General features: G+C 42.7%; 1 protein-coding gene across 1 annotated transcript; it reads right to left on the bottom strand.

The window, feature by feature from the left end:
* Positions 1-26490: 26490 nt before the first annotated feature.
* On the bottom strand, positions 26491-52758 carry LOC124778297 (prostaglandin reductase 1-like). Its single transcript, XM_047253633.1, has 3 exons — positions 52606-52758; positions 34732-35079; positions 26491-26943 (listed from the first exon to the last, which is right to left on the bottom strand). Exons 1-3 carry the CDS (start codon positions 52756-52758, stop codon positions 26491-26493), a joined length of 954 nt encoding a protein of 317 aa, XP_047109589.1.
* Between the last annotated feature and the right edge of the window lie 19331 nt (positions 52759-72089).

The following is a 72089-nucleotide window of genomic DNA, read 5'->3' on the forward strand; positions in this document are numbered from 1 at the left end:
GGCAATACTAGAGCACACCAAGATTTGCACCAATGTTAATACAAATAAAATAGACGAATTTGAAAAGAATCGCTCAGATACAAACTTAAACAATGTAATATTATAAATAGCCAGAGTCAGAGCAGGTGAAGGCAGTCATTTAAAATGCAATCTCAAGTCAGCTCTGTGCCACGCTGGCAATACAAACATAGAAAGAATCAATTAGAAAGCCTGGGTCCAGAGTGCAGAACAGTAGTACCTTCTCCTCCTGAAGAACGGCTTTCTTCTCGGCAAATACGGCTTTAATGGAACAACAGAAGCCGCCGAAAACTAGTTCTGCCCGTCGGCAACGTGCAACTAAAATACGGCCCGACGACTGGGATAGTGACCACTGTAAGATGAACATCTACAAAGGCAAAACAAGTATAATTGAATGTAGACGAAGTAAATTAGATGATGTCGAGGGAATTCGTTATGAAACGAGACAAAGTAGTAGATACGTTTCGTTACTTGGGCAAAAAAATTACGTATGATGGTCGAAGTAGAGAGGATATAAAATGTGGACTGGCAATGGCAAGAAAATAGTTTCTGAAGAAGAGAAATTTGTTATCATTCAATACATGTTTAAGTGTTAGGAAGTCTTTTCTGAAAGTATGTACACGGGGTGTAGCAATGTATGGAAGTGAAACACGGGCATGAAATGGTTAAGACAAGAATGGAATAGAAACTTCTGAGATATGGTGCTTCACAAGAATGCATGTAATGAAGAGGGACTGAATAGAATCGGGGAAAAGTAGGGATCAGTTGACAGGACACATTCTGGGACATCAAGGTATCACCAGTTTAGTACTGGAGGGGAACGTGCTGGGTAGAGGTCATAGAGGGATGCCAAGAGATAAATACAGTAAGCTGATTCAGGAAGATATAGCTTGCAGTAGTTATTCGGAGGTGAGGAGGCTTGCACAGGATAGAGTAGCATGTGGGGACGCATAAAAGCTGTTTTCGGAATGAAGTCCGCAAGAGTAACAATTGCAATCGGAAAACCGGATAAAATACTTCCAAGGATGTTTTTTCACATGTTAAAGTTGGAGATGGTATTTCTGTCTATCTGCTACCAGGTGCTGTGCCTCTTTCATTATGTAATATCACACACATGCAAACCACCACTCACACACTTTGTTTTTGAAATTAAAAAAGGTTTCAAAGACCTTACAAAAGATAGAATTTTTGGATTACATTATTTGCATAAAGTTGTTACTTATAAATTTATTTTAACTCTGCTGACAATTACTGAGTTTTAAATAATCGATTATCTTGTATATTCTGTTTTGTTGCAAATGTTTCACTCAAGAAACGAACATACTTCTGAAATTTATTATAGACGTTACGTACAGGAAAAAGTTAACAGATCCAATATCTAGTTTGTGACTGAACATTTTTTCCCCTTGCTTTTTGTGATGAAAATAAGTCTAGCACCTCCATTATGTCCATGTTTGCCCGTTTCTTGGAATGATGAAGTATCTTTAGATCTTCCTGTCTATTTTCAAACTGGTGTCCAGTGTTTCACATGTGTGTTTCTAATGCAGATTTCTTGAATTGGTTATGTCTGTAGCCTTTCCTCAGTTTAGTGTAAGTAGTATGAAAGTTAATGCCAGCCTATCCTAGGTTTAGCAAGTCTTACACGCTAGTTTGTATATCCCTGACTCTGAAAATTTACCTCTTTTGTTGTTTAAGGACTGAACTAATTTCTGTTGTAGCTGTTAGTTTGTGGAGCAAGTTACTTTCACTGCGTATGACAAACTAAGTATTGAATTTATTGGTTTCTTAACTATTTCTTCTGTATGTAACAACTACAGAAAATTTCAACATTTGCAACAAAATAGAATACAAACGGTAACCAATTGTTTAAAAGGCTGTAATAGCATAGGTAAATCGAATTTTGTGACCACTTTATGTGAATAACGCAATCTACAGAAAATGTAGAACATCCGTCTGCATCCCAACTCTTCTTGGTACCATACAGACGTAACTTTTTGTTACATATTTTCACTTAGCCATAACAATAAATTCGCGAATCTCGATAGGCTAAACTTGAAAATATACATAATTAGTGGAGTGGTTCATTATTTAAGCCATGAGAGACCAACTTTTTCTGTGATAAGTGCAGAGTGGGGTCGCCTAACTGAAACCAATGCACAGGCAATCCACGCAACAATTTTAGGTGGTCTGTATTTAAATATTTCTTTTTGTGCCGTGAAACCAAAATTTCACTGGACGCTTCTCATCCCACCCACCCAGCCGTTTGCACCTGCACCTGCGAGGTGCTGGAATCACACTAGACAGAGCGTGGGTCAACCCATCACACTGTCAGTGTCACACTAAACTGAGCTGCAGCAGCACGACACGGATGGACTGAGTCTAAAGTTTGGAGCACTAGCGACAACATATTCTTGAGACAGAACAAGAGATTGGTTGAGGATGTGGGTGGGGGCTGGCAATGGTTTGCAGTTTTGGGATGGCGCCAGTGCATGGCATGAGTTTGTAGCTCACTGGTTTTCCTCATTCTGGCTGGTTCAAGTGGTTCCTGTGGCTGGGGTCTGGTGCAGAAGGGAGTCAACAGGAGGGTGGAGAGCCAGCCAATTCAAATTTTGCCACCTCCAAATTCCGCCAGTGTTTGGCAAGCATTTGGTTACAAAAAAATGATTCAAATGGTTCTGAGCACTTTGGGACTTAACGTCTGAGGTCATCAGTCCCCTAGAACTTAGAACTACTTAAACCTAACTAACCTAAGGACATCACACACATCCATGCCCGAGGCAGGATTCGAACCTGGGACCGTAGTGCTAGCGCGGTTCCAGACTGAAGTGCCTAGAACCGCGCGGCCACACCGGCCGGCCATTTTGCTAGATGCTGGGCCTGAACAGTGCATTAGTCGTGCTTCTCTTTATATTGGCATGGCTGGCCAAGACATGCCTGAAAAGATCAGCCAATGATGACAGGAGTTCACCAGTGGTGATTGAGCAAAGCAGGCTGTATATGACAGTGCTGAGGAACCAAGCAATACGATGCAGCAGCGATTTGCAACACTCAGTGTGGGGTGCTTACAACTTTTCATGGCCATCATCGAGCTGGATGGTGAATAGTGTCTTCTTTGTGGTGTTAAGCAGAAGACGGCTGGAGCACATTATGCAGGCAAAGGAAAAATTCAGCACAACAAATTTTAATGCGAGCTTAACAAGAGAATTAGTAGCTGCAGAAGTAAATAATCAGAACACAGAAATCGACCACAAATTCCAATAACAGAACACCTGAAGATATCACATCCGATAACCGAGAACAAAACCGAAAATAAAACAATAACAAATTAACAAAAGCAGACGAATAATTTTGGACATGAAGAAAAAGGAATATGTAAATAAAACGTTAGCTTTTCTGAAGGACAACAACATCGCCAGAATGATCAGTAACACAGCAGCAAGCTATCAAAATGGTTTTGAAAAAACTTTGATCAACATTAAATGTACATTTACAAATGGCCAGATAAAACGAATGACACAGAAAATCCAAAAGCATCCGTTCAAAATTCGCTACCGAAATAGCACAAACAAAATATTTCGATAAGACAAATCATTAACTTGTTACACATAGCACAATATACACGCCCATTATTAAAGAAAATGTATACTTTTGAAAACAATACGAACCTGGAAGAGGTAAAGGAATTCATAAACAGAATCAAGAACATAGGCCTATCAGACACAGCATATCTTATATTAGTTGATCTCACATAAATGCACACTTCGATTCCCATAGACAGGACTATCAACATCTTCATACAAGGACTAAAACAACAGAGTAGCACACCAGACAGACACAGTGATGTAATAGCAACCATATTCATGACAACAACACCACAAAATTACTCTCTGTTCAACAAAGAATTTTACTACAGACAAGGAGGACTGCTAACTGAATCACTGTTTCAAGCCTCTTAGCCAATGCATTCATGAACAACTTAAGGAACAAGACGTTCACACATTTAAAGATCCTAAAAAATAAAAAGTTATGTACTGGTACCATTATGTCATTGACATAATATGCCTGATCTATGAACCACATACACACATGAAAGGTCAATACAATGAAATTAACTAACTACATAAAGAAATTCACATGTAGCAGTAACGAAAACAGACAACACACTACAGTTTTTGGTTATCACCATACAACATACAAACAACTCTCAAGACTTCACAGTGTTCAGGAAACGGACAAGTAGGAGCAGCATCATTCACGGTCAATCAAACCACCCTCTGGCATACAGACAAGGAAATTCCACATTGATGCTCCACTGATTAATCCTACAAGTAAACTGTACAACACGTAGGTACTAAACACAATAAAACACATAGCGAGGAAAATGGTTATGGTAATCATATGATAGACAAACTGAGCCAAAAAATATATATATTGAAGTAAAATGAGTGAACAGGTCATATGATAGCTTGCAAACACAGAACCCAACACTCAACAATGACCATGTACCAGACACAACATTACAACAACCCACACTCACCCACACCCAAAAATCCGTATATTCACTTACAATAATATAATAGTTTACAGATAGGCAACCATTTAAAGAAACAGGGACTTCAAATAGGATACAGGAAAGGCAACACAGCACAGGAAAAGCTCAGAATACAGAAATCACCTGCAGATAAAGTCAACGGATCAGGCATACATGAACTTACGTGCAACCCTTGTAAATATACATAGGGCAAATATACCTGATCTTTGAAACAAGATATTCACAGCTCTTTAAGGGGCTCTGGAACGCCCTATACTTGCAATGTTAAAATAACGCTTATAAATTACATCTTTCCTCACAAAGTATTTGAGGTAAGAAGTTGAACTTTTTACAGATTATTTATTGGAATATGGGCTACAACTTAACACAGGGATTTTACAAAATTTTAGTTCAGTTATTAAAGGTGATTTTTTTTCAATTGTAATGAAAATTCACAACATTTTTTTGCAATTTTTTATTTATATATTCAAAAATATACAGTTTTTTGGAAAAAGGCTGTGTTAAATTATGCAGAAGGTACTGTGTAACATTTACTGAAAGTTTGAATTAAATATGTTTGGAAGATCCTTAGAAAACATGTAATTAGTATGAGAAAATAAAAGTTTTGGGAATCGAGCGACAAAGATTGGATTAACTTTTTAGTGCATTCCCGGTCCATAGGATGGATTATCTTCATCCTCTGCAAACTCCTCCTCCAGCTTCCTCTTGTTCCTCCTCCTGTTTACTCTTGCTTGTATTTCTAGACTCTTTACAGCCCTGTCTGCAGCCTGAAGGCGTTCCTTGTCTAATGCAAGCATCGCTCGTTGTTGTGTTCGTAGACTTTGCTACCATTTTCTTCAGTTGCAGTTACTGCAACACTGTTCCAAAAGGTGGTCATGTATGAACACTTATCACATATCAGTTGTATTTCACTAGCAAGTCCTACATGCTTTATTATGGAGAATTCCAGACCAACTTCACTACAATGAATACATCTTACACAGTTTGAAAAAATTCCTTTGAGAACCGACATATCAAATATTTCATTCACATCCGATTCGCTCATAAAACATTCATTGTTTTCACTCATTGAACCAAGCTTCTTCTGTGAAGTATTTTCTTTCCCACTTTGACTGCTATGGGCAGGTGTACTTGAGAGGTTAGGTTCACTCACTTGGTTATCGTCTTTATTGTTTACAGTAATAACACATACCTTTGGCTTTCCAACATTTCTCCTTTTCTTAAAAGCCTTCAGAGGATTTCTAATAACTTTACTTTTACTCATTATTATACTTCAACAAATCAGAGACTCAAGAAACAGAATTAATTACGAATATTTTCGAGATAACGACAGAGTAAATAAACATGAAACAATCGACAATCACACCAGCGATATATATTGAACCATCACAGGTTAGCCACAACACATATTTTATCTCACATCACTAAAATGTACCTGATGAACACGGACGTTAATAACACCATTTGACAGCAGTTTAACAGCGCCACAGTGGGTCACGCCCATGTAGAACACATTTCAAAAAAATTTAAAAATAGTTGTAGTCTTCAGAGTTGAATAAATTATATATCTACTAAAAGGTAATAGTCTGCAGATTCAGAAAACGCAAAAAAGTAAAAATTGAACTTTTCATGATTTTGAGCCTTTCCGGAGCCCCTTAAAGCTCTAAAAAGGAACAGCTCCCTTAGCAGATTTGCTGACCATGTAATAGCACACGGTCATCACCCAAGTAAAATACAAACACATTAAAAAACACCGAAGTCCATAAATTGCAGCAGAAAAAAATTTCCACTTACCGAAAGCATTAGGAGGAGGAAAGCAGATTATGAACGACTTCACCACACTAAGCAAAGAAATACTGTTTAACACATTAAAGGAACTCTACAGAAAATGAAACACCACAGGTGAACACGAGCACACACACCCACAAACACACACACACACACACGGAGAGGAACAGAGGAATTTGACGCCAAACTCTCTTTAAAACATGTGAAAGCTAACTGGGACAAGGTTCACGATAACAACCTTTACACTGTGTTTTGTCGAAGTGAAAAGTTTATTTAGGAACGAAAGTTGACCAACCCATGGGATTGCTGATGAAAGAGGATTTGCCAAAGCAAAATCCGAGTCATCGCCAATATCGGCGCGAAACATCTTCACACGACAGAATTACGTTTATATACAAAGTGATGTGTCAGCTCACCAACCAAATTCATATTACCATCATTTAGTTGCGAGTGACACTCTTACTATTACCTAATAATGTACAGAGCGTTCTCAATAACCCTATATCGTAAAATAAAGTTAATGACAACAATGGACAAATACTGGTTTTATGGCTACTTTTATAGATAAGTTATCGCTTAAAACATGTTCACGTTTCACAGATGTCACTAAATAAAACCCACAAACGATGACTTGAAGGTGCTGGAGCGTGATTTGATCTATGTGAAAAACCAGTGTTTTGCACATCAGGCAGGCAAGTAATTTTAAAGGCAGAATTTGTGAACCGAATTTGAAGTAATTACTACGCTTGGCCATTGACGCAGCGTCAGTGTAGGGTAGAAGTGTTGTGAATCACGACTGATACGACGTTATGCTTATGGAGTTAGGTGTTTAACAGTCCACCATGTTAAGCGATGATTATGTAGGGAATATTTAATTTGTAGAAACAGTACTCAGATATGTGACAATGTGGTCTCGATTCCTGCAGGATAATCTACAGTGATATCATAAGAGAGCACACTTTCTAGGTTGGTGCCCATTTCAACAAAAGCGTACTTGTCATGTGACCGTGTCTCAGGTTAAAAAACTACCAACGTTTTACTTGCTGCTACGCATTGCTGGAGGACGCTGTACTAGCGAGTGGAACGTTGGCGGTGTTACGTGTAAAGCACGATAGCCGTTAATCTGTGGCAAGTCTGAGACACAGTCGGAGCACAACTCGGGGCTCCACAGCCGACGACGGCAAATGATCTCATGTAGACGCAACGACGCCGTCAATGTTGTAACACGAGGGCCTATTGGAAGGGGAAGAGAGACTTCATTCAGGGACACACACGCGACCGCGGACGCGCAGGCTGCGGCTAAGATCGGGTCACATTGGTGTTGACAGCTGAAGTCAGCTTGACAGGAGCACGTTGAGAGCGGATTTCACACTGTGCTCCACAGATGGGGTTGTCTCTCGACGTCCACCATCCGCTGTGACCGTGAGATAAGGAAAAACTCCTCCCTTAGCAGCACAACAGCTGCTCGTTTTTCATGGGCGATTTCTTCGTCCAGTGCAAAATTAAAGTATACCCCAAAATTAGTAAATATTGAACCATATGCTTCACTGAAGAGCTAGTAGGATCATTTGAAGTAGGAAAGATGGAAGATTTTGCATGTCAAGACGCACCTTCGATATCTGCATTACTTTATAAGTTATTGTAAGTTAAATGTTATAAATAATTCACGAACTGTTAAAGTGAATATCTCGGCAACACATCATGCGATTTCAGCAACCGAGATTTCTATGGATACATCTGGTAGAACTGTATGGTTCTGTGAAAGTAGATTTATTAAAATTTTTCACGTATTTCAATGAGAAGCCTAAAAGTTGATTTTGCGTCATTAAAAACAGCTTTTCTTACTAAATAAATACAGAAATATTAATAGCAGCAGCAGTGCTGTAAACTTCAGATATCTAGGAAACTAATTACGGTATAATTTAAATTGTTTGTTAGTATTTACATTTATAAAGCCGAAAGTGGAGGAATACCTTAGAAATTATTGTTTATAAATGAACTATATCTGGTAAAAGAAAACAGAATAATATTTCCTGGAAATTTCTGTGTGATTTGATGTAGCGTATGTGTATAAAAGGTTAATTAAGGTTTTCAGCCATTTTCATGTTCAGTAGTTTAACTGACTTTAGTGGTGCGTGACCGAGGTTTCCTGGGTGAACAGCGGCGTTTTGGATGGGAGTCTAGGTTCGGATGCCATTGGAGACTGTGTTAGTGTGTCCAGAAAGTTTTATCTGACGATTGGTTGTAATGGTTCTTTATTTGCGTGACCATTACGGCACTCCAACCCCAGTTCTCGATACCAGTAATATCGTACTACTTTTCTGTGAAGTAGCAGACATATCTTTGTGACAATATTCACGTTTGGTTTTGTTATTGTATAGGTACTCCGATGTATCGATTTATTACAGTGATATGGTTCTTGTGTGTATTCGTTTCTGTGAGACTGTCATGATCTTTGACTTACTTGTAACCGTTTTGGCGCGAATGCGCACAGAGCAGTCTTTGTTTCACTTTGCAGAAGTTAAGTTGTTATTTCGCTTTGTAAAAGAACAGTCAAGTCTTGCGTTTGGTTAAAGTGGAAATTAAATATATGAAGATTGACACAAAACTGTTTTCTTGACGATGTGACAATTAAGAAGAAGTATATGTGAATTTACAAGAAGTTTGATAAAAATGTGGATCGTGAACACTAAGTCAAAATTATTTCTACCATACCATTGTTCTGACCTGGGATTGTTTGATCATTAAGAAATTCCTGAAAAATGCATTTGTTAGGTCTTCAAATATTGCTAAAATACAGATCTAGACCTTCTAGCAGTCAAAGTGGAATCACCCTAGAATCAACAAGATGGGCCATAACTACTTCGACGAAATCTATGTGGGAAATCATTCAAGATAAGTGCCAAAATTAATGACTTTTTTTTTTACAGTGACTTCATTATTTCCGTTCTGACGATACCATCTACATTCAATAACTTTGTTGTTGCCCGATAAAGCGAACATATGCTGCGTGAGCAACATTAATAATCTGATTTCTAACCTACTTTGCAAGTGGTGGTATTGTTAAACGGTGAATCAGCCGTTAGTTCACATTTATGATTTATTCAGAATTCCTACTTTCGGACATGGAAGTTTTTCTGCATCTAACATACTTGTTATTTTTCGGGCTGCATGTGGTACAAGTCGTATTTACAAGGTTTCAGTGTGCGGCCATTGCGGAATTTATACTTTGAGACACTGTGGAACTTCAACCGTTTTGTACAGATAATTAACGCAATTAATCATGGTTTATTCAACCGCATCCAAGATCATAAAAACTTGGTCAGGGTCTGACATTAATTTATTGTGAAATGTGACTTCCGGTTTTTCTATGTTCTTACTGGAAATAAGGCCAAATTTGTGGATCTCAAAAAAATACGCGATTTTTCCTTGTCAGCTTCTGCCTGCATTTATATTAAATACTTTTGCGGTAGACTGACTAAATGGATACATTGCACCGAACATGCCCGCACGGTAACTCAGCGTGTTCCGTCAGAAGGCTAGCTGCCCTCTGTAATAAAAAAAACTGACTTAATGGATCAACAACGAACTGAAACTGCTGTCTCACGACATCCGCAACGAGCAGATACAACGAACGAAAACGAACAAAATGAGATACAGCCGGCACGGTAGCTAAGCGTGTTCGGCCAGACGGCTGCGTGCTCTCTGTAATAAAAAAACTGAGTGCAAGAATCAACGATCAACTTGAACGGATGTCTGTGACGTCCGTCCAGACCAAACGCAACGAACAATATCGAACAAAATGAATTTAAAAAAAAAAAACAAAAAAACCGTGAGTTGGCGCCCCATAGACGAAACATAATTAAACTTGTTAGTCCAGCCACATATACGGGGCCCATTGATGTGCTTTTGTTGTGTAATGTGTGGGCAAATCTTATCGTGCATACGGAATCACCGACATTGTACTGTGATTGAAAGGAAATGTGTCGCTTGGTCAGATGAATCACATTTCTTGTTAAGCACCGTTGACAGTCCTTTCCAGGTACGCCGTCATTCAGGCGAATGGCTGTCCAAAGCATGCAGCGCACGAGAGACACAAGTTATTTACTACGTTTCTCTTTGGTTGACTATTCTCGTTCACTCAGAATTTAATGGTAGTCATATTTAGGCGGGAAAGGTCCTGATCAGCTTCTGTAATGTGATAGGTGGAATAATTTTTGGACTTGTTAACATTTTAGCATTTTAACAGAGTTTATACTGAGCATGACACTGATAAATTATATTTGTTTCTTCTTGAGGGTCTTTTGCGTATTCAAGTTACTCAAAAGTCGCTTTGAAGTCCTGCATTATAAACGGTGCATCAAGGGGCTTGAATTTGCCCCCTCCCTTCCCTTGCCCCTTACTATCAACCAATGCACTCCGTTTCATAGTTTAGACCCAGCTGTGTAAATCTATCTCCTTGAGGATGACTATGCTAGTAAATTGTCAAACATATCGACGGTATTCACTCCGACCTGTGACACATTTTCACACACCCCGGGTGACTGCTCCTACAACAAGTAACTTTGTTGCAAAGTACTGCGTGCCTTGCGAATCGATAGGCCGGCGGAGGAGGTGTCTATGTTGCGTCGCACGTCATATCTTGGTCCGTTCAGTCTGCGAGAGCCAATGACAGCACAGGCTAACAAAATTCACTGGTACACCTTCTCGCTCTGAACGTCGAAATTACGCATTGGTTTCAGGGTCCTGCTTCGATGTGGGTCAGATGTTCTGGTGGAGGATGATGGTCTTTTGGTGCTTCATCATGCTGTACGGTAAAACTGGGTAAGACTGATGCCTGTTGCAGGCGCTAGCCATGCCATTACTTTCGTTGGTCTTGTATTTCAAGTATATTTCCAAGCAATGCTTAAGATTCTCGTCACGCGTATTTGATAGTTTGCACTGAGACATCGTTATCCTTTTTGTAACCGGTTGGAATCGACGTATACATGTGTTTGACGGTAGCCCGTTTTTCTCTTTAATTACAGAATTTGGCCAATTATAGACCACTTAAAACCTAAGACAAAGATAGAGTCTCTTTATCTTCCCACAATTTCTTCATGGATTACATACGGTATTGCGGTACTTGTGTTATTCCGAACCACGATGCAACATTTCGTCTTATTTCGGAATAACACAGGCGCAGCAATATCGTATTAATCCGCCGACAACGAGCGAGCGTGTTTCAAGTAAAGTGTCTCCCTGTATGGCATTATACATAATGGATGTACGTATACAGGTTGTAGACACATGCATGCACGTCCGAAGGAACGTTACATCGTAATTCGGAATAACACGGGCACTGCAATATCATATTTATCGGGCGACATCGATCGAGTGAGCTTGAAGTAAAATGTCTCACCCGTGGGAGAATATACATAATGTATATGCGAGTGCAGGTTGTAGAAAGGTGGTCGACGACGTATGGAAGTTTGGTTGTGGCTCTGAGCCGTGCTCGGATAGCCAAATTGTAAGGCGGGAGACCGCTTGCGATAGATGGGAAATCCGGTTTCGAGTTCCCGTCCGACACAAATTTTCTTTGTCGTCATTCCATTCTACAGCTTATGGTTTTCCATATTCGCAACTGCAAATAAATTTCATGTATGACCTTCATATGTTGGCTGATGCCCTGCCTCTATTCATTGGACATCGCCCCTCCTCCCCCCTCCCCCTCCCCCCACCAGGTTGAAGTTTCTCTTGTTGGACAGGAAATTTTGCTGTATTCATCAGTAGCCTAAAACTTTCTATGTCTCGTACGGTGTCTTCTGTTAAGTACTCTCAACTCCCTTCTTCTCGCTTCCAGCTGTCGTGTAGTGTTTTTGAATTTGGAAATGAAATTAAATATTTTCTTCGTCTGCTTATTGTTAGTCATTTGAAACATCAGAGCTTTAAGGCTGGATTAATTTATTTGGATTATTGTTTTATTTAACATTCTATAGTTAAACTGTTGTAAATATTATTTGACTGTATCGATACCATAAGAGTGTTTACTTTTTTCTTCGTAAAAACTTTGATGTCCTGGTAATGACATATATAATGTATTGTCTTTATTAGTTAAATACTTTGCCTCACTTGGACGGAACCAAAAATTATTATACGTAACTGAAAATTTGTTTAAATAATTTTATCCTTAACTGTCAATATGAGCAAATATTATGTTTTCTTTAAGATGTTTGTTCTCTACTTTGTGTTTGCTGATCCTCACTTAGGGTTTTTGTGGGATGAAAAGTAGTTGTGGTTCCCCCCGGGAACGGAATCATGCCGCGCGCAAAATGTGGTTGGCATGAAGGAAGAGATGGACAAAGAGTTCGTCGGAGACGAGCTACCGAACCACCAACAGCTTATGTTCTCACAGTGAGTTGTGATGGTGCTAAGAGAGGCTTTTGTGCTGGTTTCCACTGTGCCAAAGCCTCGGATGGATGGAAAAATAGCTGGCTCTGTTCTGGAAATGATACGTATTAATCTGAAGACCGTCGCTACCAAGAAATGTCAGAGCTCAGCATTACCGACTGCAAATCCACCTGTCAAGACGTACTCGCCACCACATTGCGCAATAACTGCAACGGAATGAAGGAATCGTAGAAATGTATAGTGAAGGATCAGCTTATGTGGATGTGTTATTTGTTTCCAATAATAAGGTAAATTAAAAGCTAATTTTGAAAACTTACCTTGGTTATCCCAAGTCACATAACTACTGAAGGCCCTTCCTATGCTAAATATGATTACCGAGTGTCCATGTTGTGAAAATAGGAAAGCTCAATTATTAATTTAATAATGCCACTTGAATATCGTAAGAAGAAACTAATCAAAGTTTAAGTTAATGTGGCAAAAGTGTGTGATATAGTAAATGATGCTTGCTGAAAATAATTTTGCAGTTGAAACTGATTATTAAAAATTTGTGGGCTTTCAAAAACCTAAAGTGATTAACTGAATTTAAAGTAATAAAGTAGTAGAAACAGAAATTAAAACAATTTGTCGTCAACTTCAAAACATTTGCTTATAGATTTTTGCATAGTAAATAATCATAATGCAGCCTGTTGAAAATTGCAAAAAGGTGAGTCATTGTCTTATAACCACGTCAATTTGTGTCTCACTGCAGTAAAAGTTAAAAACTATCACTGTTGAAAGCTATTTACTTCAACTTGCTAAATTCTTGATTCTTATATTTGTTGAAAGTGGATATTACCAGTGCAACAGAATCCATAGTTTGTCTATTGTGCTCACTGATAGAAAATTGTTAACAGAAAGATCACTTTCTAGGAAAAAAATTCTATTATTCAGATGACAGTGAGAATGTGTTCGCTAGTGAACTCTATTTAATTTTCATGTCAAATAGAAAAGCACCTGTTAAATTAAGACTAAACCTTCAATTCAGCAGTGAATGTCAACAGTAATATTATTAAAACTAGTTATTATGACTAAGCCCTGAGCACTTAAGTGTGTCAGTATCTGCTGTGACCATGCACATAGGTTTGTTCTGCTATGACTGTCAGTACTTTGTTTAACTTTATCATATGCGTGTGACTGGATTAATTGCTTTCTTAAACGAGAAAGTTTAGGCAGTGCCTTTCCACTGAAGTTATATATATCTATTTCTTGAACCGGAATGTTAAATATTTCTATGCCTAATTACAATGGTGACAGTTTTTTTCTTTATTAGTTAGTTTAAATAGGTAAAACATTATCTACTACCTGTTGAATAATCACGTAATCCTGACTTTCACGTCCGATAGGCACATCACGGTTGAATCGACAAAATTCCTTTCAGAGGGTAACATTGAACTGTTTTCTATACCATATTTGGTTAATAAAATAATTTCATTACGTAAATAAGAGGCAACATGGGTGTCATACGTAGTTATGCTTTCTGGAACAGTACTGCATGTAAGTTGTAAAGAGCAGTAGAAGTAAAAGATAATGATACCGTATTTGGGAGTACGTACTGCCTCCAGTCTTTGAAATTATGGTATTACAGTTGCAGTTTAGTGTTATACATTCTGTAGAGATGACCTTAAAACTTTAATCCCCGCATCCGTATTGTGCCTGTGAGTGTTTCAACGTTTCTGAGTAGATCTTCACATCATCTCTTCGTTTAGTTGTTATCTTTGTTCATTTGTGTTCCTAGAATATTTCTAAGTATTTTCCTTTCTATCTTTCCTAGCTTTTGTTCATCTCTTTTATTCAGTTTTAGGCATTCATGTCCGTATAGAGCTTCCGGCTTAATTGCTGTTTCGTGGTGTTTAATATTTTGTCTGGAATGGTACTGATCTCTTGTTATATCGGTTTTGGGTGAGTTCGTATGCTAGCTCCAGTTTCTTCGACCTTTATTTATGTAACCAATTTGATTGTATCCATTCTTCAAAATACTTAAATCTGTCAACTCTTTTGTCGTTTCCGTGTTGTGTTTGTGTGTTTCTTGTCTGTTGTGTTTATATCCAATGCATTTAGTTTCCTCATACGACAGTTTTAATTCGGTCTTATCCGCAATTTTGTGGCGTGTTTCCATCATTACCTCTGCATCTGCTTTTTCCCTAGAAACTATTGCAATGTAGTCAGCAAAAGCGAGACATTTCACCTCAAGTCTTCCTCTTCCTTGTACTAGATGGATCCCTTCCATGTTTTTCTCTTGCAGTTCCTTATCACATTGTCTCTTGACCTTTTCTTAGACCGTACTGAAGAGAATCTCTGAGAGCCAATCGCCCTGTTAATTCTGAAGGGTTCAGAAAATTCCTCCAGGGATTTAATTTCTGAAGTTGTGTCTGTAAGTCTCTCCTCCACTTATTGTCTCCTGTTACTTTGATACCTACTTCTTCCAGTGTTAGGAATAATGTTAGTCTGTCTAATCAATCAGTGTAACGACAGTGTTAAGTTTCCGCTTTATTCCGCTCCTGAGAGTTGTTTTCGAGTTAAAAATTTGCTGTGTGCACGATCTATTTTTTTCTAAATCCCGCTTGGTACTCGCCAGTTGTGTGTCCTGCTTGGTCTTCTGTCTTATTCAGTACCGTTAGAGTGTATCCAATTATAACATTCCATGAACTAAGAACTTCTTGCTAACAAGCCCCTGAGGCCAAGCGATACCGACTTACCGCGAAGTTTTTCGCTCCCAAACGCATCATTTGACGCGGATATGAAGTCTCGTGTGGTCAGCACAGACGTCAGGTTTTGTGTGCTGGAACCACTACTTCCAAAAAAGTAGCTCCTAAACTGACCTCACATGGGCGTCACACTCAGCTTGCCAATAGCCCATCTGGATGGTCACACATGCAACTGCTAGTCACGGTGCTTAACGGTGCATAGATTCGGTGACCTGACGGGAGCCGTTTTATCCACCGAGACAAGTCTCGCTCTTGAGACATTCTTTTATTTCCTTCAGTGCTGCTTCGATGGATAAATTGAACACTAGGTGAGAAAGACTGCATCCCTGCCTTACACTCTGCGTACTTCGTTCTTGGTCTCCCACTTCTGTTGTTCCCTATTGGTTTTTGCACATAATACTTATTACTCGTTTTTCCCTACTTCTTACACCCACTTGTCTTATAAATTCAAACATCTTGCACCATTTTATATTGTCGAATTGTTTATTCCAGGTCGACAAAACTTACGAACGCCTCTTGATTTTTCTGCAGTCTTGCTTCCATTATCAGCCGCGACGACCTTTCCTAAAGCCGAACTGATCGTCATCCAACGGATTCTCAATTTTCTCTTCCATTCTTCTCTACATTGTTCTTGTCAGTAACTTAGATGCGTCAGCTGTTCAGTTTATTGTGGTATAATTCTTGCACTTGTCGGCTGTTGATATCTTCGGAATTGTGTGGATGATGTTTTTCCTAAAGTGTGATGGTATATCGTCAGCCCAATATATTCTACACGCCAACGTGAATAGCCGTTTTGTTGCCATTTCCTCCAATGATAGTACGAATTCTGATGTAATGTTATCTAGCCCTCCTCTGTTCTTTGATCTTAAGTCCTCCAAACTGTTTTAAATTCTGATTCTAATGCTGGATCCCCTATGTCTTCCGTATCGACCCCTGTTTCTTCTTCTCTTAAGTCATCAAATAAGTGTTCCCTCTCATAGAGGCGTCCATTTCTACTCTTTGCACCTAACTGCTCTCTCTTCTGATTTAACAGTGAAATTCTCCTTGCTTTTAATTTCTCTTTTCTTTTCTACGTGGTGCGTCAGTCGCTAAGACCATAGTTTCTTTTGGATTTCTTCACATTTTTCCTGAAGCCATTTCTCCTTAGTTTCCCTGCACTTTCTGTTTATTTCAATCCTCTAACTTGTATTTCTGTATTCGTGAATTTCCCTAAACATTTTTGCACCTCCTTCTTTCATCGATCAAATGAAGCATATCTTCTTTTAACATGATTTTCTGCGATTATCTTCTTTGTACCTACGGTTTTCTTTCCAACTTATGTGATTCTCCTTTTTAGAGACATCTATTCATCTGCAACTAAACAGCCTACTGATCTATTTCTTATTGCAATTCTTATTGCCTCAGAGAACTTCATTCTGTAGTACTTTTGTATCCCACATTTTTTGGCAATTATTCTTTTTGGCTGAACCCTTAAACCTCGGGCTACTCTTCGTCAACTGTCACCTGAGTCTATGCTTGCTCCTGGGTACACTTTGGAATCTAAAAACTGATTTGGGAATCTCTGCCTGGCCATGATGTAATCTAACTGAAATCTTCCCGTATCGCCGGCAGCGTTGCCCGAGCGGGTCTAGGTGCTTCAGTCCGGAACCTAGAGACTGTTACGGTCTCGGACATGGATGTGTGTAATTTCCTTAGGTTAGTTAGGTTTAAATAGTTCTAAGTCCGATAGTGCTCAGAGCCATTTAAACCATTTGAATCTTCCCGCATCACGAGGCCTTTTTCAAGTATATCTCCTCCTGTTGTGGTTCTTGAACAGAGTATTGGCTATCACCAACTGAAATTTGTCTCAGAACTCAATTAGTCTTTCTCCTCTCTCATTCCTGGTACCAAGTCCAAATTCTTCCATAATCCTCTTTTCTACTTCTTCCCCTACAACTTCATTCCAGTCCCCACGACTACTACATTTTCATCTCTCTTTACGTCAGAAATACCCGATCAGTATCTTCGTATACTTTCCGCACCTGTGTCTCTTCTACTTGCGACGTCAGCGTGTATAGCTGAACTATCGTTGTCGTTGCTGATTTGCCGTCGATTCTGATGAGAACAACTCTATCACTGAACTGTTCGCAGTGACTAATTCTCTACCCTACCTTCCTATTCATAACGAATCCTACACTCGTTATTACCATTTAGGTGGTACAATTGGTCTCACCCGATAATATTGTTGCGACTGTGGCAGTCAAAGAATTCTCTTTCAACCTGTAGTGCTTTCTGACAGCTAGAAAAGAAAGGTCATTTATAGGAGGCAAGACGGTATTCTACAAATTATAAAACAGACAGGGTTGGTAAAAATTTTGATATATTTTTCCGAAGTACAAATTTAAATGCGAGGTAGCATGTTAAAAAATAACAACCGTTAATTCACCATAATTAAATCAAACGTAGCATGAAAATGACACTTTTGTGAAAGCGTTCACCGCAGCACCGCAGTACAGAATGCGCCCACAAACATAAAGAAGACACTGTGGCCAACCTATACAGAGTGGCCGCGACAATTTGTTCCCGCCAGCGAAGTTAAACCTCGTAGCTCATAGACTGGTCGTACTGGAGTAGCGAAAATTCTGAGAAGAGCGTGGGAGTCCATTGTGTGCCCGCCTCGAAGTATCTGTGACATGAATTTCAACGTAACGGTTCGGCCAGACTTTTTGGATATCCGGCGTCTTTCAAAATTTCAGGAACTGTACACATCACTCCTAACGGAACAAAATCGACAGACGTATAGGTAATATTCGGAGTACCACAGGGAAATGTGGAAGGACCGTTATTCTTTACAATGTGTATAAATGATCTAACAGAAAGCGTCGGATGCTGTTTAAGACTGTTCACAGATGATGTCGTTGCCTATAACGAAGTAGCACCGCCTGAAGACAATATTGATTTGCAGAAACGACCTGGAGCGGGTTGACGAAAGGTGCTGACTCTGGCAGCTGACCCTGAACTTAAACAAATATAATGTTCTCCGCGTACGTAGAAAAAGAATTCCAGTACTTTACAAGTGAACTATTGCTGAGAACCTGCTCGAAACACTGTCCATCGTAAAACTTCTAGAAGTAACTATCCAGAGTAACCCTAACTAAAAAGACCACATAAGTCCAAATAGTAGGAAAAATAAACGCCAGACTGAAATTTACGGGAAGAATCTCAAGCAACTGCAACTCAAATAAAATGGTCCAAATGGCTCTGAGCACTATGGGACTTGACTTCTGAGGTCATCAGTCCTATAGAACTTACAACTACTTAAACCTAACTAACCTAAGAGCATCACATACATCCATGCCCGAGGCGGTTCCAGACTGTAGCGCCTAGAACCGCTCGGCCACACCGGCCGGCAACTGCAACTCATCAACGAAGGAAGTGGCTTAGAAGGCGCTTGTTCGACAGATTCTTCGATATTTTTCATCAGTCTGGTATCTTTACAAGGTAGGAGTGATTGAAGAGTTGGAGAATTTCCGACGAAGGAAGACGCGTTTCCTGACGGCTTCGTTTAGTCGGCGACATAGCGTTGTGGAGGTGTTCAACGAACGGCAGTGGCAGACGTTACAAGAGAGGTGTTGTGCATCACGGAGAAGTTTACTGCTGATATTTCGAGTGAGTGCTTTCCGGGAAGAGTCGGAAAAATATTACTTCAATCTCTGTTGGTCCATCATGGACAGGAAACATCGGCTGGTTAAGTAACCGTCCATGTCAATGAAATTCTCCAAGATGTTATCTTATTTTGTTTCGAAGGCTATCAGTTTCATAATTTTACTACGCCACCTTCAGGCCCCATATGCATAAACGAAAATCTCATATAGACCCATAAATCTCTGCATATCATGATTTCAATCGTCTGACTAGTGCTTCGTCCGAAAACTTGACAGCAACTGGGTTGCATGGACAATTACATATTACTTCATCCCACAGACATCTCGCGTAAAGAACGCGGTGGAAAATTCTAGAAATTGGATCCAATACAGAGGCTTAGCGGCAATCATTTCTCCCGCCCGCCACTCGCGAGACTAAAAGGTAAGCAGGCACCAGTTAGTGACCGCAGAGGTACCCTCCGCAACACACCATTAGGTGGCGTACGGAGTTTGATATAGACGTAGACATATAATAATTAATCCGGGGTTCAGAAAATTACTCCGGCCAATCGAGACGATTATCCTTTGTTTATGCAAGCTCACAGAGGTCTGTAACTGGCGGGGAAAACTGTATTGATACCATTTATTTAACATTCATTTCTACTGATGTCTGACATTAAATCTGTTCAACCGGTGACCTCCCCAACCGATTCGTAACTCTATACTCAATACGAACCGGCGATCAAAAATGTAAATTATCCCTCATTTTGTGCATTTGCATATGCACACTTGAGATTTGGAAGCCAACGGGTACTCTCTACTGTAGATACGTAGGGCGCTACAAATGAAACCAACAGTTGGCTAAGGAACGCAGAAGAAGACACGGAAAGTTTTAAATCCAAGGCTTTTCTGCCATGCGTTGGAAGCCTATAGTACAAAATAGGACGGATCCTCAGCAAACACAAAGTAATTTTCCGCCCTCCACCAACAATAGCAGCACTCCTGGGTTCCGTTAAAGATGATTTGGTGCATCGGAAGCCTGGGATTTACAAAATCCTCTGCGAGTATGGCAGTTCATACATCGGATGGACGACACGTACAGCTCTTGAGAGATGCACAGAATACCGCAGTTACATCCGGCTCTTCCAACCTAGTAAGTCGGTGGTGGCACAGCACTGTATTGCCACTGGGCACTTTACGGTGTACGATATCGTCGAAATTTTAGCCTCGACTTCATCTTTCTGAGACTCGGTAATGAAAGAAGCAGTTGAAATTCCGTTGGCGATGAATTTAAGTAACTCATGTAGCGGCTTCAGCTTGGACAAATCATGGAATCCAGAACTTTCTGTGATAAGTTCACAAAGACGTCGCGACGGTGCAGTTCGCAGTGATACATTGCACTATTGGCCATTAAAATTGCTACACCACGAAGATAACGTGCTACAGACCCGAAATTTAACCGACAGGAAGAAGATGCTGTGATATGCAAATGATTAGCTTTTCAGAGCATTCACACATGGTTGGCACCGGTGGCGACACATACAACGTTCTGACATGAGGAAAGCTTCCAACTGATTTCTCATACACAAAAAGCAGTTGACCAGCGTTGCCTGCTAAACGTTGCTGTGATGCCTCATGTAAGAAGGAGAAATGCGTACCATCACATTTCGGACTTCGATAATGGTCGGATTGTAGCCTATCGCGATTGCGGTTTATCGTATCGCGACATTGCTGTTCGGGTTGCTCGATATCCAATGACTGTTAGCAGAATATGGAATCGGTGGGTTCAGGAGGGTAATACAGAACGCCGTGCTGGATCCCAACAGCCTCGAACCACTAGCAGTCGAGATGACAGGCATCTTATCCGCATGGCTGTACCGGATCCTGCAGCCACGTCTCGATCCCTGAGTCAACAGATGGGGACATTTGCAAGAAATAACCATCTGCACGAACAGTTCGACGACGTTTGCAGGAGCATGGGCTATCAACTCGGAGACAATGACTGCGGTTACCCTTGACGCTGCATCACACACAGGAGCGCCTGCGATGGTGTACTGAACGACGAACCTGTGTGCACGAATGGCAAAACGTCATTTTTTCGGATGAATCCAGATTCTATTTACAGCCTCATGACGGTCGCATCCGTGTTTGGCGACACCGCGTTGAACGCACATTGGAAGCATCTATTCGTCATCGCCATACTGGCGTATCAGCCGGCTTGATGGTATGGGGTACCATTGGTTACACGTCTCGGTCACCTCTTGTTCGCATTGACGGCACTTTGAACAGTGGACGTTACATTTCAGATGTGTTACAACCCTTGGCTCTACCCTTCATTCAATCCCTGCGAAATCCTACATTTCAGCAGTATAATGCACGACCGCATGTTGCAGGTCCAGTAAGGGCCTTTTTGTATACAGAAAATGTTCGACTGCTGCCCTGGCCAGCGCATTCTCCAGATCTCTCACCAACTGAAAACGTCTGGTTAATGGTGGCCGAGCAGCTGGCTCGTTACAATACGCCAGTCACTACTGTCGTTGAACTGTGATATTGTATTGAAGCTGCATGGGCAGCTGTACCTGCACACGCCATCCAAGCTGTGTTTGACTCAATGCCCAGGCGTATCAAGGCCATTATTACGGCCAGAGGTGGTTGTTCTGGGTACTGATTTCTCAGGATCTACGCACCCAAATTGTGTGAAAATGTAATCACAGGTCTGTTCTAGTATAATATATTTGTCCAATGAATACCCGTTTATCATCTGCATTTCTTCTTTGTGGTAATTTTAATGGCCAGTAGTGTAATAAGTCGGCGGTGGCAGATCACGTTATTGCCACTGGGCACTCTACGGTTTACGATAACGTCGAAATTTTAGCTTCTACTTCATCTTTCTGGGACTCAGAAGTGAAAGAAGCAACTGAAGTTCGGTTGGCGATGAATTTAATACTGATGTAGCGGCTTCAGCTTGGACAAATCATGTAAACCGGGACTTCTTGTGACATGCTCTCAAAGACGTTGCGACAGTGCAGCCCGCAGTGATACATCTATATCACCGTGTGAACCGACCGTGCAGTCATAGATCTAATTTCATGCATTTGTGGTACCTGTTAGCTACTGATCAAAGTCTCTGGCGGCTTGTGTATGCTTGGCCGAATCCGCAGTAGCGCGGTCCGCACGTTTAAAAGGACGTAGCAAGTGCTGTAGCGTCAGTCACCTCTTCTCACTCTGATGATGGCCGGATAATATACAAATTATTGCAAGAAGAATTGAAATGTATGCGGCTGTACGCCAGAAACTTTATGGAACTATCTTTTATTTTATAACCCTGTCTTTGTCAGGAAGTTGGACAGGGCTACTGTGCCGTGCGCCCGCGTTTAGTTTCGCGTAATTCCCGTGAATCTGGAATGTCTCTGGCCGCAAGAGAGCACGGAGCGTTACTGTCGCCAGTAGAAGGCAGGTCGGAGGAGAAGGCAGTTAAGGGCTGCGACGCCCTAGAAAAAAGTTGTATGATACGGGCGATGAGGAGCGCAAGTGAGGCGGAGTGTTGGTGCGGCCAAGCGTCTGCAGTGGTCCGCCGGCGAAAGTTGTGCTTTTGCTGACTGCGGGTTTGGCGGGGCCGAGTGTTGGCTGCAACAGGGAACATGGCTCGCTAAAAGCTACTTCGGCAGGACACCCAGTATCTGACGTGTCCTCTGCAATTGAAGTTGCGAGTAGCTTGTGTCCATTGTGGTGCTGGGTTGGAGACCGATGTGACCTTTGGTGGCGACTGCTGGATGATACCCTTGGTACGTCCTTCTCTCGGCGCTCTCTGAACAAGCGTTTGCCAATGGGCGCTGGATTTTACGAGAAATCACGGTGAGCATCCGGTTAGTGTGCACGTCTCTTGCTGTCGTGTGGGGGCTATTTTAACTCTGTATCGTGGTTGCCCGTTTTTATGTAGATCAATGTGTTACATATGAGGATTTTGCCTGGTACTACGAAAGTCCACCTCTGTCAATCTGTTTGGGATTGTGGCTGTTACCACCCCAAAATCATTTTAGAATCTAAGAGTATATAATGCAGATGTAATTCTTCTGATTTAAGACTTGTACTTTGTACTCAGAGAAAATTGTTGAATCTAGCTACCTTACTTCTGAAGCATGTCTATAGTTACCTGTTGGTTGGTATCACGAGCTCGAGCTGTTTACTAAATTGCATCCATATAGAAAAAAAGGACTAAAGAGGAATTTGCAGTGTGTTAATCTTTACTAAATAATTAACACGTTGTCTATAGATTACAAGATAAGTGATCGTATCTCTTGTTAAATGTGAGCTTGTTAAATATGCCTGAGTACTATGATTGAAATTGGTAATGTAAGTCTCTAGTACTGTGGTAGCGGCAACCGCCATCCAAGTTTGGTAGAGAAGGAGGAATTATTGCTACTGCCATCGCCTCTGCCAGGCTCTGTCACAATAAATTTCAACGACTTTCGATACTCCTTTTGATAATTACTGGCAATAGTCTATGTTTGATATTTGTGACATAACCATTTGATCATATGTTTTGCTGTTTGTAATGTAAAAGTATTTTTTTAATAATCTTTAAAAAAAGGAATTGATTTAGCCGTGCTGCGGCTCGCGTTGGTGCTGTTTGTAGGTTTCTGCCCTCTGTTGCAGGCCAGACCGTATCGTGTAGTTCGCCTGGTTGCGGTAGTTTGACTTCTCCTCGTGTTGACTGGCGCCAGTCGTTTCGCAAGCGTTGCCTGTCCGCTAGTGGCAGCAGCAGGGATTACCGATATGTAGTAACTGTTGCCCTGTTTTTGGGGTGGCGTCGTTGTTTTCCCGGGTCATGTGAGTGGGCCAGTTCGGTTGCTGACTCAGGAGAAGCCAGGTCCGCGCAGTCCGTGAATATGCTGGGACCGCTGACGGCACGTATGGACTGCCGGATGGAAGGGCTGTGGTCACGAGGGTGTACGACCTCGTCGTAAACCAGATCCTGCAGGCTTTAAGATGAGTGCATATCAGTTCAAGTAGAGAAACCTCCACCATTGTGACATCTTGCGATTCTCCAGTTACTTGGTTTCGTGCTGCTGCTTGTAGTTTTGCCAAGGCGAAGAGCTGCGACTGGAGTGCTTGGGGAAGGCGGATCTGATTAGGTTTCCTCGACTTCTTATTGCTATTTACTGCGTTCAGCTTGTTACAAATCGTTAAGTTCAACCAGCGGTATTTTTCCTGCCCGGTGGCCGCTAATGCCCCATTTACCTGCCGTGTATGTAACGGCAGTGTACATTTCCTCGCCTTGCCAATGCTATCCGGTAAGACGTGTAGTTCTGTCAGCTTTCTTGATTGTAGGACGTTTATGACTCTTCTACTCCGGTGGTAGTGATTCCTTTCTCGTTCCAGGCGCTCTAAACACAGTATTCTGGAGGGCGAAGTGCAGTCCGCCTGTTCCAGCTTTGGTGGGTTGTTCCATTCTTGCATTTGGTTTATTGGACGTCAGGTAGCTGCGACCAGATTATCATTCGTTAGACTGCCACTAGGCATCTTGTGAAGTCAATGTAACTCTTTGCTGCCTATCTCATCGCTCGCGAAAGTGTTTGTTGCCAGACGTCTCAGAGGTTGATTCCTGGAGCAACGTCTGTGACTGGTGCTTGAGTTTTGTTATTGTATTATTTATTACCATACCTTGTAATGCCTACATAAAAGGTATACACGTCTAGTTAATAGGTCCGGTCGCCGTATGGAATAAATAAAGCAGTGTAAGGGTTGTGTTACAAGGTTACGATCATCTTATTTTATCTGTTTGGTGGTCAGTTGCTTGTTCCTTTCAATTAAACATTGCTTGTATTTGCTGTTTTACGGCGGGTTTCTAAATTTTTTATATAATTGCAGTTCCTGGTGTGTAGGGCCTTTGGTCGTGATTGTGGTTATTTGCTTAAAAAAAATAAATCGATGTTTGTATTTTAGCAGAAAGCCTTAAAACCTTATATACTGATATTCCTGGCGTCTGATAACTTCTGCTGTGTTTGTGGCCACTTACCTTTTAATATTTCAATAGCTGTAAGTTGTAATTGCAGCGAGTTCTTAAAAAGCCTTAATTTTATTGCCATTCTTGGCAATAAAATTTTAAACATTATTTGTATCTGTATTTTCTGGTGATTTGCTACATTGTAATACACTGAAAACACTATTATTTACACAGTTGTTTATTCCTTTATCAATAACATGTGGAACTTTTTATTTATTGTTGAGTGTGGAGTTACTGTTTTAAAGAGAAATCTGTGTAATGTGTGTAACTGTAAAAGGCAACTAATAGTAACTGATTACTGCCCCGTACACAATCGTAAGCGAATCCTACCTTCCCTTGATTACCAGGTTTCAGTGATTTTATACTGCTGCCCTTGTGAGGTGTTTTCCATCAGTCAGTTATTGGAATTTAGTCTTCTCGGTCAATTCTATTCTTGGATTTTTGCTTTGAAAATTAGTTCATTAGAGTTTTTAGAACCGTTAATAAATTTATTATGGCTCGGTATCTTTCCGCTCAACATCAGATCCCTACCGCATATCAGCGACTGTGGTACTGTATATTCATCATGCCTTGTGGTACGTCAGAGAAAAGGCCCAGCTTTCATTTGTCAGACACAGTTTTTCCGATCAGTGCACTTTCGATGCACTAAACGTGTCTCGTAATCAGAATGAGATTTTCACTCTGCACCGGAGTGTGCGCTTATATGAAACTTCCTGGCAGATTAAAACTGCTTGACGGACCGAGACTCGAACTCAGGACCTTAGCCTTGCGGCGGTAAGTGCTCTACCAACTGAGCTACCCAAGCACGACTCACGCCCCGTCCTCACAGCTTTACTTCTGCCAGTACCTCGTCTCCTACCTTCCAAACTTTACAGAAGCTCTCCTGCGAACTTTGAAAAACTGGCGCTCCTGAAAGAAAGGATATTGCGGAGACATGGCTTAGCCACAGCCTGTGGGATGTTTCAGGGATGAGATTTTCACTCTGCAGCGGAGTGTGCGCTATTTGAAACTTCCTGGCAGATTAAAACTGTGTGCCGGACCGAGACTCGAACTCAGGACCTTTGCCTTGCGCGGGTAAGTGCTCTACGAACTGAGCTACCCAAGCACGGCTCACGAACCGTTCTCACAGCTTTACTTCTGCCAGTACCTCGTCTCCTACCTCCCTGTGGGGACGGGGCGTGAGTCGTGCTTGGGTAGCTCAGTTGGTAGAGCACTTGCCTGCGAAAGGCAAAGGTCCCGAGTTCAAGTCTCGGTCCGGCACACAGTTTTAATCTTACAGGAAGTTTCGTGTTTCGTAATGTTCACGGTCACTAAGCTGTTGGCATAGAGCGAGCTGAGGCAGCTCACATTTGGAGAAGCGGTGCCGTGTCACACTTTAACGACCGCCTTGCCAAAGTTCTCCCCCTTCATCAGACCGACGAAGGCCTGCGGCGTCTTCTCGAACCCGTCGGTCACCGTCTCCCTGTACTTGAGCTTGCCTTCCCTGATCCACTGTGCCATCTCCGCGAAGGCGACGTCCCGGCGTCCCCACCGGGAGCTCATCTTGATCCATTCCATCCTGAGCTGGCGGTCCTGCACCTGCGTCTCGGCTACGGACGCCGTGGGGACGCTCTCCTGGTTGTACGTCGAGATGCTGCCGCAGAGGCAGACCCGGCCTCGGGGCCGCATGTTGCTCAGCACTGCTTGACTCAGGGCGCCGCCCACGTTGTCGAAGTAGGCGTCGACGCCGGAGGGCGCTGCCGCCGCTACCGCCTTCTCCACGTCCGACGTCTTGTAGTTGATCGCCTCGTCGAAACCCAGCTCCTCCTTCAGCCAATTCACCTGTGACCAGAAACGCAGTATAAGGTACAACTCAATTCACAAACATTCTGTATGTCCACTCGTCTCACTGGAGCTCTTGGGTCCCCAAGGCCGTTCACTACTATGACAGAATGAAACGCCTGCAGCCGTCCTTATGATCTTATTTACACTACTGGCCATTAAAATTGCCACAAAGAAGAAATGCAGATGATAAACGGGTATTCATTGGACAAATATACCAGAACTGACATGTGAATACATTTTCACACAATTTGGGTGCGTAGATCCTGAGAAATCAATACTCAGAACAACCACCTCTGGCCGTACTAACGGCCTTGATACGCCTAGGCATAGATTCAAAAACAGTTTGGATGGCGTGTGCAAGTACAACTGCCCATGCAGCTTCAATACGATACCACAGTTCATCAAGAGTAGTGACTGGCGTGTTGTGACGAGCCAGTTGCTCGGCCACCATTGACCAGACGTTTTCAGTTGGTGAGAGATCTGGAGCATGTGCTAGCCAGGGCGGCAGTCGAACATTTTCTGTATCCATAAAGGCCCGTGCAGGACCTACAACATGCGGTCGTGCATTATCTTGCTGAAATGTAGGGTTTTGCAGGGATCGAATGAAGGGTAGAGGACGGCCGCAGTGGTCTCGCGGTTCCAGGCGCGCAGTCCGGAACCGTGCGACTGCTACGGTCGCAGGTTCGAATCCTGCCTCGGGCATGGATATATGTGATGTTCTTAGGTTAGTTAGTTTTAAGTAGATCTAGGTTCTAGGGGACTGATGACCACAGCAGTTGAGTCTCATAGTGCTCAGAGCCATTTGAAACATTTGAAGGGTAGAGCCACGGGTCGTAACACATCTGAAATGTAACGTCCACTGTTCAAAGTGCCGTCAATGCGAACAAGAGGTGACCGAGACGTGTAACCAATGGTACCCCATACCATCACGCTTGGTGATACACCAGTATGGGGATGACGAATACACGCTTCCAATGTGCGTTCACCGCGATGTCGCCAAACACGGAAGCGACCATCACGATGCTGTAAACAGAAACTCGATTCATCCGAGAAAATGACGTTTCACCATTCATGCACCCAGGTTTGTCGTTGAATACACCATCGTAGGCGCTCCTGTCTGTGATGCACCATTATAGTCCATGCTGCTGCATACGTCGTAGAACTGTTCGTGCAGATGGTTGTTGTCTTGGAAATGTCCCCATCTGTTGACTCAGGGATCGAGACGTGGCTACACGATCCGTTACAGCCATGCGGATAAGATGCCTGTCATCTCTACTGATAGTGATACGAGGCCGTAGGGATCCAGCACGGCGTTCCGTATTACCCTCCTGAACCCACCAATTCCATATTCTGCTAACAGTCGTGGGGTCTCGACCAACGCGAGCAGCAATGTCGCGATACGATAAACCTCAATCGCGATAGGCTACAATCCGACCTTTATCAAAGTCGGAAACGTGATGGTACGCATTTCTCCTCCTTACACGAGGCATCACAACAACGTTTCACCAGGCAACGCCGGGCAACGGCTCTTTGTGTATGAGAAATCATTTGGAAACTTAGCTCATGTCAGCACATTGTAGGTGTCGTCACTGGCGCCAACCTTGTGTGAATGCTCTGAAAAGCTAATCATTTGCATATCACAGCATCTTCTTCCTGTCGTTTAAATTTCGCGTCTGTAGCACGTCATCTTCGTGGTGTAGCAATTTTAATGGCCAGTAGTGTATCTTATATATGTATTTAATTCTAGCAGATATGTCATCCATCAAGTGACATGTTTGTTTTATAATTATTAACATTCTGCAAGGCTGCATTGATGATATTTATATCTGGTCTCCAGACGGAAGACGACGACATCTCAACACAATATTTTTTAGCGGGCACCAGGCCGCTATCTTGAGTTAAGGAAGCCTTCGCGCTAACTCGCTGAAATTGAAACGAAACAGCAGCGGCGGCTGTTTTATACACCACTGGTAGGTCCACCGCACGTGCGCGAACGTAACTGCCCTTTAGCGCAAGCAGGGCACCGGTGGTGAAAACTCGCGGAAACAATAAATCGATATCGAACTCTGCTGACATCCTCTGATGATGAAAACAAAGACCGTTCTTTTTAAATATCAAACAAAAGAGGGTGCCAAAAATTTCTTAAAGGATACTTCTTATCTTTGTGTATAACATTGTCAGATAGCCAGATTTCAATAGCTTCGGTAACGCGACTCAGGGCAACCACTTGTGTCTCATCACACAACATTTTATGTTCTCCAATAAGCCAATTTTCCACAACCGCATATTTTTCTGGCTGAAATAAACGCATGTGGTGATGGTGCTTCACGCGTCAGTCTTTTGTCCAATACACACATTCTCGCAATGGCAGGGAATTTTGTAGACACCGAGATTCCTCAAACCCGGATCGTCCTTTACTGAACCCACCAGAGCTCTAGGCTTAACTGAAGGACGGAATACACTTGTAACATCGAACCTTTTTAAAATTGTTTCTATTTTTGAATATATGCTATCCGTGAAAGGTAGGAACGCCACCGATTTGCTTGTATCTTATGTTGGTTCTCACGGAGGTCCAATCCGTCGAGCATGACGGATATATCTCTCTTTATAGACATTCTGCTCGAGCACTGTTTTTAAATAATCCAGTTCTTGAGCCAAACTACAACTGAGATGGCATAAGCTCTTCTTATCAATATACGTAGAACCCCTTTGTGTTGGCTTGGTGGATGACAACTTGATGCACGAAGATATCGGTCCATACGATTGGGATTACGATAAACACTGTGTCCTAATGTCCCATAACCCCCCTCTAGACCAATACATCTAGAAATAGAAGTTTTCCGTCCTTTTCAATTTCCTTCATAAACTTAATACTGGGATGCAGATAAGTAACATGATCTAGGAAAGTATCCAGAGCATCCCTTAAGAGAGTAGGCCTAGCAGCCTTGCAACCTATGTCCTACTTTATTTGCTAGGTATATTCCAATTTCTGTTTTTCTCTATAGTTCTTACCCTCTACAGCGCCGTCTGCTATGTAAGTTATCCTTAGGTGTCTTAAGTGCCCCTTCGTGTCACCAGTGTTTTCCACATATTCAATTCCTTGCCTATTCTCTGGAGGTGCTCCTCATTCCTTAGGTTATCGGTCCATATAACGTGTTATAAGACGTTACTACTTGATTGTGAGAAAAACGTAGAAATAGATGACAGCATAGGCTGTCTTGTAACGTATCCTAAAGTAGATGCTGACTCACACCGTGTGGCTCAAAGTATTGCTCAGATGTTCAAGTTAAGATGGCGTGCTGTTGTAGATAAGTTGGTGGCCGTCCAGGAATGAGGGACTCAATGACTTTCTGAAACACTCCCAGCAGGACACCACCAGTAGTGCGTTCTAAACACATTTTCATATTTCTAATGTTCTATTTTCCATCTTTTTAATTTTAAGTATTCCATACCTTAATTGGCGGAACGGAAAAACTGGTAGAAGCCGACCTCGGAGAAGATCAGTTTGGATTCCGTAGAAATGTTGGAACACGTGAGGCAATACTGACCCTACGACTTGTCATAGAAGATAGATTAAGAAAAGGCAAACTTACGTTTATAGCATTTGTAGCCTTATAGAAAGCTATTGACAATGTTGACTGGAATACTCTCTTTCAAATTCTGAAGGTGGGAGGGTTCAAATACAGGGAGTGAAAGGAATCAGTGGTTGAGAAGGGAGTGAGACAGGTTTGTAGTCTATCCCCAATGTTATTCCATCTGTATATTGAGCAAGCAGTAAAGGAATCAAAAGAAAAATTCGGAGTTCGAATTAAAATCCGTGGAGAAGAAATAAAAACTTTGAGGTTCGCCGCTGACATTGTAATTCTGTCAGAGACAGCAAAGGACCTGGAAGAGCATCTGAACGGAATGGACAGTGTCTCGAAAGGAGGATATAAGATGGACATCAACAAAAGCAAAACGAGAATAATGGAATGTAGTTGAATTAAATCTGGTGATGCTGAGGGAATTAGATTAGGAAATGAAACACTTAAAGTAGTAAAGGAGTTTTGCTACTTGGGGAGCAAAATAACTGATGATGGTCGAAGTAGAGAGGATGTAAAATGTAGACTGGCAATGGCAAGGAAAGCATTTATGAGGAAGAGAAATTTGTTAACATCGAGTATAGATTTAAGTGTCAGGAAGTGGTTTCTAAAAGTATTTGTATGGAGTGTAGCCATGTATGGAAGTGAAACATGGACAATAATTACACTCCTGGAAATTGAAATAAGAACACCGTGAATTCATTGTCCCACGAGGGGGAAACTGTATTGACACATTCCTGGGGTCAGATACATCACATGATCACACTGACAGAACCACAGGCACATAGACACAGGCAACAGAGCATGCACAATGTCGGCACTAGTACAGTGTATATCCACCTTTCGCAGCAATGCAGGCTGCTATTCTCCCATGGAGACGATCGTAGAGATGCTGGATGTAGTCCTGTGGAACGGCTTGCCATGCCATTTCCACCTGGCGCCTCAGTTGGACCAGCGTTCGTGCTGGACGTGCAGACCGCGTGAGACGACGCTTCATCCAGTCCCAAACATGCTCAATGGGGGACAGATCCGGAGATCTTGCTGGCCAGGGTAGTTGACTTACACCTTCTAGAGCACGTTGGGTGGCACGGGATACATGCGGACGTGCATTGTCCTGTTGGAACAGCAAGTTCCCTTGCCGGTCTAGGAATGGTAGAACGATGGGTTCGATGACGGTTTGGATGTACCGTGCACTATTCAGTGTCCCCTCGACGATCACCAGTGGTGTACGGCCAGTGTAGGAGATCGCTCCCCACACCATGATGCCGGGTGTTGGCCCTGTGTGCCTCGGTCGTATGCAGTCCTGATTGTGGCGCTCACCTGCACGGCGCCAAACACCCATACGACCATCATTGGCACCAAGGCAGAAGCGACTCTCATCGCTGAAGACGACACGTCTCCATTCGTCCCTCCATTCACGCCTGTCGCGACACCACTGGAGGCGGGCTGCACGATGTTGGGGCGTGAGCGGAAGACGGCCTAACGGTGTGCGGGACCGTAGCCCAGCTTCATGGAGACGGTTGCGAATGGTCCTCGCCGATACCCCAGGAGCAACAGTGTCCCTAATTTGCTGGGAAGTGGCGGTGCGGTCCCCTACGGCACTGCGTAGGATCCTACGGTCTTGGCGTGCATCCGTGCGTCGCTGCGGTCCGGTCCCAGGTCGACGGGCACGTGCTCCTTCCACCGACCACTGGCGACAACATCGATGTACTGTGGAGACCTCACGCCCCACGTGTTGAGCAATTCGGCGGTACGTCCACCTGGCCTCCCGCATGCCCACTATACGCCCTCGCTCAAAGTCCGTCAACTGCACATACGGTTCACGTCCACGCTGTCGCGGCATGCTACCAGTGTTAAAGACTGCGATGGAGCTCCGTATGCCACGGCAAACTGGCTGACACTGACGGCGGCGGTGCACAAATGCTGCGCAGCTAGCGCCATTCGACGGCCAACACCGCGGTTCCTGGTGTGTCCGCTGTGCCGTGCGTGTAATCATTGCTTGTACAGCCCTCTCGCAGTGTCCGGAGCAAGTATGGTGGGTCTGACACACCGGTGTCAATGTGTTCTTTTTTCCATTTCCAGGAGTGTAGTTTAGACAAGAAGAGAATAGAAGCATTCGAAATGTGGTGCTACAGAAGAGTGCTGAAGATGAGATGGGTAAATCACATAACTAATGAGGAGGTATTGAATCGAATTGGAGAGAAGAGAAATTTGTGGCACAACTTGACTAGAAGAAGGGATCGGTTGGTAGGAGATGTTCTGAGGCATCAAGGGATCACCAATTTAGTATTGGAAGGCAGTGTGGAGGGTAAAAAATCGTAGAGGAAGACCAAGAGATGAATACACTAAGCAGTTTCAGAAGGATGTAGGTTGTAGTAGGTACTGGTAGATGAAGAAGCTTGCAGAGGATAGAGTAGAATGGAGACCTGCATCAAACCAGTCTCTGGACTGGAGACCAAAACAACACCAATTGGTTTTAAGTTTACAAGTTTTTAGAGCTGCAAGATGGCTAAATTTTGTTAAAATAAAGATGAATCAAATAAGCATAATGTTCTGAGTATGTACAATTTCATGTTGTGTAAACGTAACATGGCGCAGTAATTAGATGGCATGTCACTTGTGAACGGCAGCAAACAACAATCAAAACATTAAAAAAATAAACCAAATTCTTGAAAAAGTAATGTATTGTAGAGTAGCTTCACACCTTTGCAAAAATAAAGTTTAACAACATGTTAGTTTGGTTTCCAGAAGGGGTTTTCAACGGAAAATGCTATATATACTTTTACTAATGAAATATTATATGCTCTGAGTAACCGGAAGTCACCCATTGGAATTTTTTGTGATCTATCAAAGTCTTTTGATAGTGTAAATCATGGAATCCTTCTAGATAAGGTCAAGTAGTGTGGTATGAATGGGACAGTGCTCAAATGGTTTAAATCATACCTAGCTGGAAGAGTGCAGAATTTTCAAATAAACAGTTCACATGATATGCAAAAAACTGGTGATTTCTCAAACTGGGGAACAATCAAGAATGCGGTGCACAAGGTTCGGTCTTGGGTCCTCTGCTGTTCTTAATATATATTAATGACTTGCCATTCTATATTCACAAAGATGCCAAACTGGTACTTTTTGCCAATGATACAAGTACAGCTATCACACCCAACAGACAAAAATTAACTGGTGAAATTGTAAACAATGTTTTTCAGAAAATCATTAAGTGGTTCTCTGCAAATGGGCTCTCATTAAACTTTGACAAAACACAGTATATACAGTTCCTCACTGTAAATGGAATGACACCATTAATAAAGATAGACATCGACCAGAAATCGGTAGCTAAGGAAGAATATTCAAAATTTATAGGTATATGCATTGATGAGGGGTTGAACTGGAAAAAACACACTGAGGATCTGCTGAAACGTTTGAGTTCAGCTGCTTATCTTATTAGGGTCATTGCAAATTTTGGCGATATACATCTGGGTAAATTAGCTTACCACGCCTATTTTCCTTCTCTGCTTTCGATGGCATCATTTTCTGGGGTAGCTCATCATTGAATAAAAGAGTGTTCATTGCACAAAAGCATGTAATCAGAATAATTGCTGGAGCTCATCCAAGATCATCCTGCAGACACTTATTTAAAAGAGCTAAAGATCTTCACTGTAGCGTCACAATATATATACTCACTTGTGGAATTTTTAATTAACAATCCGAACGAATTCAAAAGTAATAGCAGTGTACATGGCTACAACACTAGGTGAAAGGATGATCTTCACTACTCAAGGTTAAATCTAACTTTGGCTCAGAAGGGGGTAAATTAGGCTGCTGTAAAAGTCTTTGGTCACTTACCTAATAGCATCAAAAGTCTAACAGATAGCCATATAGCATTTAAAAGGAAATTAAAAGAATTTCTTAATGGCAACTCCTTCTACTCTTTAGATGAGTTTTTAGATATAGTAAGTGGGTAATTTCCCAACCACAACAACAACAAAAAATATTGAGTGTCAAGTAATATTTTGTGTAATGTAATATCTTGTATTGACACCTTTTATTAACCTGACACGTGCCACATCATTACGAAGTGTTACATCCATGATCTATGGAACACGTACTAATCTAATCTAATCTAATTTCTAATCCCCTCATCGTGAAACGCCCTTCAGGCAGGGAGAGACAGTGGACGAGTGAGCGTGGGTAGTTGCGGGATTACCTTTGCGTCGGAGCCAGCGATGCCGATGACCTTGCAGCCCTTGATGCGCGCTATCTGCCCGACTATGGACCCTACAGCGCCTGCTGCGCCACTGACGACCAGGGTCTCTCCAGGCTTAGGGTCGCAGATGTCGAGCAGTCCGAAGTAGGCGGTGGCTCCTGGCATGCCAAACACCCCCAGCGATAGCGACATGGGTAGGTCCCCGTAGTCCGGCACCAGCATCGGCGGCAGGATGTCGCTGCCGGTATCTGCCAAGGTAACCACCGTGCGGTCGCGCCAGCCCCAGAAGCCGACCACATATTGTCCTGCCGCGTACCCTGGTGCGCGGCTCTCCACGATGCGTGAGAGCTGAAATTTTGTCACTCGTGAGACCCAAAACCGTCAGCTGAGGACGACACAGCAATTTGTAATGTCTGTTATAAATTGTAATGGCTTCGATAGCAATATAATGTAATAACAACTAGATGATATAGTTGCAGTAACAACTAATAATAACAACTAAATCATCCAGCTGCTATCACGTTAATAACATCGCGCAGGTGGCCAATTCCCCAATTTTCTATTAGAAATGAAACAAGAGGTTAACTTACTTTTTAGTGCAGTAAAAAAAAATCTTTACCGTGAATTCGTGAAAACGCCTTTGAAACTATGAGACAATCGTTCAAAAATATGCATAGTGTACAAATATACAGGGTGAAAAGTATTTAAACCGACAATCTCTGGGAGGTTGTACGGGACATCAAAACAAATATTTTTCCCTAATGTAATTTTTCCCTATGAGGATTATTTAAACAGGTGGAGGCCGTATTACGCTCTTTAGTTGTAGGCAACTGCTGTCCATCAGTGTAGTAGCGCATTATCTCTGTTTACTGATGGAACTATACACCTGCCGTGATTACACTGATATGGTTGGTGCGTTCTACGTAGCGCATCACAACGGACGAGTTGCACAGCGGGTTTATCAACAGCAATATCCTAATCGCCGTATCCCACATCATACGACCTTTGCTGCTGTGTACCAACGTCTGCATGAGACCGGGTAATTTAGCAGATTCCCTGAACAGGGCACGGTAAGAACGCTGCAATGTGAGGAAGCTGTCTTGCAGCATGTGGAGCGGGATCCTACAATCAGCACTCGTGCAATTGCACGTAACATGGGGACGAATCAGGCGAATGTGAGAACAGTCCTTTTGGAGCAATTGTTACGTCCATTTCACTTACAGCGTGTCCACAACCTGGAACCAGTTGATTATCCACCCAGAGCACAGTTTTCGCAGTGGTACCTGGAACAGTTTGAAATGCATCCTACATTTCCATCCTCTGTGTTGTTTACCGATGAAGCAATGTTCGGGTGTGATGGAGTCTTCAACATGCACAATTCGCCTGTTTGGAGTGAGGATAACCCACATGCCACAGTTACTAGCGCTCATCAAGTGCGGTTCTTCGTTAGTGTGTGGGTCGAAGTTGATGGGGACTGTTTACTTGGGCCGTATCTGCTACCTAGGCCATTAAGTGGCAGGCATTATTACAATTTTCTCGCCAGAGCATTGCCAGAATTGCTGGAAGACGTCCCGCTCCCTACAAGACAACGCATGTGGTTCCAACATGACGGGGCGCCTGCACATTTCAGTCGTCGTGTGCGTCGATTCCTGGACCGACGGTTCCTAGAAACGTGGATTTGGAGAGGTGGTCCTCTACCATGGCTTGCTCGATCCCCAGATACGTCCCCTCTGGACCTTTTTTTGTGGGGAGAGATGTGCAACCTTGTTTACGCAACTCCTGTTGCATCAGAAGAGTATCTAGTTGCCCAGATAGTAGCAGCAGCAGGAACAATTCAGGATACTCCTGGGGTTTTTGCCCTTGTTAGACAGAACATGATCCGACGGTGTAACCTTTGTTTAGTGTCAATGGAGGCTTTTTTGAAAATCTGCTGTAACTGAAATTGGGTTGTGGTAATGTGTTGTCTCTTGGTCATAAGAAAATGGAAAAGTATTTGTTGGTTTAATTAATTTGCCGCCTGAGAAATCTTCCTCTGCCGGCTTAAATACTCCTCATGGGAGAAAATGACAATCGGGAAAAATATTTCTTTTGATGTCCCCTACAACCTCCCAGAGTTTGTGAAGTAAGTGCAGTAACTAAGTTAGGAAACAATAGGCTTTCTGTATGACTGCCGGAATTGCTTTGTTTGTTTATCATACGATTCTGTAAACGTCTCTACGTTTACATAGCTCTACAGACAGCCGTTCGTGCATCGCAGTTGGATTCTGACAGAGGCTGCCAGGTGTCTGGGATTTTCTTAAGGTGACTTGACTCTAGGACATTCTTAGTAGTGAAGAATAACTGTGTTAAAACTTCATGTGCGGTACGACATTTTCACGCCTCTCAGTATTCATGACGTCGTATCTCATGAAATATGTGTCATGTAATGATACACATTCGTAGCTACATTCGGTAGCATAAGTGGGTAGGTCTGCAAAATGTGTTTCGAATAGAGTCAGTAGCAAAGAAGTAATAAATTTATACATCATATACAATGTGCAGTTTATCATGCACAACAGTGTTTATAATGTCGTATTTCCTCAGCTTTGTGTGCTACGATGACATAATTATGTATGTGAATTTAGCGGCAGCTGTGGCTGCAGTCTGAGAAATGTACTGCGAATACAAAAGTAATAAATTTAGACGTCATACATGATGCAGCAGTTTTTTACATTTCGTTGTTACTGACGTCATATCTCCTGATCTATGATGGGTAGGTGCCTATTACTCTCGCAGCTATTGACAGTAAGGGATATGTGTATAAAATTTGGCTGTAGTCGGTCAAGTGGTTGAGGAGGAAAAAACACATAGAGATAGATCAATATTCTATAATATGTGTGGATTAAGAAGACTGTAGGCTTTTAAAATAGTAGATGACAGACTGCAGAAAAAAAAGATTCATTACCATCAACGTCTTTAGAGAGATGAGGGTATCAAAGATGCATAATGAGGGCTTGTAGTGTTACTGATTCGTTTGTCATGGTCATTGGCCATCAGATGGCGCCAGGAGATCTGCTTCGACAGAGCAAGTAGTAACTATGCTGTGTTTAGAGATGAACAGTGTTTTCAAAATGGTTCAAATGGCTCTGAGCACTATGGGACTTAACTGCTGAGGTCATCAGTCCCCTAGAACTTAGAACTACTTAAACCTAACTAACCTAAGGGCATCACACACATCCATTCCCGAGGCAGGATTCGATCCTGCGACCGTAGCAGCAGCGCGGTTCCGGACTGAAGCGTCTAGAACCGCTCGGCCACAATGACCGGCAATAGTGACCTGTAAAATAAAAATAAAAACAAAAAAATGTCAGCATTGGAGAGGGGACGCGTAGCTGGAATCAGAATAGTCGCTTGTATTAAAGCTCGACATTTGAATGGGAGCGATGCCACTATCCGACGATGTTGACAGGAATGGGTGAACCACGTGTGCACACAATTTCAAAAGGGAAGCTGTCGTCCTGGAGACATAACAGAACGTGGGGACCGAGCAATCGTCAGAGAGGCTCTCATAGCGCTGGATTCATCACTATCATCGATCTGCCGTGCAACTGATGCTTCACTGACCGCAAGGACCATTAAGTGGTGGTTCACAGAAAAGTGGCTAAGCTCACCAATGATCTCTGTCCACTAGCTATCCCATTTGTAGTGGTGTCGGGCATTTTCTGCCTGGAATTTCGTTGACTGGCATGGGACTGTCTCCAGTAATTAGTCCCGTTTCCAAATGTCCCGACGACCAGCGAAGAAGTATCTGGAGACGCCCCAGACAGCAGTGTTACATGAACCTGACTGTCACCCGCCATAAGGCGCGACAAACAGGAGTCATGGCCTGGGGTGCTATTCCGTTTCACTCCAAGACCCCTTTGGTTGTCATGCATAGCAAACTTACAGCGCAGCGTTGGGTCGATAATATTCTACACCCCGTTTTTCTGACCTTCATGAGAAGCTATCCGGGGCTTACTTTTCAACGGTACCAGACCAGACCGCACACGTCTCTGCTGCTTGTCTTTCTGCTTGCCGAACACTGCCTTGGCTAGTAAGTTCACCGTATCACTCCCCCAGCTGAGAACGTTGGGAACATTATGGGCACGACTCTCCAAACTACTCGGGATTTTGACGATCTAACGCACCAGTTGGATAGAATCTGGCATGATGTGTCTCAGGAGGACATCCAGCAACTCTGTCAGTGAGTGATAAGCCGAATAACTGGTTGGAATAGGGCCACAAGTGGACCAGTTCAGTTTGTGAAATTTTTTGTCTTGAACAGCTAATACAATTTTTGTGAGATTTTAATTTGTTTGCCAGTACATGTACATCACACTCACTCCGTCTTCAGGCCACGAGTGGCCTACCGGGACCATCCGACCGCCGCGTCATCCTCAGTGGAGGATGCAGATAGGAGGGGCGTGGGGTCAGCACAGTGCTCTCCTGGTTGTTATGATGGTATTCTTGACCGAAGCCGCTACTATTCAGTCGAATAGCTCCTCAAATGGCATCACGAGGCTGAGTGCACCCCGTTAAATGGAAACAGCGCATGACGGCCCGGATGGTCACCCATCCAAGCGCCGACCACGCTCGACAGCGCTTAACTTCGGTGATCTCATGGGAACCGGTGTATCCACTGCGGCAAGGCCGTGGCCCCACATCACACCTACCGATTTCCGTCCCATTCGCATAATTGGTTGGTGGAGTGTCTTTCTTTTGTCTGATAGTGTATTTAACTTAGCGGACAAACACTCTTCCTGTCGACGCAGCCGTCAGGAAGGAGGAAAGTCGGTTGTGCCCCCTGTCTCTGAATTGTTCAAACTTTGTTCTGCGTGCGGCCGTATTTCAACTGTTTGTGCATCTCATTTTCTGAGGCGGAAGTTGGGTATCGGTCCAGAAGATGCCTAAATGAGCGTGAGAAACAACCCAAACACCACACACTGAGTGGCCAGCCATAGTCGTTAACCCCCTCGCGAATTCTGTTGTGGTCTGGACCACCTCCCTGAACTGCAGGCTAGCGCGCTGCGCGTTGTGCTGCACGAGCAGCTAAAGCCGAGTTTTCCTAGATGCAAGAATTTTCCTCAGCTCAGCACACAATGCGCCAGGCAGAGTGCGTCTTCCCCCTTCACTGCTGAAAATAGTGAAACTGTTTCCTCACAGAGCGCAATACGCTTCAGGAGTGACAGGCCGACTGGTTCTGGACAAATCTAATGCTTTCTATTAAAGCATTTGCTACAAGTCAGGTTCAGTTCGTGGGCAGGATGATTACAAAGGACACGAGAAAGCTATAAGGACGTCTCGGTGCCTAGGAACATGAACTGTAAAAAAGTTAAACGTTGTCAGCAACATATTATTGATCTTTCTCTTTGCCTTGCCTAATTCTGGAGGAATTCACTTTTCCATCATCCATTGTATGCTTCCCCATCAGAAAACCCAGGACTTTCTTTTATTTCCAGACCATCCATCAATACTGTACAGTACGTTAACACTTTGGTTAAAGCCATAACACTTTCGCTACGGTCGCAGGTTCGAATCCTGCCTCGGGCATGGATGTGTGTGATGTAATTAGGTTAGTTAGGTTTAAGTAGTTCTAAGTTCTAGGGGACTGATGACCTCAGAAGTTGAGTCCCATAGTGCTCAGAGCCATTTGATTTGAACCATAACATTTCGTTTGAAAACTCTTCCTAGACACCACGTGTGAATTAAATAGGCAATGCGCTTCTGATTTCATCTTCTAAGAAACCACAAGTGTGCAATGTAAAACGACGCAAAACGCAGAGAAAAATTCCTGTTTCTAGGATAATCCGGCTTAAGACTAGCAGAAAATAGCGTAATTAAAGTAGGACCGGTGGGTGAATCAGACTGGGAAGTGAGGTAATAAAATTAAAATATGGGGTCTTTTGCTTTCTCACCAAAATTACTGACGGTGGCCGAAGTGGAGAGAATATACAAAATAGACTGCCAATAACACTTAAAGAGTTTCTGAATGGAAATGGCATGGAATGTGAATCTGTATTATGAAGTCTTTTTGGAAGTGTTCATCTGGAGTATAATCTTGTAAGCAAATGAAAACGTCGATGAACAGTTCAGTTAATAGAAGAAACCTATAGGTAATAAGAAGATACTGTATCTAGCCCTGAGAAAGTACATTTATGGTCCAACTAGACTAAAACGAGACATCGGTTAACTGGGTGCATACTGAAGCATCAAGTATCCGCAAGTTAAATAATGTAAGAAAGTATGGGCGATAAAATTGAAAACGTATAAGAGCTTATACATAACGCCAATTGTGTCACCACTGTGACAGGAATATTCTAAGGTAATTCAGTAATTCATAGGAGCGTCTGAAAGCTATCCTGGCAGACTAGCAAATGACGACACTTTTGAATAACTTCCTTACGATGACGACACACATTGAAACGAGCAGTGAGAATACTGTTATCAAATGCTTTGTAAGCATTCGTTGCGGAATGAGTATCTGCAAATATAAATCGAGATAACCATATCTGTATCTCCAGTTTTTCCTGATATGATAGTGTTACAACAGAGATACAAAAAAACATCAAGGGATTATTCAACCATCATACTTTTTTTTGTCATCAGTCTTCTGGCTCGTTTGATGCGGCCCGCTACGAATTCCTCTCCTGTGCTAACCTTTTCATCTCCGAGTACTACTTGCAACCTACGCCCTCAATTATTTGCTGCATGTGTTCCAGTCTCTGTCTTCCTCTACAGTTTTTGCTCTCTACAGCTCCCACTAGTACCATGGAAGTCATTCGCTCATGAATTAACAGATGTACTATCATCCTGTCCATTCTCCTTATCCGTGTGTTCCACAATTTCCTTTCCTCTCCGATTCTGCGTAGAACTTCCTCACTCCTTACCTGATCAGTCCACCTAATTTTCAACATTCGCCTGTAGTACCACATTTGAAATGCTTCGATTCTCCTCTGTTGCGGTTTTTCCACAGTCCATGTTTCACTACCATACAATGCTCTACTCCAGATGTACATTCTCAGAAATGTCTTCTTCAAATTAAGGCTAATAGTTGATATTAGTAAACTTCTCTTGGCCAGGAACGCCTTATCTGCCATAGCGAGTCTGCTTTTTTGTCCTCCTTGCTCCGTCCGTCATTTGGTTATTTTACTGCCTAGGTAGCAGAATTCCTTAACTTCATCCTGATTTTAAGTTTGTCGCTGTTCTCATTTCTACTACTTCTCATTATCTTCATCTTTCTTCGATTTACTCTCAATCCATACTTTGTACTCATTAGACTGTTCATTCCGTCCAGCCGATCATGTAATTCTTCTTCACTTTCACACATAATAGCAATGTCATCATCGAATCGTATCATTGATATCCCTTCACCTTGAATTTTAATTCCATTCCTGAACTTTTCTTTTATTTCCATCATTGCTTCCTACATGTACAGATTGAACAATAGGAGAGAAAGGCTACATCCTTGTGTTACACCCTTTTTAATACGAGCACCTCTTGCTTGGTCGTCCGTTCTTATTATTCCCTCTTGACTGTTGTACGTATTGTATATGACCCGCCTCCCCCTATAGCTTACCATTAAGTTTCTCAGAATTTCGAACATCCTGCACCATATTACATTGTGGAACGCTTTTTCCAGGTCGACAAATCCTATGAACGTGTCTTGATTTTTCTTTAGTCTTGCTTCCGTTATCAACCGCATCGTCAGAATTACCTCTTTCGTACCTTTACTTTTCCTAAAGCCAAACTGATCGTTACGTAGTGCATCTTCAGATTTCTTTTCCATTCTTCTGTGTATTATTCTTCTCAGCAACTTGGATGCACGAGCTTTTAAGTTGATTGTACGACAATTCTCGCACTTGTCAGCTCTTGCCGTCTTCGGAATTGTGTGGATGATGCTTTTCCGAAAGTCAGATGGTATGTCGCCAGACTCATACATTCTACGCTCTAACGTGAATAGTCATTTTGTCGCCACTTCCGTGGCAGAGTCACGGCGCAGATGAAGGCCTGACGGCCGGCCGCGTCATCTGGTTATCGCTCGAGTCTGATTTCATTCTTCCCATCTCCACCTCGGACGCCCAATCACCAAGCTGGAGGTGTGGCACGTTAGGCGACGCATGACTTCATCCGATGCCTTAGCGACAAAATCACCAGAGGGCGCGTCGGTGAGGTGAGCGTCGTCAACTTGGCTTTGTCCTTGTGCGGACGTTTCCAGCAGCCAACTAGGAGCCATTGGTGTGAGGTCCACAGCCCTGGCCGCAGATGGATTTTCCTCAGCCTCCTGCAACTTGTCATCATTTCACGAATCATTTCCTGCAGACATCCATCTCTTCTTTCGTCGCTTGGGCGACTTCTGCTTGCGGGAACACATGACCGCATCCTGTGGATCACTGCAAACAGTAGGCACCTCCCGCATCTTCGTGTCCGAACTCTAACCGATTTGCTGACGCTCTCCTTCCTTACACGGCTGGGGTGCAGACGTGGTCGCTGCTTCTCTTAGTACTTCTCTGTAAGGCCGTAGCGCGTTTACGACAAGCGTGGCCGGAACTTCAAACGGCAGCTTGAAGATTCGTATGTTCCGAACGCCGAGTCCTGCATGGTAGACAGTTACTCCATCCACGTTTCCATCCGAGTGGTGGAAACGATATCCATCGGTGGAACGGCGAAGAGGAACGGCGAAGAAGTCGTTCACACGCACTTTCGCCGACAAGTTTCAGGTAAAGTGTGCTGGAGACGATCGAAGGATGTATATCTATAAGTTTCTGTGAATCGACGTACATTACTTCATGCAGGAAACTCTCTACTTCGTATGCCTTATGTCGTACGTCCTGAGAATCGAGCGTTATTTAATCGTGACCTTTCTATAAGAAAGCGCCATCGTCGTTCGAGGTGATATATTTACACTGCAATACCACTACCTGCGCGCATAAACAACGACCCGCTGGATGAGAGCCGTACAGAGCCCCGCACATGTCCGCTTCAAAACACGGCTGGGAGCCGACTGACCCCTATACGAGTGGTACTTCCACCATCATACTACCGACGTAAATGTTGTGTTTGACACTCAGACGTTACTTTCCAATTATTACGTTTTGGAAGTCCGAAGATATTTTCTTCCTAAGTAACACACTCTCAGGTATATCATATTTTCTTGTTATCAACGGATGCCATTTTCCACAAATGCCATTTTCATCCAGGGACTTTACTTGCAAAATTTACGTCATTCAAGCATTGGTCATAAAAGCATTTATTGAGTCATCATTGACATTTTTCCGTTGTTCCTACTTGTATTCATTTCTTTTCTCTCTGTTTCTTGAGCGTGAGCATGAATATCGCTAGTTAATTGTGTCGAAATAAAGGGTCAAAAGTAATTATTTAATACAGTGCATGCCTATTTCTACCAGAAAATGTTTTAGGCAGCTATTTCTGACAACAGCGGCCTATATTTCCTTCTTCCCTAATGTATAGCAAGAAATTTTGTGATAGTGTGATTCAAGATAAGGTATGAACCTTCATTGTTAATTTGGATGCTGCGTTCTTGAGCATACAATCAACAAATAATCTGTACTTGCGACAATAGAACTTTTCTTTATAACGCATTTGATCGTTGTAGAGTAGCGTAATCGAGAGTGTGTTTGTCAGTACAATGCAAGGGAGATGGAAATGTGACAATGGGGTTCCCACTGCAATGGTTCTTTATTTACGTGACCATTACGGCAGTTCTCGATACCAGTAATATCGTACTACTTTTCTGCGAAGTAACATACATATTTTTGTGTCAATATTCACATTTGGTTTTATTAATGTATAGGTACTCCGATGTATCGACATATTACAGTGATATTGTTCTTGTTTGTATTCATTTCTGTGAGACTGTCATAATCTTTGACTAACTTGTAACCGTTTTGGCGCGAATGCGCACAGAGTAGTCTTTGTCTCACTTTGCAGAAGTTGAGTTGTTATTTCGGTTTGTAAAAGAACAGTCAGGTCTTGTGTTTGCTTAAAGTGGAAATTAAATATATGAAGATTGACACAAAACTGTTTTCTTGACGATGTGACAATTAAGAAGAAGTATATGTGAATTTACAAGAAGTTTAATAAAAATGTGGATCGTGAACACCAAGACAAAAATTATTTCTACCATACCATTGTTCTGATCTGGAATTGTTTGATCATTAAGAATTTCCTGAAAAACTCATTTGTTAGGTCTTCAAATATTGCTAAAATACAGATCTGGACCTTCTAGCAGTCAAAGGGGAATCACCCTAGAATCAACAAGATGAGCCATAACAACTTCGACGAAATCTAGGTGGGAATCCATTCAAGATAAGTGCCAATATTAATGACTTTCTTACAGTGACTTCATTATTTCCATTCTGACGATACCATCCACAGTCAATAACTTTGTTGTTGCCCAATAAAGCGAACATATGCTGCGTGAGCAACATTATTAATCTGATTGCAAGTGGTGGTATTGTTAGACCACCTAAAGTTTTATGCGCAGGTTGGCGGCAGGGGGGGAGAGCGGGTGGGGACTGTGAGAGATCATATAATTTACAGAGAAATAATGCTGTGTTTGTTCAAGTCTTCATATGTTTTCATGCTTCTCTCCACGTTAATCTATCCAGTGCAATCGATGCATATTTGCTGCAATCTACAACCATTTGAACCATCGTGGTCTCCGATAATTTTTAACTCTTGCTCACCACTTCTGTATATTATTAGAACCATCTAGGTCTCCCTTCACAATTTTTAACCATTCCTCACAACTTCCAACCATTATGAAGCAGGTAATTCTTTCATACTTCAGATAGTGTCCAATCAATCGATATCTTCTTTTAGTTAAGTAGTGTCATAAATTTATTTTTTCCTTGTTTTACTGACTCCGATTTGATTTCTTATCCGATATACCAATCTAATGTACATCCATTTTTCTGCATTACCATATTTCAAAAGTTGTACTCACTCTGATGAGTGTATCGTCCACATTTTTCTTTCATACAAAATTACACATGAATTAATTTTATAAAGGACTTCTGAACACTTAAATTTATATGCAGTATTAAAAAAACATTTATTTATTTATTCTTCCAATTTATATGTGGCATACCAAATTAAGGTATTAGTTCTTTCAGTATTTGATCTGCTATCCAGGTCTGCATAATGCGATCGAGATTCTTAAGTAAATGTATTTGTTCTGTTTTCTATGTAGATAACCTAAAGATGCCTAAATTAGGCGAAACGCGTAGTTGAAAAATAAAAAAATAAAATTGCAACCAAGACTGTTTTTAACAAATACTATTTATTATTTTTCGAAAACACAATTCTTAGTATTGTCAATCTATATTTAAGATATTCTGCACTTCAGCCATCGTCAGATATTTTGCTGCGCACGGAGAAGAACTTATCCATTACTTTTAGTGTTTGATTTCCTCATCTAACTTCCTCAGCATCGCTTGACTTGTGAGCCGTCCGGCTTGCTTTCATGAAATTCATTTGCAATGGTATTTCTGCGCTTTTTAGGTTCTTGGATGATTCAATAGTTCTGTCGAAACTTTCCCTGTCATGGGGTTTCTTGAGAAGCAAGTGTGAGATTCTTTGGGCTCGTGAGCATTGCTTCGGGAGCAGCGCTTTGGGGTATATGCTGGATCACAGCGAGGTGCCGCGAATGACTCGGACGTCGACGACAGGCGCTGGGGTAGTGGCTGTAGCGCGTCTAGAAGGCGGCTGTTGCCTGTGTGCTGGCATGGCCCGGCTTGCCACTGATAGACGAAAGTATCTCTAAGTGCTCTACTAGCATAATGAACAACAGATCAGGAAGCTGTGTGCTATTATGGAATTCTGCGGAGCGAACTCTTGTGTAGCCTGCAGTGAATTGCTGACACTGTCAAGTACTCTTACTTTGGTATCCTATCGCCACCATTTTATTTTTAGCTAGGCTAGAGAGCTAAGTTACGTGTTGACGGTTTTCTTTTGCCGAGTCCTCCAGAAAGCGGCGAGAATTTTTGTACTACCAGCACTGTTCCCGGACTCTGATTACATCAGATAGCCGAGTTACGTTTATGCTCATGTCAGCGTTTGAACAGCGCTGTGACCTCAAGTCGGTCGTGTTTTTTAACATTCAAAACAGTAGCTATTGCACGTAAACAATGCGTAAGTGCCATTCCTCATGTTTTAGTTATGGTGGTTGCTTGTGGTAACAAATCTATGTTTCTACACAAATATTCTTTTGTGTTAACCCATTGTGAAGGCCGCCTTGAAGCCTGTTGTTTCGTTAAAAACCACTTGACAGTGAGGCTTGTACCTGTGTGTTATTCTTTGGAGTCAGGCTCTTTAGTTAACTAAAATAGGTTTTAATTTGTCGCGTTATAAACTAGTCAATGATTTAATTCGTCGTGCTCTAAGGTGGTCAGTGGTAATTATTACTTGGCGTTAGTTACAGAAAACCGCAATTTAATTCTAAGCTGTCACTACTGTTTCCTTGGAACTACCACTGTTTCTAAAGAGATGCAACAACTACTATAGGCAAATACTGTTTATCAAAGTCGGCAACGTGATGGTGCGCATTTCTCCTCCTTACACGAGGCATCACAACAACGTTCCACCAGGCAACGCCAGTCAACTGCTGTTTGTGTATGAGAAATGGGTTGGAAACTTTCCTCATGTCAGCACGTTGTAGGTGTCACCACTGTCGCCAACCTTGTGTGAATGCTCTGAAAAGCTAATCACTTGGATATCACAGCACCTTCTTCCTGTCGATTAAATTTCGCGTCTGTAGCACGTCATCTTCGTGGTGTAGCAATTTTAATAGCCAGTAGTGTTAGACCATGAAACCAGTGGGACATTTTTTTTTCTCCATAGTCTTCCCCGTATGTGACATAAAAGTAAACAGTATTTATAGTAAAATTGAAATTTTCGATGTTTAATGCAGGTTCTACTCGAAATTTGTTGATCTGATACGTCAAACAAAGGGATGTTTTTATAAATATATAAAAACGATACAGCACAAGAAAAATCAATTCACTTCAAGAAACTAATATTTTTTTTTAGAAAAAAGAAAAGAATCCCAAACAAAAACATTATAAATATCGCCCCAATACCACGTGCTTTCCAAGGCCTACCTTGGCCAGAGAGACTGTCCAATCTCTCCCCAATTGTTAATGTTTGGAGCATTATGGGTAAACCCCCGCAGGCATATTGGGATGTCGATGATCTAACACGCCATTTGGGCCGAATTTGGCACGATATACCTCAGGAGAACAAACAATAACCATGCCAAACAAAACCAAGCCCAATAAATACTTGCATAAGGGTCAGAGGTGGACCAACGCAGTACTGACTTGCTCAATTTGTGAAGCTCTTCCTCTTCAATAAATCATCCTGTTGTTCTGAAACTGTGATGATTTATTAGTTTGCACGTCTACATCTTATCTACCGGTTTCCATCCCATTCGGATAATTCCTTCGTGTTGCGTCATCTTCCTTTATTTGTCTTAGAGTGTATTTTAAGTTGAGTAACTACTTGATCGTAATTAGAGTAGTAAGGATAGGGGCTCCATTATTAGAATCAGAATCTAGGAGAGCTTTGGAGGAGGAGGGGATAGAAAAATTCCATCAGAATTTCTAAAATCATTGAGAAAGTGGCGACAAAACGACTATGTACGTTGATGTGTAGAATGTATGAGTCTGGCGACATACCTTGTGATTTTCGGAAAAATACACGATTCTGAAGGCTGCTAGAGCTGACAAGTGTGAGAATTGTCGCACAATCAGCTTAAAAGCTCATGCATTCAAGTTGCTGACGAGAATAATATACAGAAGAATGGAAAAGAAAATTGAAGATGTGGCAGATGACGTTCGGTTTGCGTTTAGAAAAGGTAAGGGCACCAGAAAGACAATTCTGACGTTGCAGTTGATAATGGAAGCAAGACCAAAGAAAAATCAAAACACGTTCGTAGGATTTGTCAACCTAGAAAAAGCGTTCGACAATGTAAAATGGTGCATGATGTGCGACATTGTGAGAAGAATAGGGGGAAGCTATGGGGAGAGATGGGAAATATACACTATGCACAAGAGGAAGTTATAAGAGTGGACGACCAAGAACGAAGTGCTCGGATTAAACAGGGTGTAAGACAGGGATGTAGTCTGTCGCACATACTGTTCAATGTGTACATCGGAGAAGTAGTGATGGGAATAAAAGAAAAATTCAGAAGTGGAATAAAAATTCAAGATAAAAGAATATCAATGACACGATTCGCCGATCACATTGCCATCCTGAGTGGACTGAACAGTCCAACGAGTACAGAATACGGATTGAGAGTAAATCGAAGAAAGATGAAAGTGATGAGAAGTAGCAGAAATGATAACAGCGACAAACTGAACATCAGAACTGACGCTCATGATGTGGATAAAGTTAAGGAATTCTACTTCCTAGGCTGCAAAATAACCAATGACGGACGGAGCAAGGAGGAAACGAAAAGCAGACTAGCATTGGAAAAAGGGCTTTACTGGCCAAGAGAAGTCTGCTAGTATCAAACATAGGCATTAATTTGAAGAAGAAATTTCTGAGAATGTACGTTTAGAGCAAAGCATTGTTTGCTAGTGAAACATAGGCTATGGGAAAACTGGAATAGAAGACAATCGAAGCATCAGAGATGTGAAGCTACAGACGAATGTTGAAAATTAGATGGACTGATCAGGTAAGGAATGAGGACTTTCTGTGCAGAATCGAAGAGGAAAGGAATATGCGGAAAACAGTGACAAGGAGAAGGGACAGAATGATAGGACATCTGTTAAGTCATCAGGGGATCACTTCCATGGTATTAGAGGGAAGTGTAAGGGACAAAAATTGTGTAGGGAGACAGAGACTGGAATAAATCTAGTAAATAATAAAGCGCTACTCTGAGATGAAGAGGTTGGCACAGGAGAGGAATTCGTGGCGGGCCGCATCAAACCAGTCAGAAGACCTGTTTTCATACGTGTCAATGGTATTCATCGTTCCAACATTTTTATTATGCGCAGAGTTTACTACGAAGGTGCGGCGCGAATAAAATGTTAAGAATCGGTAATCTGTCTGCATTTACAGAAGGTATACACTGCTGTGAAAAACTTAGTGATGAACTAGATAAAGTAACACATTAACCACTTAGTGGAAACCAATGAAATTGCGGGACCGGGATGTTGAAAGCGAACCCCAAACAGAGCGCAGAAAGTTGGCGTGAGGTCAACGTGACGTCACGAGGCTGTTGAAAGAACGGGAAAAGAAATGATGGCAGCGACAAACTTAACATCAGGACTGACGCTCATGGGCAGTGTATGTGGATTACCGAACAGTTTTGGTACGCTGAGATGGTCTTATTTATTGCAATATGGCCTGCAGATAACGTATGGACGACGTCCCACGAGGAAGAATCACCGGAAAATTGAAAGAAGAATGAGATGTGACCAGTTTGGTCCAGGAGCTCGGTACTGCCCACAGCGTTGTTTTGTGTGCATCGGGAGCGTTCAGGATCACAGGCACTGCTGGCCGAAAGAGAGGATGTGGTCGATCAGGGTCAACTACAACAGCAGGTGACTACTTCATTGTGCCACGGGCAACAATGGACGCACGTCATACTGCGAGTGCAGTTGCAACCATATTTAATAGGACTGCATGGCACGCAATCTCAACGCTCCACACTGGCTCGGCGACTGCATGACGAATAGTTTCTTTGATCGATGGTTAGTACGTTGGGTTCCAGTGACACATTGCCAGCACGGTTTACAATAGTACCAACAGCATAGGAACTGTACCAGCGGGGAACGGAGTCGTGTGATCTCGTCGGATGAGACCAAAGTCCCTGCGAGTAGTGATTCCGCACGAACCCTCATTCAGCGAGAGATGGAAACAAGTATTGCACCCTGGGACATTGTCGATCATGAACGTTTTGGTGGTGCAGTTGTTATAGTGTGCGGAGCATAATGTTGCAGAGGACTCTTTTTTTCTTTGTTGATCATCAGTTTTCTAACTGCTTTAATGCGACCCGCCACAAATTCCTCTCCTGGGACAGCGTAACCAGAAATATTTCGAGGTATTAAATTAGGTTAGCAAGCTTATGGAAGATAGTTCTCATTTATGAAGTCCAAGACGTCGACTGGACCGAAGAAAACAGTTTTTGACCAATTTTTATTGTAGTAATAACTTTGGATGTGACATGTGTACATTAAATGAGTCCATTGTCAGAAAAGTAATGGAAAGATCGATGTTGGGCAACACAAAGAGAGAGACAGAAAAGAAAGCAGTTGATAGCGAACAGATAACAAAGGTCAGTGACGTAATGGGAAGAATGAATAACTTGAAAATGCAGTGAGCTGGTCATGTCGCTGTAGGGAAAGATTGCAGGTGGTCAAAAGAAGTACTAGAATGGAGCACAATTTACCAAAAACAGGCCAAGGGGAGACCACCAGTCAGATGGAACAAAGACTTAAAAGAATACTACTGAAGTAAACTGGCAACGGTAAGCTCAAGATTGGCAGAGGTGGAAGAATATCTGACTCAGAGAGGCCACGTCACCAAGTGATTGTTGGATGAACCATTCGCAGAAGTGTACCTGTGGAGGCCAATCAGCTGCTGATAATGCCTGCACACGCTGTACATGGAACGGAAACAACTGGTTCTCCCATAGCACTCTCCATACAGTGACGTGGTCAACGCTATCTTGTACAGCAGCAACTTCTCTGACGCTGACATTAGGGTTATCGTCAACTGCACGAAGAACTGCCTCGTCCATTGCAGGGTCCTCGTCGTTCTAGGTCTTCCCCAGTCGCGAGTCATAGGCTAGAATGTTCCGTGCTCCCTAAGACGCCGATCAATTGCTTCGAACGTCTTCCTGTCGGGACACCTTCGTTCTCGATACAAACGTACCGCGCCACGGCTATTGCCCCGTGCTAATCCATATATGAAATGGGCATCTGCCAACTCCGCATTGTAAACATTGCACTGACTGCAAAACCACGTTCGTGATTAACACTAACCTGTTGATGCTACGTACTGATGTGCTTGATGCTAGTACTGTAGAGCAATGAGTCGCATGTCAACACAAGCACCGAAGTCAACATTACCTTCCTTCAATTGGGCCAACTGGCGGTGAATCGAGGAAGTACAGTACATACTGACGAAACTAAAATGAGCTCTAACATGGAAATTAAGCGTTTCTGGACACATGTCCACATAACATATTTTCTTTATTTGTGTGTGAGGAATGTTTCCTGAAAGTTTTTGTAACACCCTTACAGTATATATTCATATAGATATATATTGCCTTACTTATTTAGCCTATATATATATAATGCATTACTGTATATGTTCATAGGGATGTATATTGCTTTAGATAATTAGCCTATGTGTATTATATATATAATGTCCGCAGCTCGTGGTCTCGCATTAGCATTCTCGCTTCACGAGCATGGGGTCCCGGCTCGATTCCCGGTGGAGTCAGGGATTTTCACGTGCCCCGAGATGACTGGGTGTTGTTGCGTCGTCTTTATCATCATCATTCATCCCGCATTACGGTGTATATATATATATATATATATATATATATATATCCTTACACAGACTATATAATATATATACATAATTGCGTATATATATGTATACATAAATAGACTAAGTTGTTTAACATATATATGTGTATATATCAAAAATGCCGTACGTATTTAGCCTATAAGGGTGTACATATATTTTTTGTCGTAAATAAGTAAGGCATTTTGTGAGAGAGACAGATCCGTTACTCGAAGTAAATTGTTTAGAGTGAGTTCTGCTTGGTACCTGCGAACCGACCATGGTGCTTCCAACAGGTAGCCGTATCGCGGCTACCCGTTGGTAGGGGTCCACGCTGATGTACCTCGTCTCACACAACATCTGTCCATCCTGCAGAGCTGGCAATCGTTCCGTCTCGACCCTGAAGTCGGTTACTTTCGGCTCTCCCTCGAACCTCTTGGCGATGACGATCTTCCGCGCCTCCGTCATGACTGCCTGTTTTGGTCTTGTGTGATGGTCGCGTCAGAAGACAACACAGGGAGCCCGCTGTTTGCAGGAGAGTATGCTGCTCTCTGTTGTGCCAGGCTGGAGTATTCGCGAACCACTAGCTTTTGTGAAGAGCTCCGCGTGACTTTATTGCGAGCGGTTGGTGCGATAACACGATGACGTGCAGAAACTCAGCAAACGGCGAGCTGAGTCTGGCTCTCTCCGTAACAACTTACTACTGCACAGGAACTGCCGCGTAATGCTGACCGTCGCACAGCGTTATCAGTACATGTTTCGCCTCCACACAGATAAACCGCAAAAGCTATACAATACGAAGCAATTTAGTTTGATGTGACGCCTTTATTTACGTGGTTACACAGGAATAAGCGGGCAGATCATCGTGTGAAAAACGAGCAAGCGTGTTATCTACGTGGTTTACGTGTCATAAAAAGGCGATTGTGGTTGCTGGGCCATTAGTATGTGTGTTCAATTTCTGCTTTAGGTATTTTAACAGTATCACGATTACTTACATAGTAACAAGGAGACAATACAAATGAAATGCCGCAATATCAGAGTCTTCACTGGTCTCATACAGATATGATTTCATGTATACAGACAGAAGTGGCCCGTGAAAATTTGTGCCATGGCTGGGAATCGAAGTCGGGTCCCCCTGCTGACGAGGCAGGTGCTTTATCAACTAAGCTACCTTGGCACAATTCTTTACAGACGAATGGAAAAACTGGTAGAAGCCTAGCTCGGGGAAGATCAGTTTGGATTCCGTAGAAATGTTGGAACACGTGAGGCAGTACTGACCTTACGACTTATCTTAGAAGAAAGATTAAGAAAAGGCAAACCTACGTTTCTAGCATTTGTAGACTTAGAGAAACCTTTTGACAACGTTAACTGGAATACTCTCTTTCAAATTCTGAAGGTGGTAGGGGTAAAATACAGGGAGCGAAAGGCTATTTACAATTTGTACAGAAACCAGATGGCAGTTGTAAGAGTCAAGGGGCATGAAAGGGAAGCAGTGGTTGGGAAAGGAGGGAGACAGGGTTGTAGCCTCTCCCCGATGTTATTCAATCTGTATATTGAGCAAGCAGTAAAGGAAACAAAAGAAAAATTTGGAGTAGGTATTAAAATTCATGGACAAGAAGTAAAAACTTTGAGGTTCGCCGATGACATTGTAATTCTGTCAGAGACAGCAAAGGACTAGGAATAGCAGTTGAACGGAATGGACAGTGTCTTGTAAGGAGGAAATAAGATGAACATCAACAAAGCAAAACGAGGATAATGGAATGTAGTCAAGTCGTGTGATGCTGAGGGAATTAGATTAGGAAATGAGACACTTAAAGTAGTAAAGGAGTTTTGCTATTTAGGGAGTAAAATAACTGATGATGATCGAAGTAGAGAGGATATAAAATGTAGACTGGCAATGGCAAGGAAAGCGTTTCTGAAGAAGAGAAATTTGTTGGCATCGAGTATAGATTTAAGTGCCAGGAAGTCGTTTCTGAAAGTATTTGTATGGAATGTAGCCATGTATGGAAGTGAAACATGGACGATAACTAGTTTGGACAAGAAGAGAATAGAAGCTTTCGAAATGTGGTGCTACAGAAGAATGCTGAAGATAAGGTGGGTAGATCATGTAACTAATGAGGAGGTATTGAATAGGATTGGGGAGAAGAGAAGTTTGTGGCACAACTTGACTAGAAGAAGGGATCGGTTGGTAGGACATGTTTTGAGGCATCAAGGGATCACAAATTTAGCATTGGAGGGCACCGTGGAGGGTAAAAATCGTAGAGGGAGACCAAGACATGAATACACTAAGCAGATTCAGAGGGATGTAGGTTGCAGTAGGTACTGGTAGATGAAGAAGCTTGCACAGGATAGAGTAGCATGGAGAGCTGCATCAAACCAGTCCTCAGGACTGAAGACCACAACAACAACCTTGGCACAGCGGTTCAAATACTCACTACCGGACCAGTATACTTTAATTTCCCCCCCCCCCCCCCCTCCCTAATACACGAACGGAATTGCCGTAGCTCCCTATGTTCTGGAATTCGGGAATGGCACCTCAGCAAGGAACGTAGGTGGGGGATGCAGACTCAAACCCAGCCGCAGGTACTTACACAAATTAAATTACACAATTTCACAGACTTTACATGCCTGATACAGATATATAATTTGGATGGAGAAGGAGAGGTGTCAAGGTAGTCCTAACAGTTGTGTGAATTGCTGTGACAAGGTGGCTTAGTGGCTAACGCACCTGCCTAGTATGCAGGAGACGCTCGTTCGATTCCTTGGTACAAATTTTCACTCACCACTTCGATATGTATACACGAAAGCAGGTAACAGTCCATCAAGCAGCATGCCCCTACCATGACTGTTCCCCAGAGGTCACTACAGCTTTCCAAACGCACTTTAGCACGTTACACCGAGCAAACGATCGGTAAAGAATCCTCCAAGATGTTGACTTTATCCTTGCAATCGTTTCATTATAAGTTTATTTCTCTCGACCGAAGTATAAAGAAGCAGTAAAGTTACCACTGTTGAAGAATTAGTTTCAGATCTTCTGTAACACTATGACGCTATCCCAGTTACCAGAACCTGGAACCCGGAACCTGGTACCAGTTGCAGTACAGGCTCAACAAAACACCGATTTCCAATATATCCTGTAATTATTGGCAGAATTAAAAGAAATTAAAATGCTGTCGTAATCTACTCCTTAACAGGTGTAATGTTTTTTTAAAAGCTAAACGACAAATATCTCAGATAGAAAGCATGTATTTGGCTTGAGGCAAGTTTACTGACGTCACGCAAATACACGGAATTCATGCACCCAGTATTTGACTATGAGAGAGTTTAGTGACTTCCAGCAAAGTTCAAACGTAATTTCAGGCCTTTGAGAAACTTTTATCGTTGACACCTCTCAACCCCACACAAAACGACGGAAGAAAAAGTTATCGGTTATTATACTTTTGCTGTTCCCGCAGTCAAATGCAGTCGAAGTTTGGCATCAGGCATGGGATTTTGTTAGTTCTTTACCTCTAACTCAGCTCGCAATACATTTCGCTTATTGTACCTACGTACCTCACTTGGTATACCTGCGCAAGTCAAAAAGTTCGGGAGATATGACGTCATAAATATTGAGATGCGTGAAGAATTGGCTTTTGCTTAGAATGGAGCCTAAATTACGCTCGTTATATTCATGCAGCATTTCATGATGACAGCACCTAGCGATCTCCAACAAGTTTGAAGCATACTCTTTCCTAAACATTTTCTCAATTACTTGTGTTGGAAGTCAAATAATTAATACATTAACTTATTTGTGAAGTAATCAGGTGGCTGAAGCTCTTTTATGCTTGGGAGTTCGAATCTTTGAAGAATCAGGGGTTTACTGGTATCTCCAAATGTCAGAGGTATCATTAAGCTCTTTGTGAAACTAACAGATAAGGGTGTACTGTAAACAGCACCTTGCCAAGACACTCGAAATGTGTCCAGTGCACTACGAACACGATAGAGAGCTACCACAAGGCTTGTACTTAGTACAGTGTTGTTTTGTCACACTGATGCTTTACAACACATGCATCACTTATTGGCTATTAGCAGAGACTGCGGAAAATCACTTCCATCTCGCTCGGAACCCACACCCTGCGACACATGAAGCCTGTATTCAAGGAGGAAAGCGTGTCTATTGCTTAGGGTAACACAATTTGATGTATTTGTAAACTCCAAACATGGCGAGTGCATCAGTTTTAGCTGAAATGCTATGCTTTGCAGCCTAAAGCCCTAACACGTCCTGAAACACAGAATGTTTCAAAAAGTTTATTTCCATTTCATAGGATCGTATAGATATGCACGCTGCAGCAAGCACTACCAATGTGCTCAAAACGTTACGCGTAGGAACAGGATTCACCCGGGGCTGATACCTCCGGTTCAATTGATGACAGTAAGCAGGAGTCAAATGTCTCTGAGGCTATGGGACTTAGCTGCTGTGGTCACCAGTTCCCTAGAACTTAGAACTGCTTAAGCCCAACTAACGTAAGGACATCACACACATCCATGCCCGAGGCAGGATTCGAACCTGCGATAAGCGGGAGCCAAGTGTTTTGGATAGCTTTGGGCTAGAGACCATTTTATACATCCAACCGACGGATTGTCTTACTGTAAGTATGCTACAGTATAGCATCACAGTTTTAATGCTACGCACTTCCTTCAGGTTAGGCAATTGGAGCAAATGGGATTGTTCTTTTTGCATGAAATGTGGTCTATGGTTCTCCTTGGGGGTCGCATAAAGGCAGCACGTGTTGGGTTAGTTGAAAAGTTCGTAGGGTTCCTCCACAAATTTAATAAACGCAACAGATACACATAATAGAGCCTTTCCTCATCAGTGATGTATCCTCCTTCACTATTTACAACAGTCTGCCAACGCTGGTGTAAATTTTCGATTCCGCGACCGCACAAATCACTTGGTTTTGGGGCAGAGAACCCGTCAAACAATGTTCGGAGAGCATTTACATCAGGAAAGGAAGTTGCTTGAAGGTTGTTCGATAGAGAGTAGAAAGATGAAAATATGATGGCACAAGATGAGCTGGGTAAGGTGGGTGTGAAATGACTTCCCAATCGAAATCGTGTGTAGTGTTTCTTGTCATTCTAGCGGAAGTCGGGCGGGCGTTACCGTCGAGTAGCTTCACATGACGCTGTCCTCCTGATCGTTGTTCTTGGACTGCATCTGCAAGACGCCTGTTGTTGATAATAAATGTCAGCAGTGATGTTTACACCTCGGGAAACAATTCGTAGTACATAACACCGCCACTGTGCGGCGGTTCGTTTCCTTTTCGTGCTTTTACCTGCACCTACCTGTGAACTTGTTCCAGAAGATCGCCGGTGGGAAAGCCGAGCAGCAACCTACCGTACTGTAACTCGCAGCATGCAGCATACAACTTAACTATTCTAAGAATCGGGAAGAGGTCTTAATTTTGAATGAGACGTGGAAATAATGGCAAAACTTCGGTATATTCTGAACCTTGAGATGAACACGTTCACTGCCAAGCCAGTGTTAATCCTAACCCAGTCATGCATAAACCCTTTCATTCACTTCAGCAAGTTTAAGGTTACGTATTTCCTGAAATCGCAACAGCTACTAAGCACAGATCGTTCTTAAACGAAAATAATCGCCGTATTATTAAGTCTATCGGTGTCCAATGGGCTCAAGTTTTTAGTCACCGATCTGCTCAATACGCCACGCGGAATTACTGTCTTTTTCTCATACACAAAGTTACTTAAATCCCGTAGTTCCTAAAAACAAACAGCAATACATATGCCTTCACTTTAAAACACTTTTGAAACATGTGTCCCAATTAAAACAGGCAAATTACAATTTACTCCGGATCTCATACGACACTCGGCCGTACCATTGAAAGACTGGGCTCCGAACCCCTTAAGACTGCGGTAAACATTCTATATCTCCAAGAGAAAAGACGTGCGAAGAATACTTTGTTCTGATTGGTCAGTTTTCTTTAAGGTCAATAGAAAAACATTATTCTCCCGCGTTAGTCCGCGCTTTTCATGACTAACCAATCAACAAATAGCACACTTTCGAACAGTACTTTTTCCCGAAATAAATGTTTAACATTCTGATATTATGTTTATACTTTACGTTATTAACCATTTTCATTTGGACTCGAATTCGCTTTCCTTTTACCATAAACTTCCATAACATACTATGATACAAAATTCCCCATCGTCTGCATTCACACTGTCTTAAAACTTTCTCACACTTTTTCTTACAGCGTTCATCACTAGAACAATGATCTACATATTTACTTTAGACCACATTCACGCATCATTCACACCGTTAAAAGCACATACAAAACAGTACAAACATAAATAAACAAAAACCCTTCAAGAAATAAACTGAACAATTCACAAAAACATTCTCTTTGCCTATTTCTTAAATATCTCTGTGCACTACTGGACCCTGGTGGCCAAAATTCTTAACTGCATTATAGTTCTTTCTGTTTAGTCCTATCCAGACGAAAATTAGAACTGCGTACTCTACTGAATCCACTTCAGACCACCTGTCACTGTGCACATGTGAGTCATTCCTCCGATATACAGGTTCTAGACACTGTCAAAAGCTTTCTCTAAGTCTACAAATGCTAGAAACGTAGGTTTGCCTTTCCTTAATCTTTCTTCTAAGATAAATTGTAAGGTCAGTGTTGCCGCACGTGTTCCAACATTTCTACGGAATCCAAACTGATCTTCCCCGAGGTCGGCTTCTACCAGTTTTTCCATTCGTCTGTAAATAATTCGTGTTAGTATTTTGCAGCTGTGACTTATTAAACTGACAGTTCGGTAATTTTCGCATCTGTCAACACCTGCTTTCTTTGGGATTGGAATTATTATATTCTTCTTGAAGTCTGAGGGTATTTCGCCTGTCTCGTATATCTTGCTCACCAGATGGTAGAGTTTTGTCAGGATTGGCTCTCCCAAGGCCGTCAGTAGTTCTAATGGAATGTTGTCTACTCCCGGGGCCTTGTTTCGACTCAGGTCTTTCAGTGCTCTGTCAAACTCTTCATGCAATATCGTATCTCCCATTATATCTTCATCTACATCCTCTTTCATTTCCATAATATTGTCCTCAAGTACATCGCCCTTGTATAGACCCTCTATATACACCTTCCACCTTTCTGCTTTCCCCTCTTTGCTTAGAACTGGGTTTCCATCTGAGCTCTTGATATTCATACAAGTGGCTCTCTTTTCTCCAAAGGTCTCTTTAATTTTCCTGTAGGCTGTATCTATCTTACCCCTAGTGAGATAAGCCTCTACATCCTTACATTTGTCCTCTAGCCATGCCTGCTTAGCCATTTTGCACTTCCTGTCGATCTCATTTTTGAGACGTTTGTATTCCTTTTTGCCTGCTTCATTTACTGCATTTTTATATTTTCTCCTTTCATCAATTAAATTCAATATTTCTTCTGTTACCCAAGGATTTCTACTAGCCCTCGTCTTTTTACCTACTTGATCCTCTGCTGCCTTCACTACTTCATCCCTCAGAGCTAACCATTCGTCATCTACTGTATTTCTTTCCCCAATTCCTGTCAATTGTTCCCTTATGCTCTCCCTGAAACTCTGTACAACCTCTGGTTTAGTCAGTTTATCCAGGTCCCATCTCCTTAAATTCCCACCTTTTTGCAGTTTCTTCAATTTTAATCTACAGTTCATAACCAATCGATTGTGGTCAGAGTCCACATCTGCCCCTGGAAATGTCCTACAATTTAAAACCTGGTTCTTAAATCTCTGTCTTACCATTATACACTCCTGGAAATGGAAAAAAGAACACATTGACAACGGTGTGTCAGACCCACCATACTTGCTCCGGACACTGCGAGAGGGCTGTACAAGCAATGATCACACGCACGGCACAGCGGACACACCAGGAACCGCGGTGTTGGCCGTCGAATGGCGCTAGCTGCGCAGCATTTGTGCACCGCCGCCGTCAGTGTCAGCCAGTTTGCCGTGGCATACGGAGCTCCATCGCAGTCTTTAACACTGGTAGAATGCCGCGACAGCGTGGACGTGAACCGTATGTGCAGTTGACGGACTTTGAGCGAGGGCGTATAGTGGGCATGCGGGAGGCCGGGTGGACGTACCGCCGAATTGCTCACCACGTGGGGCGTGAGGTCTCCACAGTACATCGATGTTGTCGCCAGTGGTCGGCGGAAGGTGCACGTGCCCGTCGACCTGGGACCGGACCGCAGCGACGCACGGATGCACGCCAAGACCGTAGGATCCTACGCAGTGCCGTAGGGGACCGCACCGCCACTTCCCAGCAAATTAGGGACACTGTTGCTCCTGGGGTATCGGCGAGGACCATTCGCAACCGTCTCCATGAAGCTGGGCTACGGTCCCGCACACCGTTAGGCCTTCTTCCGCTCACCCCCCAACATCGTGCAGCCCGCCTCCAGTGGTGTCGCGACAGGCGTGAATGGAGGGACGAATGGAGACGTGTCGTCTTCAGCGATGAGAGTCGCTTCTGCCTTGGTGCCAATGATGGTCGTATGCGTGTTTGGCGCCGCGCAGGTGAGCGCCACAATCAGGACTGCATACGACCGAGGGACACAGGGCCAACACCTGGCATCATGGTGTGGGGAGCGATCTCCTACACTGGCCGTACACCACTGGTGATCGTCGAGGGGACACTGAATAGTGCACGGTACATCCAAACCGTCATCGAACCCATCGTTCTACCATTCCTAGACCGGCAAGGGAACTTGCTGTTCCAACAGGACAATGCACGTCCGCATGTATCCCGTGCCACCCAACGTGCTCTAGAAGGTGTACGTCAACTACCCTGGCCAGCAAGATCTCCGGATCTGTCCCCCATTGAGCATGTTTGGGACTGGATGAAGCGTCGTCTCACGCGGTCTGCACGTCCAGCACGAACGCTGGTCCAACTGAGGCGCCAGGTGGGAATGGCATGGCAAGCTGCTCCACAGGACTACATCCAGCATCTCTACGATCGTCTCCATGGGAGAATAGCAGCCTGCATTGCTGCGAAAGATGGATATACACTGTACTAGTGCCGACATTGTGCATGCTCTGTTGCCTGTGTCTATGTGCCTGTGGTTCTATCAGTGTGATCATGTGATGTATCTGACCCCAGGAATGTGTCAATAAAGTTTCCCCTTCCTGGGACAATGAATTCACGGTGTTCTTATTTCAATTTCCAGGAGTGTATAATCTATCTGATACCTTTTAGTATCTCCAGGATTCTTCCATGTATACAACCTTCTTTTATGATTCTTGAACCAAGTGTTAGCTATGATTACTATGATTAAGTTATGCTCTGTGCAAAATTCTAACAGATGGCTTCCTCTTTCATATCTTAGCCCCAATCCATATTCACCTACTACGTTTCCTTCTCTCCCTTTTCCTACTGTCGAATTCCAGTCACCCATGACTATTAAATTTTCGTCTCCCTTCACTACCTGAATAATTTCTTTTATCTCATCATACATTTCTTCAATTTCTTCGTCATCTACAGAGCTAGTTGGCATATAAACTTGTACTGCTGTAGTGGGCATGGGCTTCGTGTCTGTCTTGACCACTATAGTACGTTCACTATGCTGTTTGTAGTAGCTTACCCTCACTCCTATTTTTTGATTCATTTTTAAATCTACTCCTGCCTTACCCCTATTTAATTTTGTATTTATAACCCTGTATTCACCTGACCAGAAGTCTTGTTCCTCCTGCCACCGAACTTCACTAATTCCCACTATATCTAACTTTAACCTATCCATTTTCCTTTTTAAATTTTCTAACCTACCTGCCCGATTAAGGGATCTGACATTCCACGCTCCGATCCGTAGAATGCCAGTTTTGTTTCTCCTGATAACGACATCCTCTTGTGTAGTCCCCGCCTGGAGATCCGAATGGGGGACTATTTTATCTCCGGAATATTTTACCCAAGAGGACGCCATCATCATTTAACCATACAGTAAAGCTGCATGCCCTCGGGAAAAATTACGGCTGCAGTTTCCCCTTGCTTTCAGCCTTTCGCAGTACCACAACAGCAAGGCCGTTTTGGTTAATGTTGCCCCTGCAACTACTGAAAAGGCTGCTGCCCCTCTTCAGGAACCACACGTTTGTCTGACCTCTCAACAGATACCCCTCCGTTGTGGTTGCACCTACGGTACGGCTATCTGTATCGTTGAGGCACGCAAGCCTCCCCACCAACGGCAAGGTCCATGGTTCATATATATGATTCATGGTTGATATATAATCAACTTTACATCCCCTGTCAATAGCACTCATTACTTCGTGAGAATAAAAAGTTAGTTGTGTTTCACAAGAACTTTATTTTCTGAGTCGGTGTTGTCTGTTTGTCAAAAAATCTTTTTCTTCGAGATAACCCACAATGTTCGAAAACAGTGTATGTTCCAAAATTCCTCTTCAGATAGACGTTAGCAATATGGGTCTGTAATTCTGCGGATTACTCCTATTTGCTTTCTTGGCTATTGGTGTCACTTGCGCGACTTCCCAGCTTTTAGGTATGGATATTTCAACGAGCTATTGGCTGTACATGATTGCTACATATTAGGCTATTATTTCAGCATACTTGGAAAGGAACCTAACTTTAAACATTCTGGACCGGAAGTTTTGCCTTTATAATGTATTTTAAGCTGCTTTGCTACGCCGGGTATGTCTACTAAGTTACTGATGTTCGCAGTTGTTCTTGGTGCGAATTACGGAGTATCTACTTCTTTGGTGAAAAAATAGTGAAGAACGCTTTTCGAATTTTCTCAGGAGCCGTCCGTGAACTATCAAGTAGTTCGTAGCGTTTTTGTTTTATATGTTAGTATTCCGTATGAAATGGGTTCATTTATCGATTGTCATTTTTTATTTGTTGTTCACTGTTGCTATTTGAAGTTACATACTGCCATTCCGTCACTTGGAGGCACTTGGTGGAGCTGTGGCCACTGGAAAATGGACTACCAAGTGGAGAAATCGGAACGGTTCCGACATATTGTTTTGTTTGAGTTTAGTAGAGGAATGACAGAAGTAGAGGCAGCCAGAAACATTTGTATCGTGTATGGGGATAATGCTACTGGACAGAGCAAAGAAAGAAAATTTGTTGTTGTTGTTTTTTTTTCGTTTTAAGGAGGGTCGTTTTAATATTAGAGTCTCTCTACGACCTGGAAGACCTTCTGGGTTTGAAGAAGATCGTTTAAGAACATAGATACACCGTGATCCACGTCATTGTACTTGAGAATTGGCAAATGTCATGAACTGTGATTATTCCACTATCGTGTGGGCATTTGCATTGATTGTACTAGTTACCAATAATTACTTATTCTCAATTAGTAGAATTAATCCGTCGGAGGCTAGAGTTTCCTCACATAGTCCACCCACTACACACGTATGTTGTGCTTTTTCCCGTACATTACTCATGATAAATGTGAGAAATGTACGTAACAAATGCTAAATATCTCAAGGAAATGTCTTCTCCGAGTTGTAGATAGTATCTGTAGTCGTCCAGAAATTGCTTCATTATTCCCTTCGAAATAGATAAATGAATTAATTGACAGCACGACACAGCACTGAGCATATAAGGTTGTACACAGTATTATTATTATTATTATTACTGTCAGACTGGTTAAATACAAAGCATTAAGAGCTTCAAGTCGTCCGATAGTACACTGAGCACTGGAGGACGCAGAGGTGTAAACTTTTGCTTAACCTCTAATGTTTTAAAGCAATGACATCCAGAATGTTTTCATACAATTCATCATGACCACAGGCACAAGCAGCCGCAAAGTAACGTCAAGCTCTATTATTAGAGGTGACTGCCGGATAATTTTTGTTTCAAGTTTCCATCTTCTGATGATAAGGAAGTGTTATTTGCAAGTGTTTACTCAGATAATAATCTCTGTGCTAAGATTTGAGAATATTCTCTAGATAGCGTAAAAGTACAAGATCATGGACTTAGCAGACAAGACCTTATCTGAAGGTGTGGATGACAAGCGAGGTCAGATGACGAAAGTCGTGGGTGGTTATTCCGTCGACTGTTTCACCGCACTGACAACTGATCGAAGTGTCAGTTGTCAGACTGAAGTAAAGCTAAGATTTCGAATACAGCCATACACGCTGTAGCTAGAGAAGATATGAATACAAATTTAGAGCTTTTTGGGGAATGCAGGTGCAAGACGTAAGTTGTTTCCGTACATCTTTCACTGACTGTACGTTCGATTTATCTAACTTGGAATCACATTACGTTTATGCCTATTTCAAATTTGGTGCAGTAAAACCGATGCCCAATGTCGGCGTAACCTGCGTTTTGTTTTAATTTTTGTGTCCCCTTCCTAATCATCAAATTTCAACTCTACTCCGGCTCACTGTAGTGCATGAAGATGTGAGTTTAGCTGAGTTTTAGGAGGGGTTTATGTTGTGCCTTGGTGAGGGAGCACAGCGAGGTTCCGTTGGTTTTCGTGGCACAATAACGTGATGGACAAGCTGAGAAAATCGGTAGGAGCGCTCGTCGGCATTTTCCTGCGAGAGCTACGTGCCTCGGTCGGCGTGCGTAGTTGTAGAAACGGATGTCCCTCTAATATTTTCCGAGCAGGGTGTTCATTGTCCCGGGAGGGGCTTCTACGAGGTTGTGGTAGCTTTCTGTCGATAGAAAGGCACCAAACATGGTTTGTTTCTGTATGCTGCGCTCGGAGTCTGATCTGTACCATCGAGCAGAAAAACGTGACAGAGGATTCGTCAGTGACGACTGCTTATAAACGAGGGTAATGGGCGTATTGGTCGCTGGAGAGAAGTCTGATAGCTTTGGGAAGGCGAGGACGATAGCTGTGTTAGCTTGTGGGGAGCGAAGAGTACAGTGGAGACAGCTTTGAGGTTGCTGCAAGTGCAGTAAGATATTCGTGTAATTGCATAAAGTTCAGTGAGATTGTGTTAGAAAGTTATGCAGATTACGAAGAATAATCTCGGTGCTGGGCATCGTCAGATAACAGCTGCGAACTACTGGGAGTAAATTCAGTGCTGAGGTCCTCAGACCAACTTTGGGCGTTGCAGAAGTCAGAGTTTTCTCAGATGGAAGAGATGGAAGACCGCAGAGGTTGCTGCCGTACGGAACTGTTCCAGCATGCACGCCGAAATAGTAAGAAACATGTAATTGTAAGCAAGGCTAGCGAGGTATTGTGGGACTTGGAATAGTTGATCTATATTTCATTTTTTTCCTGTTTTGTAGAATAGTTAATAATGAGGCAAATTAGAATAGTTATTTTAGTTCAAGTGAGTTTCCGATATGTTCTTTCAGAAAGACTTTGTTCCGCAGTGGTCCATCCTATTACTGCCTACCGAAACTTTACTTAGCGGAGCTTTAACTTGCCTCTCTCAGTTTTTGTCCTACATGCTCTATTACTGTCTTTGCTAAACTCTCAGTGTTTACTTTTGTTTACCAGAGTTCCTTTAATGGAGCATGACTCGTGTTTGTACGATTGACATCGCCTCCAATACAGTATCCATTTCCTCAATACGCAGCGTATCCCTCTCTGATCTTCCTCCCACTTAGCTTCTGCGCAGTTGTGAATGTATACGGGACAATTAGATGAAGTAAATTGCCATTCTTTGATAGTCAAATTCCTTGTCGATTGGTCAAAAGAATATTAACAAATGTTGTAGTTTGCAATGTTTCTTTAAAATTTACTAGTTTCCCCGTCTCGTGTAGCTGTAATCGGCGGTACAAATTAAAAAGATATCAGTTAAATGTAATGATCGAGTAATCGTCATCCTAAGGCTGCCCTGATTTAGGCTTACTTTGTATAGGGTTTGATTAAGATCTCTCTCTTAAATTCAAGACTTCAAAGATTCGTTTTTATGTGAATAGAACCTGGTACAGCTATTGCACTATTGACTGAAGAACGACTAGAAATTATTACAGAAAAGTTTGGGATGCTTGATTGGAGAAGACGCTGACGTACTAATATAGCCTAGAAACGATCAGCTTTTAACTATTCAAAGTTTCTCTGTTGGTCCATCATGGACAGGGGGACGTCCGCTAGTTAAGTAATTGTCAGTGTCAATGAATTTCTCCAACAGCCCTCTAACTTAAGATGTTATTTTACTTTGGTTTGGAAGCTACCAGTTTCAGCATTTCACTTTGCCATTTTCAGGTCCCATATGCATCTCTCCAAATAAACGAAAAATGTCACATAGTGCCGTAAGTCCCGGGATGTCAAGAACTGAATTGCTTCGCTATTGCTTGATTCGAAGACTCGGGTGCTATCAAGTCTTCGAATGGAGCAGTAGCCAAACGATCGAATTCACGACATCCAGTGATTTATGGCGCTATATGACATTTTCGTCTATTTGGAGAGATGCATATGGGGTCTGAAGATGGCATAGTGAAATACAGAAACTGGCAGTCTTCAAACTAAAATAAAATAACAGCTTACGTTACATGGCTGTTGGGGAATTTCATTGAGATTGACTCTCACAAGTTTTGTCATTTATTACCCACAGACAACTCCAATAATTTGTACTACCATAAGTCGTAATAAATCAAGAAATAGGTTACATTTATGGCGACCCTGCCTGAGGGTGGGACTTCATGGCATCTCGGCTTTCCACAGTCATAACAGAGAGGTGGTATAACATAGATTTAACTTTATTTATGTAATATGTGCTTTTCTCTTTTCAATAGGCATCAGGCAATTCTGTTTTACCAGGTCTCTGAATTGTTCAGCATTGTGACGCACTGTTGATGAGTATACTGCCTTGTTTGAGATGTTTTTTGTATTACAACAGCTCTTAAGTCGCTTAGGTAAATCTGAGATTGAATTAGGTATCGATAGCGTTTGCTGATATCAAGAGAGTCATATTGGGTTTTGGTGACAAACAATGAAGTTTAACTATAAATACTGCCACGCTATCGCGAGTGAAAGGTTTTGTGGGCTCAGTCTCTGAAGAAGACGATGAACCCAAGAAACAATGCCAGCTGAAAGCGCCGCGGTCGTGGCCCTGGCAGAAACCAGTCCGATAGGTTTGGAACGAGCAGGTGATGAGAGTGGCAGCGTAAGTCATCGAACTGACGCACAGAAGACAGACGCAAGAAACAAGGGTCCAGAGTATTGCTTGCCGCCCGTGGCACGGCGACAGGTTGTACCCATTTCCAAGAACCAACAATGGAAGAGAATAGGTCAGACATGGCACGATTTCCACCAACTGTCTTTGATTTGAATAAGTTGCAAGCCCTCCTTCCAAGAAGAAGGTGCTTCGTAAAAAGGAGGAGACAATTCGACAGATAAATGACATTTGGAAAAAAAAAACTAGAACATACTTTGAAAAACAGAAGAAAATGCCAAGAATATAGAATATCAGACAGACAGCATTAAACAGAGGTTAGAAGCGTTTATATCCGACAGTATGGGGATAATTGAAAACCTTCGGCAGGAAGTCCAAAGCTTTAAATTGGCATTAAACGCGATAAACCAGTGCCGAAACAAAATGAAGAAACACAATGTGAAGGTAGTCGAAAATATAGAGAACCGAGTTTCAGTGATCAAAAGTAATGAGGGAGACAGTGAGGAGAATGTTGCATTAGGTCCAGACGTTGTGAAGAAAGTTCTGGAAGAAGTCAGAAAAGAATATAATGAAATGTTACACGAGGTCCGTCAGAAAGTATCGAATCATTCAAGGTCATAAGCCAACGCCATGTTGTAGCATGTAAGGTAACAAGTCAAACTGAAATCCTCGCGGCAGCAGTTGAGCAGTTATCTGCTCGTGAGCAGAATGATTCTGACAGGATTCGTTGGGTATGTGTAAAAGAAATGGAAGAAGTAAAATCTCTGCTTCGTTTTAAAGAACACGCGAAGCTCCTGACGAATGTCATAAAATAGCCTTACATAATGGGGAACTCAGGAACCGCAGGAAATAGTGCATTCCGATCACGCTGATACAAAGAAGAATCAAGAACAGCTGCCAACATGAGTAACTTAGAAATAGATTTCCACGGAGTAGTGAAGCAACTTAAATCACTTCAAAAGTCTTCCGGTCCAGACTGTATACCAGTAAGATTCCTTTCAGAGCATGCTGATGCTATAGCTCCATAGTTAACAACCATATACAACGGCTGACTCGACTAAAACCCGTACCCAAAGACAGAAAAGTTGCATAGCTAACACCAATATTCAAGAAACATCATTAACGTCGACATGCGGCAGGATTTTGGAACATATAGTGTGTTCGTACATTACTGACTACTTCGAAGTGATCGGTGTATTGACATACAGTCAACTCGCTTTTAGAAAACGTCACTCTTGTCAAATTTATTCTAGATTTCCTCAGGGTTTTTGACAATGTACTACACATACGGTGTAGAGAAATTGCGTGCTTATGGAATATCGTCTCAGTTATGTGACTGGATTCGTGATTTCCTCTCAGAGAGTGCACAGTTCGTAGTAATTGATGGAAAGTCATCGAGAAAAAACAAATGTAATTTTTGACGATCCCCAGGGTAGTGCTGTTCCTCATCTATATAAATGATATGGGAGACAATCTGAGCAGCCGTCTTAGGTTGTTTGCGTATGATGCTGTTGTTTATCTTGTAGTAAAGCCATCACAGGTAAAAAAAATTTAAAACGATTTAGGAAAGATATCTGTATTGTGCGAAAATTGGTAATTGACCATAAATCATGAAAAATGTGAGGGCATCCACATAAGGGCTAAAAGGAATCCATTAAGCTTCGGTTACATCATAAATCAGTCAAATCTAAAGGCCGTAAATTCTATTAAAACTTAGGCATAACAATTACTAAGGACTTAAATTGGAAAGAACACGTGGAAAGTATTGGGAGAAAGAGGAATCAAAGATTTCACTTTTTGGCAAAGACTTATAAAACGGAACAGAAATACTAAAGACACTGCCTACACTCCGCTTGTCCGTCCTCTGCTGCGCGGTCTGGGATCCTTGCCACATGGGATTAACGGAGTCCATCGAGAAAATTCAAAGAAGAGCAGCACATTTTGTATTATCGCGAAATAGGGGAGGGAGTGGGCACCATTAAACAACTGCGGTTTTCGTTGCGGCGGGATCTTCTCAAAATTTCAGTCACTAGTTTTTCCCTCCGTATGCGAAAACATTTTGTTGACGGTGATCTACCTAGGAAGAAACGATCATCGTAATGAAATAAGGAGAATCAGAGTTCCTACGGAAAGACAAAGGTGTTCGTCTTTTCCGCGTGCTGCTCGAGATTGTAATAATAGAGATTTACACTACTGACCATTAAAATTGCTACATCACGAAGATGACGTGCTACAGACGCGAAATTTAACCGACAGGAAGAAGATGCTGTGATATGCAAATGATTAGCTTTTCAGAGCCTTCACACAAGGTTGGGGCCGGTGGCGACATCTACAAGTGCTGACATGAGGAAAGCCTCCAACCGATTTCTCGTACACAAATAGCAGTTGACCGGCGTTGTCTGGTGAAACGTTGTTCTGATGCCTCGTGTAAGGAGAAGAAATGCGTATCATCACGTTTCCGACTTTGATAAAGGTCGGATTGTATCCTATCGCGATTGCGGATTATCGTATCGCGACATTGCTGCTCGCGTTGGTCGAGATCCAATGAGTGTTAGCAAAATATGGAATCGGTGGGTTCAGGAGGTTAATACGGAACGCTGTGCTGGATCCCAACGGCCTCGTATCACTAGCAGTCGAGATGACAGGCATCTTATCTGCATGGGTATAACAGATCGTGCAGCCACGTCTGGATTCCTGAGTCAACAGATGGGGACGTTTGCAAGACAACAACCATCTGCACGAACAGTTAGAAGACGTTTGCAGCAGCATGGACTATCAGCTCGGAGACATGGCTGCGGTTACCCTTGACGCTGCATCACAGACAGGAGCGCCATCAACGACTGACCTGGGTGCACAAATGGCAAAACGTCATTTTTTCTGATGAATCCAGGTTCTGTTTACAGCATCTTGATGGTCGTATCCGTGTCAGTTCTAGTATAATATATTTGTCCAATGAAAACCCGTTTATCATCTGCATTTCTTCTTGGTGTAGCAATATTAATGGCCAGTAGTGTACTTTATAAAACTCATAGTATACTAATTTTCTACAGAAGATTGAGCTACGTTAAAGATACACAGACGAGACCAAATAAACGTTTACTGGCTCTCACTACTACTGTCGACAAATTCAAGCATGTCCAGTTTATCTGCTTCCTCTCCACAGGCAATTAGTGTTTTGAAAGAAAGTTTTGGCCGTTTCTCTTCTAATTTCTAATGAGGATGAAGCACGTTGACACACAAAAACGAAATCATGGGATACGTCCTAATCTCGTGTCGGAGTGGTTTTCCTTAGCATAGCGCAGCAGCTCGACGTGGCGGGGTCTCAACAAGTCGTTGGAAGTCTCCTGTGGAAACATTGAGCTATGCTGCCTCTGTATTAACCCATAATTCCTACAGTGTTGCTGGTGCTGGACTTTGTGTACGGCCTGACCTCTCCCCGTAAATGTTCGATGGGATTCAAGTCTGCTGATCTGCATGGCCAAATCCTTATCTCGAATTGTCCGCTCCTGGTGACAAGGTGCAATGTCACCCATATCAATTCCATCCTTGTTTGGGAACAAGTAGCCGACTACTCCAATGAATGATGGATCCGCTTGGACGAGAGTGTCGGGTCCATTCCTTGTAATCACAGGCCACACCATTATGGAGCCAACACCAGCTTGTACAATTCCTTGTTGACAACTTGGGCCCTTGGGTTCGTGGGGTCTGCAGCGCACTCGAAACCTACCATCAGCTCTTACCAACCGAAACCGGGACTCATCTGGCCAGGCCGCAGGCGATGTCGTGCTGTTGACAAAGGAATTCGCCTTGGTTGTCGGCTGTCATAGACTATTAACGCCAGGTTTCGCCGCATTGTCGTTAACAGATAGGTCCCACATTGATTTGTGGCGTTATTTTAGCCAGTGTTGCCTCTTTGCTAGCACTGACAACTCTAGGCCACCGCCGCTGCTCTCAGCCATTAAGTGAAGACCGTCGGCCATTGCTTTGTCCGCCCTGAGGGATAATGCCAGAGATTTGGTATTCTCGGTACGCTCTTGGCACCGTGGATCTCGGAATATTGAATGTTCCATGAGTCTATCTACAACTACCAATCCGCATTCAGATTCCATTAATTCCAGTCCAGCGGCCATATTCACGCCGGCAACCTTTACAGGTATATCACTTGGTTACAAACGATAGCTGCGACAAAGCACTGCCGTTTTACTCATTGCGTACCCGATATTGTCATCATCTGTATAAGTGCATATCTGAGTCGTGGTAAAAAATTCCTGTTTCTAAGAGCGCGCGGCAGCGCGTTGTGTGAAGCAGTCGCCCTCCGTTTCTAGCGGTGGCGCCGCTGTGGTAATCGCAGCTTTGGTGCCTCCCTCTGGTGGGAAAGCGGAAAGGTTGCCTGTTCACGTGCACTTAAGGGGCGCTATCAGCTCGGCAGTTCAGTCTGTCAGTCTCGGCGAGTCTTGTCAGTTAGTAATTCGGAATGTGGCTAGTTAAGTCTCGCGTCACCAGTTGCTGGTCTGTCTCTCGTTTGCATTTGTGCTGCAGTTAGTGTCTGTCTGCCGTCGGAGTGCTAGTATGTTTGTCGTTTGGATCAAACTTTAAAGCCAAAAAATGAGAGTCTTGCCACTCCACCAGTAACAGAACTCAGCTAGTGGTCGCCCGGTTGGGGCTGAGTTCCTGCATCTGAGTCTGCGCGTTAGGCCGTCAGTCTGCTCGAGTTGCTCGGGCAACGGTCATTGGCGGTTGGATCG

Source organism: Schistocerca piceifrons, chromosome 1 (genome assembly GCF_021461385.2).
Source record: "Schistocerca piceifrons isolate TAMUIC-IGC-003096 chromosome 1, iqSchPice1.1, whole genome shotgun sequence".
Taxonomy (NCBI): Eukaryota; Metazoa; Arthropoda; class Insecta; order Orthoptera; family Acrididae; genus Schistocerca; species Schistocerca piceifrons.

Bases quoted from the DNA above. Each gene is read 5' to 3' on its own strand.
- LOC124778297 (XM_047253633.1), bottom strand. From the start codon at position 52,758: ATGACGGAGGCGCGGAAGATCGTCATCGCCAAGAGGTTCGAGGGAGAG. The intron at 35,080-52,605 runs GTAGCCGCGATA...ACAAAATTTCAG, and splicing joins GCGTGGACCCCTACCAACGG to CTCTCACGCATCGTGGAGAG. The intron at 26,944-34,731 runs GTAATCCCGCAA...TTCTGGTCACAG, and splicing joins TCGCTGGCTCCGACGCAAAG to GTGAATTGGCTGAAGGAGGA.